At 34.4% G+C, this 60948-nt stretch overlaps 1 protein-coding gene and 2 pseudogenes across 5 annotated transcripts; all 3 read left to right on the top strand.

The window, feature by feature from the left end:
• The first annotated feature begins 4807 nt into the window (after positions 1–4807).
• Positions 4808–21379, top strand: LOC100976704 (UDP-glucuronosyltransferase 2B7). 5 transcript variants are annotated; one of them, XM_055111468.2, is made up of 7 exons: positions 4855–5164; positions 5516–5575; positions 6875–7023; positions 11134–11265; positions 15511–15598; positions 16439–16658; positions 20789–21379. In XM_055111468.2, the coding sequence occupies exons 1-7, from the start codon at positions 4855–4857 to the stop codon at positions 21066–21068; spliced, it is 1239 nt and encodes a 412-aa protein (XP_054967443.2). In that variant the 3' UTR covers positions 21069–21379. The 5 variants fall into 5 exon arrangements, with proteins under 5 accessions (XP_003805577.3, XP_054967444.2, XP_054967443.2 ...); XM_003805529.6 differs by having other exon boundaries at positions 4808–5575; XM_055111467.2 differs by lacking the exon at positions 5516–5575 and having other exon boundaries at positions 4855–5323.
• A 12247-nt stretch (positions 21380–33626) lies between these two features.
• Positions 33627–34804, top strand: LOC100978612 (speckle-type POZ protein-like; annotated as a pseudogene).
• Positions 34805–53076: 18272 nt separating this feature from the next.
• LOC100979622 (UDP-glucuronosyltransferase 2A2-like) lies at positions 53077–55967 on the top strand (annotated as a pseudogene).
• The last annotated feature ends 4981 nt before the right edge of the window (positions 55968–60948 follow it).

Below are 60948 nucleotides of genomic sequence, written 5' to 3'. Positions count from 1 at the left end.
ATTTGTTTTCCAAAACCACCTTGTACCTTTGGGTTTTGTGTGGAATGAAAGAAAGTGTGTGTATGTTTGTGTTTTGTGTGAATTAGAAACTTTAAAGATTTTGTTTTTCTGTCATTGAAAATATAGATTAGTACAGTTATATTTCATGTATTTTTATTTTTTAAAGGTTGGAACAAATTTTTCTGGATACATCATTTTTTGATTCCCATAATAAACATCAAGTTTCAAAATAAAGAGTGGCCATTCATATTTAATATTTAATTTTTAACATCTGTGTATATTTATTTCAATTCGGAGCCCTGTAAACTCTTAATCTCTGTGAGCAGTGCGTCTGGGAGCTACCATCACAGTTTCTGAGAAGTGGGCTTCAAGTATTCTGCACCTGTAGCTCTGCTGTGCTGGTTGTGCATTCTGTGGGAAAGTCCTGGTTGGCCTTGTGACATGAGCCATTAGCTTAATGTCAAAAACATTCCAGATAAACTCATAGAAAGGGGCCACAAAGTAACAATGTTTACTTACTACAGGCTTTTCTCATTGACTACAAGAAGCCTTCTTCATTGAACTTCAAGGAGGTCCATGTGGCACATGACAAAGATAATCTTGAGAATTCAAATGATGAAAAAATAGCTTATTATTTTCTTTTATTTTCTATTTGAGACAAGGTCTTGCTCTGTCACCCAGGCTATAGTGCAATCATGGCTTGCTTCAGCCTCGAACTCTCAGGCTCAAGTGATCCTCCCCACCAAAGCCTCCCAAGTAGCTAGGACTGTAGGCACACCCCAGCACACCTGGTCAATTTTTTTGTAAAATGTTTGTACTGAGTAGGTCTTGTTATCTTACCCAGGCTGGTCTCAAACTCTTGGCCTTAAATGATCCTCTCATCTTGCCTCGCAAAGTTCTGGGATTACAGGTTGAGCCACTATATTTGGCTTGTAGACCCAGTTCTCAGTATCTTTCCTGGCTTATCATCTGGTAATCGAAGGTAAAACTAAATATATTCTTTAATTGAATTGGGTGGAATTTTTAAACCACTATGTGAGTGTTGTCTACAGTCAGGCACTCATGAAGCAGCTGCAGGAAATGAATCATTACAGAGTAATGGTTTACTGACCCTATAATTTTCTCTGGGGAGCTAGTGGCTGAGTTGCTTGCAGTCCCTTTTGTGCTCACACTTAGGATGCAACAGGGAGTGATGCTTCAGGAAACTTCTAGCTCCACCTTCCTATGTACCTGTGCACATCGTAGGACTAACAGACAGAGTGACCTTTCTGGAAAAAGTAAAATATAAAATATAAAAAGTAAAATATAAAACATAAAATATGAAAAATATAAGTTTTCTTTACCTTTTGTATCCAGGATTATGACTTTCATTTTTGGTAATCATTTTACAGTGAGGCATTAGATAAGTGTCTTTTATTTTAAATGAGTTATCAAAATAAATAGAAGAGAGTTAAATGAAATCTATGTAAATATAAATAATACATTTTTATATAGCTATCCTACATGCAAAACTCTTAACAGTGATACCAATGAAAGAATAATCAAAATCTAATTGGGAATAGAAGTAATACATTTCTTAAAATAGTTACACTTTCTTTAGAGTCAGTTAACCATTTTTCTTGATACTTGTTAAGAGTCATGCCAAAAACAATACCCCCACCCCAGAAAAAAACAACAACAACAACAATATTAATACTTTGGAAGATTTGGAAGACATATGGTTTGTCATACATAATCTCCAAAGCCCACAGGCTGGAATTGCTAAGTCACCCAAACAGCAAAGATGGCGGCCCATATCTCCGTGAGCTCTGTCCCAGGGAGTTTTCAAATCTCTGCGGGCCTAAGAACAATGGTGGAAATGACTGGAGTCCCCCGTTGGGAGGTCCCACCCAGTGAGGTGGAACAGGATCTGCAACCTACTTGAAGAAGCAGTCTGGCCATGTTTTGGTAGAGTAGCTGTGTTGTGCTGGGGAATTCCTTCCTTCTGTGGTCGATTTGGATGCTCCAAAGCTCAAATGCCAGAACAGCTAAGTTGCACAAACAGCAAAGATGGTGGCCCACCCCACGCGGCTGAGAGTTCCATTCCAGGGAGGCCCAACACTGCTATCACGGCTGGTTGAAATTCCAAGCCAGTGGATCTTATCCTGTGAGGCGCTGTGAAAATGGGGCCCGCAGACTGTCACTGCTCAGCTCCCTGAATTCAGCCTCCCACTTTGCAATTCTAACCTTCCACTTTGTAAGAGCTACAGCTACTTTTGCCAGGAAGCCCTGAAAGCCAGAGTATCTAAAGGCATCACGTCTCTACACGTGCCTGAGTGGCTGCTCTGCTGAGACTCCACATACCTTTGTGTGTCAGACTGAAGACCTGGTTAAGTGGGTTCATGAGGGGATCTTGTGACCTGAAGGTTACAAAAATCTGTGAAAGAAGCATGTTACTTGGGGTAGCACATTCACTCACCACTTCCCTGGGTGAGGAAATTTTCCTTGGTTCTGTGTTGCTGCCAGGTTGGCAGTCATCCTGCCTTACTTTTCTTCATTCTCTGTGGATCAAGTTGTTTCCTTAAATAGTCCCAATGCGAGTGCCCATATGTTTCAGTTGAAGGGGCTGTATTTTCTCACCCCTTCTGTTCATCTTTGTGAGAGCCATGCATATTACCTACTTCCGGTCAGTCATCCTGGCCACTCGTCCAGCTTAAAATATTTTTAGAGTATATCTCATATTAAGTGTTTTCACTAATACAAGGCATACTTCTGAGATGTTGCAAATTTGGTTCTAGAATACTACAATAAAGCAAATATTGCAATGAAGCAAATCACACAATTTGTTTTGGTTTCTAAGGCATATAAAAAGTTATGTTTACACAATGCTATAGTATATTAAGTCTGCAATAATATTAAGTCTAAAAAAATACATGCCTTAACTTAAAAACACTTAATTGCTAAAAAGTGCTAATGATCATCTGAGTCTTCAGTCAGTGCAACTTTTGTTGATGAAGATTCTCACATCAATGTTGATGGTTGCTAACTCATTTTGGTGGTGGCCGCTAGTAGTTGGCATGGCTGTGGCAATTTCTTAAAAATAAGACAGCAATGGCATTTGCCACATACATTAACCCACCCTTTCACAAAAGATATTTTTAGCATGCAACGCTGTCAGATAGCATTTTACCCATAGAAGATCTTCTTTCAAAATTGGAATTAATCCTCTCAAACTCTAATGCTGCTTTATAAAGTAAGTTTCAGTAATATTCTAAATCTCCTGTTGTCATTCAACAATGTTCATAACATCTTCACCAGGAGTAGATTCCATCTCAGAAAACAAGTTTCTTTGCTCTTCCAAAAGTAGTAACTCCTCACTTATTTGTTTTATCATGAGATTTCATCAATTCTGTTACATCATTAAGTTCCACTTCTAATTATAGTTATCTTTCTAGTTTTATTATATTTGCAGTTACTTATTCCATTAAAGTTTTGTTATAGGACCAACAGTTTCATATGCTTACTGTCCAATAATAGCCAATTACACTGAGACGTCAGATTTGGCAGCAAAGAAGGAGTTTAATAATTGCAGGGCACTGAGCAAGGAGATAAGAAGAGAACCCCAAATCCAGCTCCTCAAGGAGTTCTGGGCTGGAGGTTTTAAGGAGATCATAGATGGTGATGGGCTGGAAAATTTGGTAATTGATTAGTCAGGGTAATAGGGTAAAGTCATCAGAACAAGAAACTACATTATTTGCTGAGTCAGTTCCTTGTGGGGTCCTCTAGATCAGCTGGCATCAGTGAAGTCAGTAGTTTTAGCAGTATGCTGGACCTGAAGGAATACCTCAAAAGGAAAGTTGATCATTTCATAATGTTTAAGTTAATATTTATAGAAGAATTAAGAGGAACTATAGTCTTGTAACAGGGTCTGCATAATTCTAGGACAACAACCAAATAACTGTGAGGAAGTGAGTCAGAGAACAAGCTAACCTAATGATTAATGCTGAATGTACTACAAGCTTGGTTTACTTTTCTCTTTTTCTTTCTTTATCTTTGATTACTTTAACAAAGTTTATAAAGATAGTGTCATCTTGAAACTCTCAATATCTTACATGATGGTTGTAAGAATCAACATGTATACGCTATATCATAAATGAACCTTTAAAATATTATGTTACATAAAAGAAGCCAGTCACAAAATACCACATATTGTATAATTCTATGCATTAAAAATTGTTCAGAATAGGCAAATCTATAGAGATAGAAATTCAATTAGCAATTACCTAGGACAGGGGAAATGCAGAAACTAGGGGTGGAGAGAAAAAGGCTAAGGACTATAGGTCTTATTTTGGGGAGATAAAAGGGCTCTCCAACTGATTGTTATGGTAGATGCACAATTCTGTGAATATACTATGAAACATTAAATTTTACACAATAATTGATAAATAGTATGATATTTAAATTACATGTCAACAAAGTTTACAAAAATATGTGGACCATGTTTAGTCATTTTATCTTTAGTTTTGTGTCAAATGGACTGCAGAAACAGGATCTGTCACTGCTACTGTTCTGGACACTCTTCTAAAATATATTGCATAAGACAGATGGTGTGTCCATACAAGATCCTTGATATTAGCTGAAGGATAGCACTCATAAACATAAAAGGGAAATTAATCACATCTGTGTGAACAGATCATTTACCTTCATTTGTCTCCTTGCCATCCACATGCTCAGACTGTTGATTTAATGATATTGTATGTACTTTGACTTATAAGGGTTACATTTTAACTTCTTGGCTAATTTATCTTTGGACATAACCATGAGAAATGACAGAAAGGAACAGCAACTGGAAAACAAGCATTGCATTGCACCAGGATGTCTGTGAAATGGACTTCAGTAATTTTGCTAATACAACTGAGCTTTTGCTTTAGCTCTGGGAATTGTGGAAAGGTGCTGGTGTGGGCAGCAGAATATAGCCATTGGATGAATATAAAGACAATCCTGGATGAGCTTATTCAGAGAGGTCATGAGGTGACTGTACTGGCATCTTCAGCTTCCATTCTTTTTGATCCCAACAACTCATCCGCTCTTAAAATTGAAATTTATCCCACATCTGTAACTAAAACTGAGTTGGAGAATTTCATCATGCAACAGATTAAGAGATGGTCAGACCTTCCAAAAGATACATTTTGGTTATATTTTTCACAAGTACAGGAAATCATGTCAATATTTGGTGACATAACTAGAAAGTTCTGTAAAGATGTAGTTTCAAATAAGAAATTTATGAAAAAAGTACAAGAGTCAAGATTTGACGTCATTTTTGCAGATGCTATTTTTCCCTGTAGTGAGCTGCTGGCTGAGCTATTTAACATACCCTTTGTGTACAGTCTCAGCTTCTCTCCTGGCTACACTTTTGAAAAGCATAGTGGAGGATTTATTTTCCCTCCTTCCTATGTACCTGTTGTTATGTCAGAATTAACTGATCAAATGACTTTCATGGAGAGGGTAAAAAATATGATCTATGTGCTTTACTTTGACTTTTGGTTCGAAATATTTGACATGAAGAAGTGGGATCAGTTTTATAGTGAAGTTCTAGGTAAGTATTTTTTTCAGTCGGTAACATGAAGCTCTAACTTATTTGTGTCTTTGAAGCGGAGCTTATATAAAGCCATAAAGTCAGGGTAGTGGGGTTTTGGTAAGTGAATTTATAAAATAAAAATACAAGATGATCTATTAATCTCACAAATATTATAGAAAAGCTTAAATTACAGGGTCAGTTAAAACACTGTGGCCATCACTCACACAGAACACCCCAGGAAATCATAAACCTATACATTAGTGCATCTAAGACCTTAAGCAATTACACATCTGTTTTACTATACATTGTTTTACATCTTAAAAACAGTAAAATCCATCAAATAACTTCTTACTGAATGCATAGATTTAGAATGAGTAGTTACACATTTTTCTACAACTATCTATATATCTGCAGAAATTTTTTTTTCTTGTAAACTTGTTTTCTTATTTAGAAATCAAAAGATGTTCCCATATTACCAGAAGGTTTCCTTCACAGTAAAGAGAGATAATGTCTATACCTCAGATGCAAAAATCAATAAGGGCAATTTGAAGTTTCTAATGTTTCTATACTTTTTCACGAAAGAATTGGAAATCATTAATTTAAAGTCCAATCATCTTGTTGAAGTGTGAAGGTTGTTATATCTACATAGTTTTTTGAAACTATGTCTCTTTATTAGAACATATGAGACAAATTAAGGTTGAGTACAAATTTTTATTTCAATAATTTCTCAAAAATTTCTAGCTATAATGTACAAATATATTTACTTAAAAATATTATTAAGATCTTAGCTTGAATCTAAAAGAGTAGTTGGTACAAGGATTTCAGCCATACTCTCAACATAGTCCATAGTTCACTTGAACCAAAGATAAAAGAATCAGCTTAATGAGTTGTGTAAACTAGACTATTTCTTAGAAAATTATTTTTATGGGTAGAGTAGAATTAATTGATTATGGAGCTCAAAGAGTTGTTTAAATGTCCGTATGCTACTATTGAAGCTTCACGAGAAAAGAAATTTTCTGTTTAACTTTCTATGGCTCATTTTAATAATTGTTTATGATTATGAGCATACTGATGCGACATTAGAGATGTAGCTTAACCTCACAATTCTCCTACTACTTTGTCTTTCTTATAAATACACATGGGCAAAATATGTAATACATAAAATTAAATTATATCTATATATGAATATGTGTATATATTTTTCAAAGCACAGATATTTGCCTACATTTTTGCCTACATTATTCTAACCCCTTTCAGAAATTTACCTAAAGTAATTATCTTGTGTCATCCACCTTTTTTTTTTTCTATTCCTGTCAGGAAGACCCACTACATTATCTGAGGCAATGGGGAAAGCTGACGTATGGCTTATTCGAAACTCCTGGAATTTTCAGTTTCCATATCCACTCTTACCAAATGTTGATTTTGTTGGAGGACTCCACTGCAAACCTGCCAAACCCCTGCCTAAGGTAAACATACTTTTGTTGGTTTTATTTTGTTGGCTTTGAATTTTCAGTAGAAATGATTCTATAGTCTTCTTTCAGAGTGTTTGACTTACACTGAAAGAAAGATGGGAAATGGGTGGGGTAAAGCAGATACCAATTAGAAACTCATGTACACGTTAATACCATCACACATATATGAGTTTTATGAGTATTACAAATAGAGAGGAATACTAAGGAGACTTTGAAAATAGGGTTGGTTAAATTAAAGTCTTCATTATACAATACCTAAGAAGGTATTGGTCATCCAATCAAATAATATTTACAAAGGGATTAGCACAAAACACAGGTAAGTGCAGAATTTTCAGAGAAAAAAATAGACACAGTTTCTGTCCCCACATACCTTACATTCTACTTCAAAAGATAGAATATGTGCAAGTAATAAAAATTATATAAAAACTATTATCTGAAGGAAAAACCCAATACCAAGAAAGCATCAGTGGAGATAATAGAAAGTATCCTGCAGTCACTGATTAGTAAGATGAGAGCTGAACAATATGCAGGAATAGGTAAAAGAAAGACGGGGAGAGACAGACAAAAAAAAAAAAAAAAAGCAGCAGGTAAAGTGGTCAGGACAGTTCTCAAGTCCTCAAGTTTAGTTTGCAGGGAGAGACTAAGACTCGGATGATGGTGAGAGGCAAATTACAGCCAGATACGTATTAGGAGTTGAAATATTTATTAAGCACATTGAAAAACTACTAAAAAGATTAAGAAATAAAAATATATGAAAAGATTCTCTTTTTCAAGGAGAGCTTTCAAGATATTCAATGGATTAAATTGCAGGAGGGCCAGACTGTAAAGAGCCAACCATTCAGGAAATTTTGCAGGATTCAGGTAGCAGATGATGGAAAAGTCGACTAGAAAGTTGATAGAAATCATTATGCCCACATTTACAAAAATAGTGGCAACTTCATATTGTGTTGAGTGGAAAAATATTAACACAGACAAAACGCTTAAAGTGTCTCTGGAATATAGTCAGTGACTCAAAATATTATTAATTTTGGAATTATGGCTATTTTGTTATTATTACTAATACTACTAATTACTTAACATGTGCCGGTCACTTGAGATATCATTCTTCATTTAATAGAACCAGATTGTTCAGTACATCAAAATTATATTCTCTTGCAGAGTCATAGTTGACAGATACCCTGTGGACTTGATTAAAAGTAGACATATCAGTTTTGACAGTAAGATGAGCTACTTGAAATTCTAAAATTCTACCATAGGTAATAAGGATCTTCACCAGTATTGCAGCGTAAAACACTTCCTCAACAATAGAAATGTGTTCCTTTAATATTTGCAGACAAACTTAGTGTTCACTTGATCTTACTAAAGCATTTAAATCATTCTTCATTGAGACCCCAGAGATTTACATATTACAGCATAAACATACCCCATGAGAGCAGATGATTTTTGCCATATGACAAGCAACTTATTAAAGCTTCCTATGGCAACTCGTCTCAACATCATAGCTGCCTGACAGAGAAGCACAGAGATAATGAACAATGCATGTATAATAAAGCACAAATAATTTATACCACTTGTATCTGAATGGCGCCCTTAGTTTAGATTCCAGAGAATTCTGTCAGCATATAAGATTATATTTTTTATGAAGGAACACAATAAACTCATATATTTTAAATTAATATCACACTTTTAAGACATATGTACAAAGCAAGCATTCTTTGTTACGTTATTGTTTAATCTCTTAAAAGATCATTTTTGTCTACATAAAACTGAAATTTTATTCCACTGTTAAAACTCAATATCTATGTTGAATGAAAATTGTATGGGCTTTATATGATAACTTTCTCAAGAGACAAAAGCTGAGGTAAGACTAATGAAAAATCTATGCCACCCTACCCTACTCTTGAAAAATTTCCCCACCCATACTAAGGGAAAAACTGATACTGTCAGTAGGAGGGGGAAGAGAATAAGAGGTGTAGAAGGACAAGAAAAGGGATGACTAGTACTAAAATAGTGATAATTACTACTACTAGCTGTTGTTATTAACTTGCAGAAAGATTTGAATGCAAGTCAATGGTTGTGAAACCGGTTCTTCGTTTATTATGTAAAATAATTGCTAACCCAGGTTGCTTTCATTTCAACTAAATATTAAATTCTAAGATAATTTCTTATAAGAGAATAAGACACTTGACAAAATGTATCAGGTGTTTTAAAAATGAATATTGCTATTAGTTTTATAATATATTCACGTGAAATCATACAGAGAAAAAAATTAATCAAGGTGTACCTATTAAATGTTATGGAAAATATTCATAAAATTAACATTGGAAGTAATCCAACATCTTAAATGAAGGAATGATTAAAAACTTATACTATGTGCATACAATAGCATTACAATAATTTTATCAATGAAATATTCAACTACGCTGTCAGCCATAATACAAATAAAGTGAGTTAGAAAATGATAAATATAACAAGATGACAAGTTTTTGCAGGAGGAAAATGTATACACAATAAGATTAAAATTATCTAAATAAGTGTCACATGTGTACATTGAGCTATGTAAATAGGACAAAAGCCATGATGAAAAAATATATTTTACATAAATAATATCACAACATAAAAATTTTAGAAAAATTTTATTTAAAAAAATTTTTTTCATGCTTTTATAAAATTTCTTACATTAATCTTATATTATTTTTATTATGTTATCACAGAAGAAGAAACAACCAGTCCATATCAGTGATGAATCTGTAAAGAGGCTCGATTCCTTCAACACTGGGTGGATAAATAAGGCTCTGGGCATCAAGCTAGTGAGATGAAACACTGAACACCAGTTACATTAAATATGGCTACAGGCAACTGCAATCACACGCAATACCTAGATGCCCCAAGTACTACCTGGAATAGCAGTACAATGACTCTCATGTTAAGATTAAAAATCATATTTTAAAAAACACTCTGTAATATGTGGTCTGCAGAGTTAACATTTGGACTTTTTTTTCTTTGTTTTGTGAAGAACAGTTAGGAAAAGTTTTACCCCAATCATTAAATCTGAAAGTATTTAAATTTAAACATCGGCATATATTGGAGAACGCAAGTCAGAATAATTCTCAATCGATTGCAGCCAAGCACATCTTCACTAGGAATGTTACGTGGTGTGTGTGAGCTACTCAAAAAAGAGACAAGATCTCCCCTGCAGAAAGGCCTGGTGGCCTCTTCTATTCTGGTGCAAGTGCTGCCTCTGAGACACAACAAAGTGATGATGAGAGTTCCTCACATGCAGTTATAAATAGCACATCAATTTAACAGTGTGATTTCAGGGAAAAGTTATTCCACCTAAAGAATCACCTGAAAAATATGATCATTCAACTATGTAACTATATACAATTCTGTATGATAAATGAGACTCCTGGACTAATTCATAGAAATTCCAAATTACATTACCAGACTCCAGAATGTCAGCGGTTCTTAACCACCAGCTTTTATTTATTTTATTTTTTTTTAGTTTTTGAAAAACTACCAGAAAACTCTGACAAACTTTAAGTGAAGTATAAAGCATTGTAGAGAAACATAAATGTAGATATAAAATTATCCCAACTGTGAGTAGCTTATCCTCAGAGCTCATAGTTAGGGAAGTAAACCACTAACGGCTTCCAACTAAGAGAATTCTACAGAAAACCTGCCTGAAATAAACACAAGGGATTTAGTAGAACAACAATATAGAATTAAAGCTGAGTGGTCCCACTTTCCAAGAACCTATATTAGTAACTTTAGTATTGTAAGAGAAGAGTCTGTGTATAATATTTTTAACATTATCTCCCTGACAATGTAATAGCTCCATTTCTTTTCTCCCTTACACACATGCACACAAATACATACACATACACACATATTTACACAAATATCCTTAACAGCATCCACCTATCTCTTATTATACATCTACTTGCAAAAAAACTGAGTGATTGGGTCAGTTAAAAAATATTATTTACTCCAATAATTCCTCAAAACACTTGATTTTCTCTCTTTAGTAATTTGCACCAATTCTTTCGGTAGTGCCCGCTGTGCTAATACTCTTTTGTGATGAAGCAAATTCTTTCTTCACAGGAAATGGAAGACTTTGTACAGAGCTCTGGAGAAAATGGTGTTGTGGTGTTTTCTCTGGGGTCAATGGTCAGTAACATGACAGAAGAAAGGGCCAACGTAATTGCATCAGCCCTTGCCCAGATCCCACAAAAGGTAAGATGAAGTGCCTTACTGGTGTGGAAAACCACTGAAAGAGGCTGTTAAAGTTTGAAGTAATCCAATTATAGAAACTTCTGATAAATGTGAAGTTGACCAAAAGTTGAAAAATTAGAACAAGGATAATCTTGGAGAAACGATGAGAAGTTTGAAAATTGTGGTTGCATTTTTTTTTTAAATGGTGTTAAGTATGAACATTCCCCTATGTAAATATGCTGACAATAAATTGTATGGAGAAAGGTATTTAAAAAGTGTTTGGAGACTTCTCACCTCCTGTCCATAAAATTTTGAATTGTGTATGTGATCTACATAGAAAGACTATTAAAGAGTAGATTGAACTCTTCATAGCTGAATATAGCCTTAAATATGCTTGTATAGCATCCACCGACAGAAGTAATAGTTGTGCCTCAGACTTAGGGGTTGCATGTGGCCCTGGAGGAGTTACTACCCTTGGTATGCATGAGTGGTTCCCATTAGCATCAGTGGGAACTCAGTACTCCATATGTATTCACAAAAGGCAACTTGAGAACCACAGTTATTTTTAATTTCTGATATTAACACTCGTACATACTGCTGAATTTAACTCAATATATTTCAGTTAAGTGAAAATGGTGCTTAATGTAGTCTTTAGAATGACTTTCAGGTGTTTTCACAAAAAAACGTATATCCAGAACTGCGTCCTTTTAGAAATACAAGTAAAATTTTTGATAATTAGCTTCAAAACAGTTTTCCTAATCTCAGCAGTATCCAATGAGTGAAGAACACTTGACTGACTCTTGGGTCACCTCTATTACTTATTGTACTCTGGAAGCTCTTGGTGAATGTTTACGATTATGGGATGTAGTATTTCTGTTTGCACTTTAAGTCAAATGCTTGTATAAAACGTGACAACAAATGGAGAAGATTGGCTCTGTTAGTAGTTATGCGGTATATCCTCTGTTTAAGGATCTGTGCTAGTATAACATGATTGAATGTTATTAATTTAGGAATAATAACCAACACATGTGGGGAGTAGGGGAATAAGGAGAATGAATGCCAATCCTGTGATTAAAAGTGTAAACTATAGGCCAGGCACGGTAGCTCACGCCTGTAATCCCAGTATTTTCGGAGGCCGAGGCAGGCGGATCACGAGGTCAGAAGTTCGAGATCAGCTTGGCCAACATGGTGAAACCCGTCTCTACTGAAAATAGAAAAAATTACACAGGCATGTTGGCACACACCTGTGATCACAGCTACTCGGGAGGCTGGGGCAGGAGAATCACTTGAACCTGGGAGGCAGAGGTTGCAGTGAGCCAAGATCACACCATTGCACTCCAGCCTGGGCAACAGGGCGAGACTCCCTCTCAAAACAAATGTAAACTGTAGATTCTACTGTAGTATATTTCAGGATCTAGAAGTCTTATTTTTATAAAGATGGAATCTGGAAGATATTGCTAATGTATTTTACTTCAACATAGGGAACAAACTTTTTAAGTATATTAATAAATATTCCCGTATGGTTAGTTTTTTACATTTTTTAAAATAAACTTTATGGATATGACAAATTAAAAAAAAGAAACTTCCTGCCTAAAAATTTAGCTGTTGGGAAAGCAATAATTTTCTCAGATATTAGTTCAAAATCAAAAATATACATTAACGATGCTAAAATAATACAGAGGGTGTTTTTCATTTATAATAAATTTTGCATTAATAGTATGATCAAGAATAAATTTATTCAAGAAATGTAGGTGAAGTTTTGGTATTACCATGATATTGGGGTCAGGTAAGAGATATCACCAAATTCTGCCCCTGTCATTTGACCCTTTTGTTTAAGAATTCCTTAGGGCACTGTACACACTACAGGTGTTATCAGAAAAAGTTACATTTTAATGGGTAACTTCACTACCACAATAACAATAGCAGGTATTTCAAAAAGTCTGACATGCATCATGCAATTTAGTCTTGGCATGTAATCCAGCCTCTTGTACTTCCTGTACATTTTGGAAGAGATGTATCTGAGTAATGTTCAGGGTACTATTCAGAGACAGAACAGCCTAGGCTGACAGACAACTTTCCCAAGTACCCACATAGCCAGATAGATTTAGAGAAAGAGAAAAAGCAGCCTGCCCTGCTGGACTGCGCCCAGCCAATGTCTGAAGCAGGAAGATGAAAGGGTGGAGATGGATCCTGCCCTGAAGGTGGACCCTGTGCAGTATAAAATGTGGCCCCACAAGGACTCTGCACTATCAGATTAACAACTCCTCCCAATGGAGGAAGCAGAAGGAAATATAGAAGGGAGTCAAACAGAAGGAGGCCAGGCACAGAAACAACTTCAGATGCCCCCTCTATAAAATATAGTAGAAATTTATTATCTTTTATATAGAATAAGCCAGTGACCTTTGTGTATTTGTCAATTACTTTTTAATTTCCTGCCTGATAAAGCTTTCTTGTAATGACCTCTTCCAACTTTTGCTGAAACCTGAGTTACTTTAACACTGATGTAGCAAATAAAAGTTAAACACTGTAAATTATTGTTGAGTTTATGAGGATTGCTTGGGAGTTTCAAAATTAGTAACTTAAACATAAAATGTCTTGGCTATAGCAGAACATGTTAATCACTATTGTCAAAGCTTTGTAGCACGTTGTCTCACTGTTAATAATCAGTTAACCAAATTCAGCAAGATACTATTTTGAGTTTATTCAACAGCTGTGTTTTTATTCATGACACCAACAGATTCTTCATTTCTATGCTGAAAAATATCCAAAATTAGAAATACTGATAATACTCTGAATTTGTGTCAAAAATAACCACCTGAAATTTATTTTGGAAGTAGTGCTTGATAATTTATAATTCCAATGAAGTTATACATAAAACCTTTGCAGCATTAATCTATTTCTTATAAGTAGCTTATTTATGGACTTGCTATTTTGTCAATCAAAGGACAATAGGCTCTAATATAACAACCTACACACAAGTAGATACATGTGAACTACTTCCCAAATTACTCAAAAAGAAATGAATACATTAAAATTAAATTTGGAAAATGAAAACTAATATAAAATACATAAAACAAAATAAGCACGCATGTCATTACGAAATTGTTACTATTTTTTACACTAGAATTATAAGGAATAGCTAAAATTTTTATACATTTTTAGAATATTTTTAATTTTAAAAAATTAATTTAACTTTTATTTGTAACTTTTATTTTAAGTTCAAGGGGACATGTGTAGTTTTTTTACATAGGTAAACTTGTGTCATGGGGGGGTTATTGTACTGATCGTTTCATCACCCAGATATTAAGGCTAAAATCAGTTAATTATTTTTCCTGATCCTCCCACCCTCCACCCTCCAATACACCACAGTGTATGTTGTTCCTGTCTATTTGTCCACATGTTCTCATCTTTCACCTTCCACTTATAAGTGAGGACATGCCATATTTATATTTCCATCCCTTTGTTAGTTTGCTAAGGATAATGGCCTCCAGCTCCATCCATATCCCTGCAAAATACATAATTTTGTTCTTTTTTATGACTGCATAATATTCTGTAGTGTATATGTACCATATTTTCTCTATTCAGCCCATAATCAATGGGCATTTAGGTTGATTCCATGTCGTTGCTATTGTGAAAAGTACTGCAATTAATACACCTGTGCATGGGTCTTTATAAAAGAACCATTTATAGTCCGTTGGTTATATACCCAGTAATGGGATTGCTGGGTTTCATGGTATTTTTACCTCTAGGTTTTTGAGGAATCGCCAGTCTTCCACAATGGTTGAACTAACTTACATTCCAACCAACAGAGTATAAGCATTCCTTTTCTATACTACCTCACCAGTATCATGATATTTTTTGAGTTTTTAATAATAGCCATTCTGACTGGTGTGAGATGCTATCTCATTATGGTTTTGATTTGCATTTCTCTAATGATGTTAAGCTTTTTTCTTTTTTTTTTTCATGTGATGGTTGGCCACACGTAGGTTTTCTTTTAAAAGGTGTAACAATTTTTTAAATGTTTGAAATTTTCATTGATAATCTGATTTTTTCTAAGGTACTATTTTGGAAAATCATGATTTCCTTATATACCTAACTAATTATAAAAGTTGAGAAAATTAATGTGAGTATTCTATTTACATTAGTCTTTGAGTAGTTCTTATTTACTAACATCCCTTGATCTCATTCCTACTCTTTATACAGTTCTCACATTCTATAACTTTTGAATTCCACTCATGGAATACAATATTTTCTTTATTGTAACAGGTTCTGTGGAGATTTGATGGGAATAAACCAGATACCTTAGGTCTCAATACTCGGCTCTACAAGTGGATACCCCAGAATGACCTTCTAGGTAAGACTCTGGTGAACAAATACTGAATATATTAGTAACAGCACATTACAGTGTTAATAGTTCATCATGAAACAAGCTTATTGAATATTTGTTAAGGAAAAACAAACTGTAACTTCTTTATATTGATTTTCCAGTCTTAAGGGAGAAAGAATACATTATAATTTTTGGCATTTTACGATATACACCCACATTCTTTATAGTCTGAATCGGGGGAATCTTTATTTCAGGTGTTATTATATCTCACAAAATTTTTCAATAACTTCCTGGGCTGTTTCTCTGTCTCCTATTTCTACAACTTTACACCTGTTTTTTTCCTCTCCCACAGGGTTATTTGAAATGCCACTAAAAATAATAGCTCTTCTATCACCAGTGACTCTGTATTTTCTGAAGAATTAAACTTCTAATCTTAATCATACAGTGATGATACATTTCACGATGAAGTGTGACCTGTCCTTCCTCAATCCTAGCACCACCACCAAACCACTGCCTGCTGCCTTGCCCACCCCATATATCACACTCTGTGACTGCACTTAAAATAAGAGTTCACTTCATGCCCATCTCTTTGCTGTCTTCTTTTTTGCACATTTTTAAAATCTAGAATGCAATTTTTCATTAGCCCAACTGGAAATCTTGTATTGTTTTGCAGTCTGAAGTCACACACACCGTATAGCCTTCAGTTACATACCCAGTACAAGTACGTGTTTTTTCCTCCGAAGTCTGAAACACAATTTTAATTTAGTTCAGTGTTTTAGCTGGAAAACACTGTCACTTTCAGAACCTTTCATTGTGCATTTCATTTTATTCCTATGAATAATTTTGCTAAAATTCATCCAATCCTAGGTCATCCAAAGACCAGAGCTTTTATAACTCATGGTGGAGCCAATGGCATCTACGAGGCAATCTACCATGGGATCCCTATGGTGGGGATTCCATTGTTTGCCGATCAACCTGATAACATTGCTCACATGAAGGCCAGGGGAGCAGCTGTTAGAGTGGACTTCAACACAATGTCGAGTACAGACTTGCTGAATGCATTGAAGACAGTAATTAATGATCCTTCGTGAGTAGAACAATATTTTTCACTAGGTGGTATTTACAGATAGCTTCTCTTGTCAATAGTGAGTGTGAGTTTCATCCTTTTTATAAGAGACTAATTTTGAAAGAATTTAAATGATTTAACCAATCTGAAATCTGCTTTTATTTTTATAAGTTATTTAAAAATTGAATTTGAAACACATACATCTAAAGAATAGCCAGTTAGTGAAACAATTTTCTACACAAAAATAATTTTAAAAGGATATAGATAATACAAAAAATACATTTCTTAAAAATTTGACATAATTAATCCATAGAAGAAAGGAAGAATAAACCTGAAATAATATAATAAAATATTTTAATTAGATATCTAAAATGCCTCAGAGTATAACCATTTTCTTGCTGAAAAATTAACTTTTATTATTATCATTATTGTAACAGACTTGAAAATGAGATTTAATTTTGATAGCATAAAACCCTCCTGTTTATGTTATAAAATCCAAATATATTTAGTATGTTTACAGAGCCATGAAGCCATCACTATTACATAATTTTAGAACATTTTTATCAACACAAAAGAAACTGCAATGACACAGAAGTCACTTCTTATGACCGCTTAGCCCTGGTCTAACTAATTTGTTTCCTTTCTCTATAGATTATTCTCTTTAGATATTTCATATGAATGGAATCATACAGTTTAGGGTGTTGTGAAATGACATTTCACCTAGCCTAATTTTTTTTTGTTTTTTTTTTCTGGTTTTAGTTTCATTCATGTTGTTGTGTGTTTTAATACTTCATTTCTTTTTATAGCAGTTTAATATTTTTTAGTAAAGATATGTCATATTTTAGTTGTTCACTTATCAGTTCATTGGCCTTTTGATTGTTTTCAATTGTGGCTATTAGGAAGATTGCTACACATGTTTTTGCATAAACATGTTTTCCTTTCTTTAGGGTTGATACTATAAGTGGAATTGCTGCTTCATGTGGGAACTGTATGTTTATGAAGAACTGCTAAACTGTCTTCCAAAGTACTTGTTTCATTCATGACTACCACCAGCAGTACAACATGGTTCCAATTCCTCCATACTTTTGCCAAACCTGTTATTCCCTGACTTTTTGTTACAGCCTTCTTAGTGGGTGTAAAATGATCTCTCATCCTGGTCTTGGATTGCATTTTCATTACAGCTAAAGGTGTTGAGAATCTTCATACGTGCCTACTGATCATTCGTATATCTTCTTTGAAAACAGTCTATCCAATCCTTGGAACATTTTTAAACTTTGCTATTTGTCTTATTATTAAGTTTAAGAACTATTTATATATTATGGGTCATGTCAGATATATAACTTGTAAATATTTTGTCCCACTCTGGGTGCACTGAATTTTACTTTTTGATGTTGGTCTTTGAAGCACAAAAAATATAATTTTAAGTTAAATTTTTAATAATTGATTTTTTCAAACCCAAAGATATCAATGTGCAAAATTCCTTGTGGAGTCCAGCTACCATCAATTCAGCATTTATAGCTACTATCAATAATTTTTTTTATATAAGCAGGGTATCATCTAAAGGAATACTTGAAAAACACTTTATCACAAAAAAAGAAGGATAATGAATGATAAAAATACCTTTAAAGAAGATAGGAAATAATTGAAAAAGAACACAAACCAGCTTGGACAAATAGAAAAAAATATATAAAGCAAATTGGTAGATTTAAAGATGATTATACAAATACTTTCACTCAATCTAAACAGACTTCAGAAAAGAGCAAGTAATTAGTAAAGACATAAAACATTTGAAGAACACAATTAACAAATGGAATCTTATAATGTAAAATGATACAAATGCACATACATACACAATAAACATATATGTATCATATATATCAACTTGAAGACACATTTTCCTAGAGCATGTCGAATAGTTATCTGAAGTGATATGTGGTGGGCAATAAATCAAGATTTAGTACATATAATAAGGTTCAATATCATAAAGACTATATGATCCAGCCATAGTGGAAGTAAGGGAGGTTATAAAAACTATAACTAACATATCTTAAAATTTTAGAGATCAAGAGGTGAATCACAACTATGTCTCCACTTTTATCTCAACAATTCTACTCCCAATTATATACCCAACAGATATGTATAAATAAATCTAATACCATATAGAAGAATATTTATGACAGAATTATCAATACTGTCCAAAAATTGTTAGCAACCCAAATATCTATTAATCATAAAATGAAGACATAATCTGTGCTTTATCAATCAACAGAATACTACACAGCAATGGAATTACCCAACAACTGCTACATTAATAAAAGACACTAATGAGTACGCATTATATAATTCAATTACATAAACAAGCAAACTAATGTATGCTATTCGAAGTCAGGCTAATCCTTAGTTGGTGAACAAAAGTGGTGACTAAATGGTTCAGAAAAAGAGAGTTATTCTAGGCAGGTTGTGATATGTTATACCACAATCTGAACAGTAGGTAAATCGATATGTTCACCTCAAGATAATGTTCAAGATGATCTTACATTTTTTAACTATTCACTTAGTGTATGAATATTTATCTTTTGTATTTAATATTTAAATGTTTATTTTATGAGATATACAATGCATTTTAAAATTCTAGGAATCAAATAGCAAAATAAGCACAGAAAATAGAGAAAATCCTAGTGGTTCCATCATAATGTGGCCAGTAAAAGCCTCTCTTAGAGGTAACATTAGAAGGATGCCACAAGAAGGGAGAGAAGCATGCCTTGGGTTGTAGCAAGAGAGAATACTCCAAGTGCGGGAGAGAGGGGAAAAAATGTGTAAGGTGCTAAGATGAGAACACCTTTGGGAGCTTAAAGAAAAATAGAAGGCCAATCTAGAAGACAGTGTGCAGGGGAAAAGTGTTAGGAAAAGAGCTTGCCCGTGTCTAAAAATGTAGGGTTCTGTAGACCAAATAACACAGTTGGATTTTATTCTAAAAATAATGACAAGCCAGGCAAAAGTCTTAATCAGGGGAATGCTTTAAACTGACTTTAATTGAAAAAATCGTTCTGGCTACAGGGTGGGAAAGAGTAGGAGACAAAAGAGTAATGTAGAAGCAAAGTGACTAGCTATGAGGTACGTCACTCACCATGACACAATTACTTTTTCGGAACTTAGAGATGATAATTCTCATGTTGCATTTTCACGATCTTTCTCATAGCACTTAAAAGGGCTCATGATGTTGAGCACGTTCTCCATATGTCTGTTTGAGAACTAAGAGTGTAATTAGATTTTTCATAATACAAAGGATAAATGCTTAAGGGATGAATATCCTATTTTCCATGATGTGATTATTTCATATTGTATCAAAACATCTCATATACCTCATAAATATATACACTTAATATGTACCCTCCAAAACTTAAACAATTAAAAACAAATTTAAAATGCCTTATATTTTCTCTGCTTCAAAAAAATTAACTTTCTCAGCTAACATTCAATTTCTACTTTAAAAATATTTCTCAATGAGAGAAGTCCAATTTAAAAGCCAAACTTTCTATGATGACTCAAATTAAAATACACAAATTCGATGTCAATTCTTTGCCATTTATTTTGAATTATTTGGCCCTTTAAAAGCCTTTCATAAACTTTATATGGACAGGCAAATTAACTTACTTTCAGTGTTAGTAAGGGAGGAGACCATGCTTCATATCGTCTTATGCCCAATTTCTGCCTCCAAAGAAAGAAGTAAAAACTAAAAGGCAGAAATGAAATCCACAAGCAGACAGCCCAGTGCCACACCCTGCACCTGAGAGTTAAAGATCGACCCCTGACCTAACCAGTTATGTTATCTACAGATTCCAGAGATTGTATGGAAAAGCATTGTAAAAATCCCTGTCCTGTTCTGTTCCATTCTGATTACTGGTGCATGCAGCCCCCAGTCATGTACCCACTGCTTGCTCAATCGATCATGACCCTCTCACGCAGACCCCCTTAGAGTTGTGAGCCCTTAAAAGGGACAGGAATTGCTCACTCAGGGAGTTCAGCTCTTGAGAGAGGAGTCTTGCCGATGCTCCCAGCTGAATAAAACCCTTCCTTCTTTAACTTGGTGTCTGAGGGGTTTTGTCTGTAACTCTTCCTGCTACATTAGTGTCTTTATTTTTATCTTTCAGATATAAAGAGAATGTTATGAAATTATCAAGAATTCAACATGATCAACCAGTGAAGCCCCTGGATCGAGCAGTCTTCTGGATTGAATTTGTCATGCGCCACAAAGGAGCTAAACACCTTCGGGTTGCAGCCCACGACCTCACCTGGTTCCAGTACCACTCTTTGGATGTGATTGGGTTCCTGCTGGCCTGTGTGGCAATTGTGATATTTATCGTCACAAAATGTTGTCTGTTTTGTTTCTGGAAGTTTGCTAGAAAAGCAAAGAAGGGAAAAAATGATTAGTTATATCTGAGATTTGAAGCTGGAAAACCTGATAGGTGAGACTACTTCAGTTTATTCCAGCAAGAAAGATTGTGATGCAAGATTTCTTTCTTCCTGAGACAAAAAAAAAAAAAAGAAAAAAAAATCTTTTCAAAATTTACTTTGTCAAATAAAAATTTGTTTTTCAGAGATTTACCACCCAGTTCATGGTTAGAAATATTTTGTGGCAATGAAGAAAACACTATGGAAAATAAAAAATAATATAAAGCCTTATGAGCTCGTATTGAAATTTGTTGAACTTATATTGAAATTTGTTGTTCTAATTCACAGTATACTCACAAAAAAATTTACTCAGCTTAACTATATTTCATACATTGTACATAAACACAAGATCATTAAGAAGTCCACTGACAGTATCAGTACTGTTTTGCACATACTCAGAATAATTTGGCTTCATTTTGAACAGGATTGTATTGTTTTAACTGCTGCTAAAGAAACTATTACATAGTTAAATTGTACAGAAAGTCTGTCTTCCTTTTGATATTTTAAGATGAGTAGTATTGCTTGGCTTTTATAATGCATGCAGCTTTATTCTCATATTTTTCCTAAAATTTATGGCCAAATGTTTACTGTTTTAGAGCTTAAGTCATTTCTCAGTGGAAATTATGGGGAATTAGAAATACAGCAACTCTTACCTTCTTCCTACTGTAAAATTGAACTATTTTGTAACGTCTTTGGTTTCATGAGCCAATTCTATTTTTTCTAGATATTTAAAAATATTCATCTGGTTGACTTTATTCTCATATTTTTAATTATTTCAATAGTTATTTGGGAACAGGTGGTGTTTGATTAAATGGATAAGTTCTTTAGTGGTAATTTCTGAGGTTTTGGTGCACATATCATGTGAGCAGTGTACCCTGCACTCAATGTATATAATCTTGTATCCCTCACCCCCTCCCACCCTCCCCTCTGAATCCTGAGAGCCTATTATATTTTTCTTGTGCCTTTGCATCCTCATAGCTTAGCTCCCACTTATAAGTGAGAATTTATGATGTTCAGTTTTCTATTGCGGAATTACTTCACTTAGAATAATGCTCTCCCACTCCTTACAAGTTGCTGTTAATGCCATTGCTTTGTTTCTTTTTATGGCTTAGTAGTATTCCATGGTGTATATATATAGTATGTATATGTGTGTGTATATACTTGTATATGTCTATGTGTGTGTGTGTGTATATATATATATATATCACATTTTCTTTATCCACCTGTTGGTTGATGGGCATTTAGGCTGGTTCCATATTTTTAAAATTGCTAATAGTGCTGTTGTAAACATGTATGCGCATGGGTCTTTTTCATATAAAACTTTTCTTCTGGGAAGATACACAGTAGTGGGATTGCTGGATCAAATGGTACTTCTACTTTTAGTTCTTATAGGAATCTTCATATGGTTTTTCACAGTATTTGTACTAGTTTGCATTCCCACAGCAGCTTAAAACTGTCCCCTTTTTTCCACATCCATGCCAACATTGTATTACTTTTGGATTTTTAAATTAGGCCATTCTTGCAGGAGTATAGTGGTATTGTGTCCGGAATTGGTGGGTTCTTGGTCTCACTGACTTCAGGAATGAAGCCGCAGACCCTCGTGGTGAGTGTTAGAGCTTTTAAGCTGGTGCGTCTGGAGTTTGTTCCTTCTGATGTTCAGATGTGTTCGGGGTTTCTTCCTTCTGGTGGGTTCTTGGTCTTACTGGCTCAGGAGTGAAGCCGCAGACCTTCGCGGTGAGTGTTATAGCTCTTAAGGTGGCGTGTCTGGAGTTGTTCATTCCTCCCGGTGGGCTCGTGGTTTTGCTGGCTTCAGGAGTGAAGCTGCAGACCTTCACAGTGAGTGTTACAGCCCATAAAAGCAGTGTGGACCCAAAGAGTGAGCAGTAGCAAGATTTATTGCAAAAAGCAAAAGAACAAATCTTCCACAGTGTGGAAGGGGACCAGAGCGGGTTGCCACTGCCGGCTAGGGCAGCCTGCTTTTATTCTCTTATCTGGCCCCACCCACATCCTGCTGATTGGTAGAGCCGAGTGGCCTGTTTTGACAGGGCGCTGATTGGTGCATTTACAAATCCTGAGCTAGATACAAAGGTTCTCCATGTCCACATCAGATTTGTTAGATACAGAGTTTCGACACACAGGTTCTCCAAGGCCCCACCAGAGCAGCTAGATACAGAATGTCGACTGGTGCAGTCATAAACACTGAGCTAAACACAGGGTGCTGATTGGTGTGTTTACAAACCTTGAGCTAAATACAGAGTGCTGATTGGTGTATTTACAATCCCTGAGCTAGACATAAAGGTTCTCCAAGGCCCCACCAGAGCAGCTAGATACAGAGTGTCGATTGGTGCACTCACAAACCTTGAGCTAAACACAGGGTGTTGATTGGTGTGTTTATAATCCCTGAGCTAGACATAAAGACTCTCCACGTCCCCACCAGACTCAGGAGCCCAGCTGGCTTCACCCAGTGGATCCCACACCTGGGTCGCAGGTGGAGCTGCCTGCCTGCCAGTCCTGCGCCATGTGCTTGCACTCCTCAGCCCTTGGGTGGTGGATGGGACTGGGCGCCGTTGAGCAGGGGGTGGCACTCGTAGGGGAGGCTTGGGCAACACAGGAGCCCATGGTGGGGGTGGGAAGCTCAGGCATGGCAGGCTGCAGGTCCCGAGCCCTGCCCCGCAGAAAGGCAGCTAAGGCCCCGTGAGAAATCGAGCGCAGCGCCAGTGGGCCGGCACTGCTGGGGGACCCAGTACACCCTCCCCAGCCACTGGCCCGGGTGCTAAGCCCCTCACTTCCCGGGGCCGGCAAGGCCAGCCGGCTGCTCCGAGTGGGAGGCCGGCCAAGCCCACGCCCACCCGGAACTCCCGCTGGCCCACAAGGGCTGCAGGCAGCCCTGGTTCCCGCTCGCGCCTCTCCCTCCACACCTCCCTGCAGCTGAGGGAGCCGGCTCTGGCCTTGGCCAGCCCAGAAAGGGGCTCCCACAGTGCAGTGGTGGGATGAAGGGCTCCTCAAGTGCCACCATAGTGGGAGCCCAGGCAGAGGAGGTGCCGAAAGCAAGCGAGGGCTCTGAGGACTGCCAGCATGCTGTCATCTCTCAGTATTGCATTGTGCTTTTGATTTGCATTTTACTGATAATTAGTGAAGTTGAGTATTTTTTCATACGTGTTGGCCAATTATATATCTTCTTTTAAGAATTGTCTATTTATTACCTTAGCCTACTTTTTGAACGGTTTTGTTTTTCTCTTGTGGATTTGTTTTAGTTCTTTGTAGATTCTGGACATTTGTCCTTTGTCAGATGCATACTTCCTGAATATTTTCGATTACTCTGTGAGTTGTCTGTTTACACAACTGATTATTTCTTTTGCTGGCAGAAGCCTTTTAGTTTAATTAAATCACAACTGTTTATCTTTGTTTTAGTTGCATTTGCTTTTGGATTTTTGGTCATGATGTTTTTACCTAATCCAATGTCTAGAAGAGTTTTTGAAATGTTACCTTCTAGAATTTTTTATTGTTTAAGGTTTAGATTTCATTATGTGATCCATCCTGAGTTGATTTTTATAAGGTGAGAGACAAAGATGCAGTTTCATTCTTCTACATGTGGACTGCCAATTATTTCAGCCCCATTTGTTGAATAGGGTGTCATTTCCCCACTTTGTGTTTTCGTTTGCTTTGTCAAAGATCAGTTAGCTGTAAGTATTTGGCTTTATTTCTGGATTCTCTATTCTGTTCCATTGATCTACATGCCTGCTTTTATACCAATACCATGTTGTTTTGGTAACTTTGAATATGCCTTTTAATATGATGGGTAATGTAAAGAGGAGGTGCCAGCTGGGCTTCCTGGGTCAAGTATGGACAGAAAGCTGTGAAACTCACTCATTTACTGCAGGAGGACTTACTTTGATCCTGGATGAATAATATTGAAGATAAACGCTTAAAATATTCCTAACACCAGGATTTGTGCATGTGTTTTCCTCCCCAAGAAAGCTATAAACAATGAAAATTTTGCTGTAAGTTTCCCTGTGCCCTCTCTTCCTCTCTCCCTTCCCCATTCCCGAAAACTAAAGTGAAAGAAATGTTAACTGCCTGTTTTTCTGTAACCAGTGGGCCTTATCTATACTCCTAATTCCAGTTCCTTGTAAACATCCTTTGTAAAGTCCCATAAGATCCTGTCTCCTTTGCCATACAGCTGCAAGGTCATAAAGTAGATAAAACCTAAGTTGCAATTCTGGTTTTCCTCAAGATCTAAGACATGTTACAAAGAGTTCATTGTCTTTGTTTCTGATCTGGTAACATCTACCTGCTGCACATATTTCCCACCTTAAAGAGTTTAAAAGGCAATCGTATAATCCAACTCTGGCTACCCTTTCGGGACCCCTTCCACACTCTGGAAGCTTTGTACTCTTGCTCTGCTCAATAAAACCTACTGCTCATTCTCGGTCCGGGTCTCTATCACTTGCCGTGGTCAGCCGCCACACCAGTTTTTGATGTGGCTAGGCAAGAACCTTAGGCATTACAATGTGATGCCCTCAGATTTGTTCTTTTTTTCTTAGTCTTGCTTTGGCTATGCGAGGTTCAAAGCTGAGAATCAAATAACAACTCATCCATTTTCACAATAGCTGCAAAAACAAAAAATACTTAGAAATATAACTAACCAAGAGTGTGAAAAGTCTCTACAAAGAAAAATACAAAACTTTGAGATGACAGAAACAAATGGAAATACAGCCCATGCTCATGGATGGGTAGAATCAATTTTGTGAAAATGAGCATATTGCCAAAAGAAATCTATAAATCCAATTCAATTCTCATTAAAATATCATCATCATTCTTAGCAGAACGAGAAAAAACAATCCTAAGTTTCATATGGGTTTTATTATCATTTTTGACCTTTAATAACAATTGTAAGTCCTTAATTTTAGGTTGTGATAATATAGAAATTGCACTTTAAAGGGACTTAGTGAATTTTCAATCTTGCTCAACATACATGTACATATACATGTCCATTTCTTTTAAAACAAGACACAGCATCAATTAACTAGCTAATGGATATGTTGTGAAATTCCATGTGTATTTTGAAGACAGCTTGAAATAATTATTATTATTCTACATAACTATACTTTAAATAATCTTTTTTTTATTTTCCACAAAGCCTTTTGATTCATCCCTCCTATAAATATAATATGGACATATAAATTTTTAGCATGTTAAAAAATATATACAAAGCATTAAAAAGTTTATAAATTTTGTGGAAAATAGCTAAATCAAGTCATAAATCTCCTTTAATCTACACATCAGGGAAGCACTTTATGATCAAACTAGTCCAGATTGACAGAAATCTACTTGTCTTTGTCACTAAAAGCTCTTACCATTAACCAATTCTCACAAAAAGTATTCTCCAGGGTAAGGTTTGATTAAAAACAAATATATATGTATATTTATAATTTTATACACATAGATAAATCATGTAATATATAGACACTTACACACTAAAACATTGACAAGATAGAGAAATTATAGAAAATTTCATACAATTCATCCAGGAATTAATACAGATATAAAGAAAAACAGAACTTTTATAGTGTCAAAGATTAATAATGTTGTCTTATCATGCTTATAAACCTGAATTAATTCACATAAAACCTATCCTATAACACACATAACAAAAGATTGGTATCCATTGTTCAGTGAGAACTACAAATCACCAACCAAAACAGACTAATAAAAAATTGATGAAAATCTGAAGAAGCAATTCAAAGTAAAAATGGCCAATAAGATATAAAAGACTAAAAAGCTACTGACGCTCAGAAAAATAGAACTAATACCAACAAATTAATGCCATAGAGAAGATTTGCACCCCATAAAAACCTGAGAAATCTATTTTTGAGGGAGTATAATTTGAAATAACACTCTTAAATAAAATGTAAATATGCCATTTGAAACTGAAGTTTTACGTATAGAAATCTGTCATGCAGAAATCCTTGCATATAAGCACATGAATGAACCAAATTTCTCCAGCACTTAAATAGCTTTCAGTCAATGAACACGTGTCCCTCCAACAAATGTTTGAATGTAGCCATTGCAGAGAACAGGCTGATTATCACATTACTAAACAGAAAAAGTAGTTTCCAGAAAAACAAATAAGTATTTTTTTGTAATGAAATAAAATATATGTAAGCTAGTACAAAGAAAGAATCTCGAAAAATACATGTAATTCCAAGGATGAGAATTTAAATTTTTATTCTATACAAATCTGCAATGTTTAACTTTACACAACATTTTCATGTATTACTTATGAGATTTAAAATTTAATTTGTGGAATAAACACATTAATTCAAGACAGGAAGTTCCAAAATGTAATATCATATTATTAATTCGCTAGTGTCATTCAAAAACTTGATAATGTTTCTCATATATCAGCTCTTTTATCCACTTGTAGCTTGTTTTTAGGACATTTGTTCTATTTTAAAAAATGTATGAATAAATACGATACAATGTTTAAAAATTGCAATAATTGTAGAAATCTAAATTCATGTAATTTTAATATTTTTTCTTTAACTATTTTTAATATTTTATGAATCATACAATAGTTTAATAACTTCTGCCTTCTCAGGAAGATTTTATTTGTTGTTATTTTGAGACATGACTATAAATCCATTGACAATTTTCCTATCAAGTAATATCCCCTCCCTTTGAAGTTTGGCAAACTTTGTAGCTGTCTCAACACAAAGAATGTAATGGAAATAATGCAACTAAGCATTCAAAGCTCTGGTGGAAACACAGCATGTTCTCTCTCTGTTTCTCTTTCTCTCTTTCTGTTTCTTCTTTTCATGTCTTTTTTTCTCTCACTATTGCTCAACAACTCAATCTGTAGTCCCCATAACAAATGACAATTTTGTAGAGACATAAATATATGCCTAAGAAATCCTGGTAGCCCACTAGCACTCTGAGCCTTTCAACATGAATCACTAAGTATGTAAGTGAATGATCTTCAGATAATTATAGACCCAGGCACCATAGAAAAGTAGCTACCTAAGAAACTCTGTGGAAGGAACACACAACTGAGCCCACCTAACACAGAAACTCTGAGAGGTGACAATAAAATGATTACAGTTGTTTTAAGGCCCCACATTTGGAAACTATTTGTTATGCAGTGACACATACCTGGAATAACTATTCCACATATTTTAAATTATAAATTTATAATAAAATTACAATTAATATATATCTACATGAGTGGGAAACTGTGATACTACACTTTGAAAATATCTGCACCCAGAGTAAGAGAGTCAACATAACATGGTGGTTAAGAGCTCGCACTCTGGATCCAGATGGGCTTGATTCAAGTCTTAGAAACCACTATATGATGACGTGGGGTTCAACAAGTTACGGAGACTTCATTTGCCTCAGCTCCCTCACCAATGAAATGGCAATAGTTGTCATCGCGTTATCAATATCATGGGGTTGCTGAAAGAATGAAGTCATTAATATTGCAAAGCACTAACAATTGTGTGTACAACAAAATAAAATTTGCAATACTCTGATTAGACAAAAAAAAATTCCACAATAATAATTTTAGTGTTCATATAATTGCATAATATATTATAGTTTCAAAACATGCTATGTTTCTAATGTAAATGATTAAAATGACAGCATTTACTATTTCAAGCATATGGGAATTAAATTTGTAGCATAAACCAAGGGCTGACAAACTATGGTCTCTTGGTCAAATCTGGTCACACATTTGTTTATTTAAAGAATAATTGATATAGGAATTTTACACCACAAAATTATACAATTAAACCAGTTTATGTGCATTATTCATTGGCGTTTAACACATTTGCCAGTACCACTACTATCTAGATCCAAAGTAATTTTTTCACTTCAAAAGGGAGCTTTATACCCATTAGACAGTCATGTCACATTCTCCCATTCTCCATGCCTTGCAACCTGGCATTATGTGTTGGCATCATTCTATAGCCTATTGGGTAATACTTTTTAAAAAATCCAAATAGGTATATAACTTCAACAAAGTGTTTTATTTTTTCTTACTTCTAACATGTCCTATTTGTTTCTAAATAGTAATTCTATGATGTATAAAATTAAAATTTTATTTCTAATTGCTCTGTTATTAAACATATTCAGAGGTATTGTGATTTATATTGTTATGAATTCTTTCCAATTTTATATTGAAGTCTCTTTCTTGAGAATGGCCATAAACCAACATCCTGGAAAGCTCTGATGGAGGTGAGGAAATGAGTTTCAGATGTATGAGTCAGGTAAAATATATTGAAATGAGAAAGGAAGAACAAAATGCATAAAATAGAAGAAATGTATTACTCATAGTTCCTAAGTGACGTTAGGGATGATGATAAGAAACTGACAGAAAGTCCGGAGGTGGTAGAGAGCTCAATCAGCTGTCTGGAAGTGGAAGGGGGAACCCCTGTGGGAGAGCTTTTATTAAGGACCATGGATATTATTTCCTAGGCTTCTCTGCAGGAGTAGAAGAATGGCTGGATTAAGGGAATACACATGAAGGGGAAAATTATTATATGACTCTGGTATTGATCAATAGGTTATATCATGGTCATCACCTCTGTGATATATTGCATTTCTGGGTCATTAGGGTGAGAAACAGGTAGACTCTATCTCAAACAACTACACGAGGAAGGGAAGTTATAACAAAGCCAAAAGTGACAAGCTATGACTAGGTCTTAAACAACTCATGTTAAGCCTAAAAACGAATGCTGAGGCAGAACAAACTTATGACATGAAGGTAGACAGACATTTTAGAAGAAAACATGTCCCTAGCCAATTCGAGATTGGTAGCATAAAATGAATCAGCTCCAAAATGTAACAAGAATAAATAGTGAGAATTATTTTTAGAGACAACTATTTAATGATATTAGGAGAAGTTGACTGCAGTGGCATGCACCTATATTCCCAGCTACTCAGGAGGCTGAGGAAGGAGGATTACTTGAGCCCAGGAGTTCAAGGCCAGCCTGGGAAAATTTGTGAAACCACATCTTCTCACCATTTTCCAGTTTAGGAAAAAAAAAAATAGTGCAACTCACAGCCAGCACTCATCTAATTTTACATAAATACACTCTTTGAGGCTGAAACAAATCTGACTCATTTTCAGTGTGAACATACATTATAAAAACTCTTCTTGGAGTTATTTCTAAACAGAGCTAACATCAGAATCATCTGAATCATCTATTTTAGAAAAACTGAATTTATCAAATTAATCTTCAGCCAACAACTTCTCGAGAACAACGTTAACATCCTGCTATATTTTCCAGGATTTGACATCTTCAACGATCGAAAATGTCTATATTTTGTAAATGGAAATAGCACTAATACAATAGAATGCTAAATATTAAATGTGTTTTTTTTGTTTCCAAAGTTGGTATGCTAAATCAATGAAAAAATGATAATAAAAGCTAGATATTTTGTGACAAAATTATCTCGAGGTAAATGCTGCATCTGCAAGTACTGCCAGCAAGTATTATCTGGGCAAACAGAGAAAGGGTTTAAAAAATAAAATTAATTAACAAATTTAACAATATACTGGGAATTGCCCTCAAAACAAGCAGCAAATAAACATTTATTAAGGAACACACTAAGGGTTGTTTAAAACAGCAAGAGCTTGTGGCATTAAACAATGACTTGTTTGCTAGCCTACCCTCCCTCAGTGCGACAGAAATTTTACTGCAAGCTGGCGGAGACAAGACCACTGGACTAACCCTCTGTGAAACTACTACAAGAGGGCTATATTATCTTTTTGGGAGGGAATAAGCTTCTTAAATTTTTCACACACAGACACCTCACCTATGTGTTACAGAGGCTAAATTTCTGGCAAGAGAAGCGAAAAAAGTTTCACTTCTTTCATTTAGCCATTGTCAAAACACAGTTTTACTCAGACACAGCGTACTAAGAACGAGTACCAAATAGTCATTACCGTAGTTCTTTTATAGGATGGAGGTTCCATGAGAGAAGAAGCAAATTAAGACTATAGGCTAGCACCTTACTCTTAGTGGCACAAGCAGAAGTGTGCCCCTGCAAGTGCCCCTAGCTCTGGAGCAAAGGTTGATGATACCTTTTTCCCAAGGAAAGAGGCAGACCATTAAACAAAGAGTTCTAAAGCTTTCATGAGAGTAACTCACTTTATATGAAAGAATGGGAAGGAAATTCAAGCCTAAGCATGTTGTCAAAATATGAAGGGTTTTTTGGTAACAGTTAAAGAAGTTGGTAATTTCATGAGTAATGCAAATGAGACCATAAGGAAGCTAATTAATCAGAAAAAAAGATAAAGATAGAAAAAGAACAGTGTTTCCTGTGTTCATATCACCCTGAAATGCCTCAGAATCTATCACGGCAAAAGTGCCTAAATGCTATTAGATCAGACTATGAAGTAATTTATGCCCTAAGGGCAACACCAAAAGAAAAAGATCAATCAGCTAATAATTTGTGAAGATTAAGAGGTAGACTGAGCATGTAAAACAAACAAACAAACAAAAAACAGAAAAGAGTCAAAGAGTGTTCCTATTAAAACCACTGTTATTCAAGGGTTTGTGAAAATGACCAAGGGTGCACTTTCTGAGTAGAAACACCAAGGAAATAACACTGCAAGGTAAAAAGACTTCATTAAAATAATCCATCTCCTCACCAAACAAGTTAACAATTAGAATTAAAAGAAGATGGGGGTATAATTTCCAGAGTAACTATAATATATTATCTAAAATATTGAGGGTTTAACAAATTTTAACAGGTGTATAAAGAAATAGGAAAATGGGACCGCTATATGGGGAAAATAAGCAATAAAATATGTCTGTGAAAGGGATGAGTTGGGTTGGATGCAGAGGCTCACACCTGTAATTCCAGCACTTGGGGAGGTCGAGTTGGGAGGATGGCCTGAAGTCAGGAGTTCAAGACCAGCTTGGCCAACATGGTGAAACCTCGTCTACTAAAAATACAAAATTATCCAGGCCTGGTGGTGCATGCCTATAATCCCAGCTACTTGGCATGCTGGGACAGGAGAATTGCTTGAACCCGGGAGGTGGAGATTGCATTGAGTCAAGATCATACCACAGCACTCCAGCCTGGGCAATAGAGTGAGACTCTGTCAAAAAAAAAAAAAAAAAAAAAGATGAGTTGTAGATTTAGTAGGCAAAACTTTAAATTACACATTATAAATATACTCAAAGACCTAAAGGAAATCACATATAAAGCTGAAAATTAAGGTATAATGACAATGTCACATTCAATCGAGAATATATAGAAATAAATAGAAGTTATATATTTTTCAAAGAACCAAGTGAACATACTGAAATGAAAATATAATAACAGAAATAGACAATGCACAAGCAGGATTCTGTTTCATATTTGAGGAAGAAAAATAAGGGCCAAAAAATGCTGAAGAGAGATCAATAGAGATTATATAATCCAAAGAACAGGGAAACAAAGAATGAAGAGAAATAAACAGAGCCTTATAGACTTTTGGGACACACTTAAGCACACTAACATATGCAAAGTAGGAGTACCACATGAAGAAGAGAAAGATTCACTGGAAAATATTCAAAAATAATGCCCCAAAACGTCCCATAAACTATCTTAAAAACACTAATTTACAAATTTCAGAGGTTCTATAAATCCTTAGTTTAGGGTAAACACAAAAAGATCCAAACAGAGACGCAATAATAATAGGTTGAAAACTAAAGGAAGAAAATTATAAGGCACAAAAACAAAAACAAGTAACCACATATAAGGGAACTCAGGTAACATTAATAGCTGACTACTCATCAGAAAAAATGCTGCCCCTAAGGCAGTGGTATGCCATATTCAAAGTACTGAAAGAAAAAACTGCCAACCAAAATTTCTTTATACTACAAAATCATCTTTAAAAATTAGTGGTGAAATAAATACATTTCTAAACAAACAAAAACAGAAAGTTATTGCTAACTAATCTGTCTCACAATAAATTCTAAAGAAAGTTTTCTAGGCTAAAAGTAAATAAACACAGAAAGCAGTGCAAATCCACATAATAAAAAAGTACACCTGAATAATTATGTAATTTTAACAGATAATATAAATTCATATTTATTCAACTTTCTTAATAAATTTAAGAAGCAAGTGTGTAAAGCATATACACATATTTGTAATGCTGAACATTTAACTTATACATATGTAATATATTTGTCAATAACAGCAGTAAGGAGGTATGTGGATACAAAACTCTATTGCAGTAAGGAATGACACCAAGAGGAGAGAGAGATAGGGAAGGATAGAGGGCAGGGGAGGAGGAATGTGGTTTGGTGAAGGTGCCTCCACAGGGACTTGCCGCCATTAACCCTGCTGCCTCCAGCACAGCCTCAGCTTCTCACAGCTGATGCAGCCAGGGCAAGTCCAGGCATTGAGAATACATGAGGGTGGCCCTTCTGAACCATGCTCCTGGGGAAAATCAAACACTAATGCTCTGAGATATCTAAGGTAAGGTACTCAACTCTGTAGGGTATTACATAAATCCTAAAAGAATGCAATAAACTGGTAATGTCTCAGGAACCTGCCCCACCTCTACCTAGAGATAAGTCTTCTTGTCCCATAGTAGAAAGCTAGTGTTATACACAGATCAAAATAGTAAAATGTTGAACACACAGACAATTAATAACTTCAGTTTTTGTCAAGAGGAAATGGGTGAGGTGTTAAAAAGTTCCAAATTTTCACCTGGCCCAAATGACAAAATGAAATGGTGCCTGAGGGTAAACCCAAAAGCATTAGATAATGAAAGTAAAGACTACTTGGTCCTTATATTTGCTTTTAGTCAGATGCCCCAAAAGTGAAGTGGGAGCAAAATTCAAATGTTCCCTTCTGAATGCTAAAAGGGAAGAAACAAAAGCAATGGAAAGCCAAAGAGCATATCAATTTGTGCAAGGGAAGGGCTGGGATTTTTAAAAATTCATTAGAAGAGACCTTTTGCTTGACGAAGCTAATAGTCTTTGACCAGATGACAAGCTTACATTATTTTACGAGATGAGTGTGATCCAAGATTCAGTAAACAAATCAGGACATACTAATACAAATACTTTGAAGATGCCTGAGGGTCGACTAGGAGAAGACTGAGGTAATCTCTGGGAAAACACAAGATTTATAGACTGCAGTTTTTTAGTGAGAGGACAAGAATTTAAAGCTCATAAATCTGCTTGTACCTGAATCCCTAGTTTTTAATGCCATGTTTGAACATGAAATGGAAGAAAGCATAAAGAATTGAGTGGAAATAAATGATTTAGACCCTGATGTTTTTAAAGAAATGATGAGATTCCTTAACACAGTGAAAGGATTAAACCCTGACAAAATGGCTGACAGCTTGTTGGCAGGTGCAGACAAACATGCACTGGGAACAGCTGAAGGTCTTGTGTGAGGAAGCTTTGTGTAGTAATCCCTCAGTAGAAAATGCTGCTGATACCCTTGTCCTTGCAGATTTGCATGTTGCAAAACAGTTGAAAGCAAAAGCCATAGACATTATGAATAGGTGCATTGTACTTCAACAACTTGAGTGTAAAGATTAGAAAAACTGAAACAACAACCAAGCAACCAATGTAATGGAAACATCAAGGTGGAAGTCCATGATTCAGTCTCACCCTTACTTAGCAGCAGAAGCCTTCTGAGCACTAGCATCTGCACAGTGTCCACAGTTTGGCATTCCACACACACGGCTAAAACAGTCCTAAATCTTCCGTGAACAGTTGAAAAATGGAATTGACTTTTAGTCATTCAAGTCCAGAAGGATTCTAAAAATAAACCATAAACCATAAGGAAGAGTTGTTTCTGTTATTTGGCCCACAGAACAGAAGCTAAAAAAGCATATTGCTTGCATTTCAGATGGATAATTAATGGTTTATTCTTCAGGTTTAAGTTAGACTGATTAATTCACTTCAAGGCCTTAAATTATTTTCAATGACTTCACTTGTTTGTAAAACGCTTTAATTTTTTTTTATTGTGACTTATCATTTTGACCAATGCTATGCAGGATTGTATAAACTAGCTTTATAATGTAGTACTATTGATAACTGAAGATATTAAGTTTCGAAAGGATTTTTTATTTTGAAAAAGAAAAGTGAATTTTATAGGGTTTGTCCTATGCTGTCTCAAGGTTTAAGATTAAATTCTCTTTAAAAGCACTTGTATTGGAGTTTACCAGCAATGTCTTCAATCTAAGTTCTATATATATGAGAGAACCCATTTACCTTCAAAGTAAGTTACGGCAATACACTGCTTCAATTCTAATTTATTTTTCATTTCAGGGGGCAAATAAACAATGAGTTGGCTCAGATTTTTAGTGAAATTTGTGATGTTTGCCTTGTATGTTAACTGTCCAACAAACTGTGGGTTTATCAAAGTTTACAATGATTGAGAACTGAATGAGGTTAAGATATCATGAAGAAAGCATGTATTGTGTGGAAGTAATTTTTTCTAATTTATAGTGACCTACATTTATATATACATGTTAAGAGTAAGGATGACCAAATGTAAATTTAATGAGTGGGCCAATTAACAACTATATATATATATATATATATATATATATATATATATACACACTTTGACTTTTACTGTGTAACTTTTGTATGCTGAATGGTACAATTTTTGCTTTTGAGAGAATTAATAAGGTAGAATAATTGTGTCTTAATATTTGAAAGAAATTTTTAGAAGGAGGCAACTGGGATGTTTATGATAATATATAAGATATTCTTGATTGTATTAAATGGTTTTGGATTGCAGATATTCATTATTGAATTTACTCCTGTTTTTTCACACTTTGGAAAATACACCTAATAATAAATGAATCTTGGATAGTCTACTCTCCTTCAAAAACTGAACTGAAGGCCGAGGCGGGTGGATCACCTGAGTTCAGCAGTTCGAGACCAGTCTTGCCAACATGGAGAAACCCAGTCTCTACTAAAAATACAAAAAATTACTTAGGCATGGTGGTGGATGCCTGTAATCCCAGCTACGTAGGAGGCTGAGGCAAGAGACTTGCTTGAACCTGGGAGGCAGAGGGCAGAGGTTGCAGTGAGCCCAGTCTGCACCATTGGACCCCAGCCTGGGCAACAAGAGTGAAATTTCATCTTAAAAAAAATAAAAAGAGAGAGAGAGAACTGATACTTGCCTGTGGGAGACGCATACAAAAAGAGAGAAACCTTAGAGCATATCAGGTCACACACCATGAGCATTCCCATCCACCTCTTATTTCTTCTTTGTGTTTCAGTTACTGTACTAACATTATGGATGATACAGAAATTCTGCTTAATATGAATAGTTATAAGCAATTTATAATTTGAAAAAAAATAATGACACCAAATGATAACTTGAATTTATAAGAACAAAAAGAATGGTAATGAAGAGGTGCAGTGTGACATTTTGGTATTATCATGATATTGGAGGCAGGTGACAGATATCAACAAATTCTACCCTGTCATTTAGTACTTTTGTTTACAGGATTACTGAGGGGTACACACTACAAATGTTATCAGAAAGGAGTTATGTATTAATGGGTAACTTTACTAGCACAATAACAAGAAGTAGGTATTGAAAAAAATCTGAAATATATCATGGAGTTTAGGCTTCCCATGTAATCTGGGCCTTTTTACCTCCCTTAATTTTGAAATAGTCCTATTCAGTATGTTGTTCAGAGGGATATTCAGAGAATGGAAACCCAAGGCTCACCTTCATGAGTCTAAGTACCCACTCAGCCAGGTAGATTTAGAGAAATGGAAAAACCAAACTGCCTTAAGACTGGACTTTGCCAATGTCTGAAAGAAAGAAGTAACAGAAAGGAGGGGGATCTAAGGTAGATCCTGTGCAGTATAAAATGTGCCCCCAAAGGACTTTGCTTCTAACATGTATATTGATGCTACCTCCCATCTGAGAAAGAAGGGGAATATAAGCAGGAGTCAAGGCGAGTCACAGTGGCTCATGCCTATAATACCAGCACTTTGTGAGGCCTAAGTGGGAGAATCCCTTGAGCCCAAGAATTTGATAATAAACTAGATGACTTAGAGACAGCCCATTTCTTAAAAAAAAAAAAAATAGCAGGACATGGTGGTGTAATGCCTGTAGTGTTAGTTACTCAGGAGTCTGAGGCAGGAGGATTGATTGAGCCCAGTAATTTGAGGTTGAAGTGAGTTATGATTGCACCACTACATTCCAACTTCAGAAACACAATGCGACCCTGTCCTGAAGAAGAAGGAGGAGGAGGTGGAGGAAGAGGAGGAGGAGGAGAAATAAAGTGATATGGAAGAGAGGCAGGGAACTGCAGGGAGGAGAAGGGTGGGTCCCTGGCAAGAGCTCCACCCTTGACATGTGCCCAGGGACCTAGGTGAGGACAGGCACTCCCGCTCTTATGCCCAAATGTTGCATTTCCCAAGACCACACTGCCCTGCCATGCCCCCATCATGTACCTATAAAAACCCTGAGACTCTAGAAGGCAAGCACACAAGTGGCTGGACGTCAAGAGGAGTGGATTAGCGGAAGAAGAAACAAACGGCTGGACGTCAAGAGGACGTCCAGGCGAGCATGCAGGCAGGTCATCAACTGGCAGAACAAGGCGGAGTTTTGCTGGAGTGATTGGAGAGAAGCCTGACTCCAGGGGAAAACCGTCCCCTTTCTGGCTCCCCAATGTGCTGAGAACTACTTCTACTCAATAAAACCTTGCACTCATTCTTCAAGCCCATGAAAATCCCATTCTTCTGATACACCAATGAAATAACCCCAGATACAGAAAGCCCTCTGTTCACAAGCCATCTAAGAACTGCTAAACTAAAAGAGCATCGCATACAGTGCAGAAGGAAACCAGGCAGGGAGAGAGGTTCAGATGCTTCTTCCACCATAAAATATAGTAATAACCAGCTTTCTAACATGTACAACACAACTTTGATATTTTAATATTTATAAAGCAATTTTTAGTTTTATATCCTGTATAGCATTCTTATAATCACCTACACTAATTTTTTGATGCAAATGTGTAGTTACCTTTAAAACTCAGATAGCAAGTAGATGTTAAAACTTGTAGATTATACTCTAGTTTATGAAGATTGCTTGATTGCTAGATTATACTCTAGTTTATGAAGATTTCTTGGTAATTCCAACATCAGTACCACATGTTGGTACTAGGCATGTACTACATGGCTTAGCTATAGCAGACTATATAAACCTCTGCTGTCAATGCTTTGGATTGTACCACTGAAGAGTTAAGAGCCAGCAGAATGAAATTTAGCATCACCACAATTTTGGAATATTTTCAACAGCCTTATTATTAATGAACTGACAATCAGTCTTTTCTACATTTAAATAATTTCCAATGGTAGCAAATGTGATATTATTCTGGATATATGTGATAAATGTCATTTGAATTTTTTTCTTGGAAACAGTGCTTAATAATTTATAATCAGAAAAAAATTATATGTACTTTTTAAGCAGATTAATATATTTCTCATACATAGATGATTGATAGATTTGCTTTCTTTGTAAATCATCAGATATGAGAATGTAACTTATGAAACAAGTGAATGTAAGTACATTTACTCCCATTTCTTAGCTTTAGAAATGAAAAGCTTAACATTATATTTGGAAGATGAAAGTGAATGTAGTAAATCCATTAATAAAAAAGGTGTTGACCGTTAGTAATTTGTTACTCTTCTTTACACTGGGATTATGTCTGCCTAATGATTGCCTAAATATTTCAATTTTTCATTTATTATCTCAATATCTAAGTCACTATGTATAAAACATCATGATTTTATTTAATCTGATTTAATATAAAATCAAGTCAAGGAAATGTAGTTGTTCTTTTCACTTCAGTCTTCTGGTAGTTCTCATTACTTAACCTGCCTCGTCCTCATTTCTTTATCAACCATATGGAAAGCATTTAAGTAGGTAATCTCCATCTTTTTAGAATTTTTTTTCTTCCTTTCCTTTTCTTTTTTTTTTTTTTTTTTTTTGACGCGGAGTCTCTCTCTGTCACCCAGGCTGGAGTGCAGTGGCACGATCTCCGCTCACTGCAACCTCTGCCTCCTGGGTTCAAGCAGTTCTCTGCCTCATCCACCCAAGTAGCTGGGATTACTGGCGCCCACCACCATGCCCGGCTAATTTTTTAATATTTTTATTAAAGACAGGGTTTCGCAATCTTGGCCAGGCTGGTCTTGAACTCCTTACCTCATGATCCACCCGCCTCGGCTTCCCAAAGTGCTGGAATTATAGGTGTGAGCCACCGTGCCTGGTCCCTTTTTAGAATTCTAACAGACATGCTCTAATTTGAATTTGACTCATAAAACAAGGTTCTTTCTTTTTATTTTTTTTAATTTTTAAGTTCAGGGGTACAAGCGCAGGTTTGTTATATAGGTCAACTTGTGTGTTGGGGGTTTGTTGTACAGATTATTTCATCACCCAGGTATTAAGGCAAGTACCCATTAGTTATTTTTTCTTGATCCTCTCCCTCCTCAAACCCTCCACTCTCTGAAAGGTCCCAGTGTGTGTTGTTGCCCTCTATGTGTCCATGTGTTCTCATCGGTAGGCTCCCTCATCTATATGGATCTACGGAAATTTGATGACAGGAATTCAGATACCTTAGTACAATTACTCAGCTGTACAAGTTGGTAGTCCAGAATAACATTCTTGGTAAGACTCTGAAGAATATATTTTGAAAAATTAGGTAACAGCTAATCAGGATAAATATAGTACAACAGAAAATTTCTGATTCACCATTTATTATTTAAAAACTCAAAAATAAAATCTTACTTTTTTTCATTTATGTTCCAGTCCTGCGGAAAAATATAATAATCTACAACAGTTGACATTTTATTATACACAGTCAAATTTTTTATGGCCTGAAAAAAACTACCTTTATTTCAAGTGTAGTTACATCTCACAAATAATTTTTCAGTAATTTTCTGGGTCGTCTGTCTCCTAATTCAAATGTTACACCTACCCTTTCTCCTAATAGCTAGATATTTCAAATGCAACTGAAAAATAACAGCCGTTCTGCTGTTATTTTTAATAAACAGCTGTAGAGTGACTGCATTTTCTATGGGAATAAATTCCCAGTCTTTATTATGAAGTGGTAACACATTTTGTGTTGGAGTGTGGCCTGTCCTTCCTCTCTTCAAGCATCACCACCACCCCACTCCCTGCTGCCCTAGACACCATGACCTATCACACTCAGTGACTCCATTATTTCTCTAAGAGAACATGTTCTAGCATGCATCCTGCTTTTGGGGGGCTGGAGTGAGGGATATACAGTTTTCCTTATCCACAGTGTGCTCTATTTGTCCACTTGACAATCCTGTATTCATTCTTCAAGTCACATACCACTTCTTCAATGTGTAGTCTTCACTAATCGCCCCAGAGGACTTGGTGCTTCTTTCTCTGAGATCTGAAAGTAATTTTAATGCAGTTTTACTGTTACAGTAATTTGTTATCTAGAGAACACTGCCCGTTTCATTGAGCATTGCTCATTTTAATTTTAAGACTCATCACGAATAATTATTCAAAAATTTAATCTTAGGTCATCTAAAAACCAAAGCTTTTATACCTCATGGTGGAGCCAATGACACCTATGAGAGGATTTACCATGGGACCCCTATGGTGGGGCTTCCTTTGTTTGCAGATCAACCCGATAAGTTTGTTCACATGAAGTCTGAGGGGGAAGCTGTTAAGAGTAGACTCAAAAACAATGTCAACTACAGATTTGCTAAATGCATTAAAAGCAGTCATTAATGACTCTTCATGAATGTAATTTTTTTAACTACATAGCATGTATTGATAACTTCTCACATGAAGGCCAAAGAAGCAGCAGTGACTCTAAACGTGAACACAATGCTGAGTACATTTATTTTTGGTAACGCTTAAAGGCAATCATCAATAAACCATTGTGAGTATCACAATCTGTTTTTTTGGTGGTTTTAGTGGAAACATTTGTCAGAGGTTTTAGGATAGTACATAAGTTTTAAAGTAGTTAAAAAGTGAAATAAAAGGAATTGCTGAAGATGGTAACAGAAGGATTATAAGGAAGACTGAGAACAAAGTTGAAGAAAAGAAGCATGAATATTATTACTGCACTGACTAATTTTCAGCACAGTTATGAGGGCCTTTTAGGATGAGATCTCATCAAATGTGTCTTTAAATTTTTTTTTGTCTATTGAAGGTATAGAAAGTGATATTATGGGATACAAATACTTAGTCAAAAGGCTACCATAATGAAGCAAATAAACACGTCCATCATTTCACTTTAGTTACCCATTTTTCCTTGTTTTTAAAACTCTTGTAATTTATTTTCAGTAAATTAGCATGACATAATCAATCCCTAATTCACATTATATTTAATGCTTTCAAAATTTTTATGCTAACATTTTGATCCCATCACTGATAACTTGTAAACAACTAGAGTCTTCAAATTTGCCTTTTAAAGATTATTGGAAAAAGAACATACTTTATAAATGTAGCCACATTCTCTGTTCTTATGGTTGTGGTTGCTTTTGCTTATTTGGAAGCTTCATAAAATCAAAAAATAATTGGCTTGAAAGAGATAGATTGGAATATTCCTGTTTAATAGCCAAAATGTCTGAAACAAGACATATAGGATTTCTAAATTACTTCGGTACATAAATTAATTTCAGTTTAGCTATTACTATTATATTGGTAATATTATAAATTTTAATACATATAATGCTGTGTTGAAAAATAAAGATAATTTTTAATTAGTTGATACCCATTGAATGTATATGAAATGACATGTATTATATTGGTAGTTTGTATTATATAACTTCTTGGTTATAGTTTTTCCCAATTGTATTAAAAAATATATATCAGTATTAATTCCCTCCTCTCAAAAACACAGTCTTCATACTCTGTTTTTTAAATATCAAAAAGAGAAGTTACCTCCATTGCTATTGCTACAGTGCCATGCTTTGCACTTTTTGGTTTTGACTTGCTAAGCCTTGTACTTGTATTCATCCTTATTCCTTGATTATTAGTCCATAATTATTTCAACACTCGAAATAAATGGAACTACAATGCCTCAAAGTAAAATATAAAGCACCACGTAGATTTTAAAATCACAATGCAAGGAAAACAGTAATAAGAGTGAACATTTACTGAGAGTCTCTTTATGATGAAAATAATTCTACCAATTATCCCAAGAATTATTATATTACTACTCACAATATTCAGATAAGAAAGATATCATTCTTATTCATTCAATTTAACAATAAAAAAAAACTAGGAACAGATACATTTTCAAAAAAAAAAAAAGACCAGTAGATATCAGTTCATGATTCAAACTAAGGCCGTTTACTTTTACACTTTTGATCAGTAATTCACTAATACAATGTCAATACTAATTCCTGATCAATGCCAACTTATCAGCTTTGCCCTGACATGAACCTGAACCTTGTCTTAGATTTGTATCCTTCCTCTAAACTTTGATACTATTTTGAAATTTGCTCACCAGGTTCATTACAATTTCATTAATGGCTAATTCAACCTCTGTACTCTCAAATGATTTCTTTTTATCCTTTGGACTTAACTAATTTTAATTTCTAGGATAGAAATACTTGCTCTCTTAAATTCTCTTTTCACATCTTGAAATCTTATGCATCCAACAAATTCTAACCCATAAACCAAAATCTCTGTAACCACCAGGAAATAAAATATTTTTTCATCCACTTTTATGTGGCACTAATTTTTAACATCTACACAAAAATTTCACATATTTATATTTTATATTCTATATGTTTATGTCTATTTGATTTTCCTTTAGCTGTAAAGAGAATGTTATATGGTTATGAATCATTCATTATGATCAGCTTATGAAGCCCATGGACCAAACAGTCTTCTGGATCAAGTTTGTCATGCGCCACAGAGGAGCCAAGTACTTGCTGCCACCTGCAAAGAACCTCACCTGGCTCCAGTACTGCTCTCTGGTTGTGCTGGCCTGCGAGGCAGTTTTTACTCTCTTTGTCATAATATGTTGCTTGTTTGATTATCAAAAGTTTGTTAAGACTAGAAAGAAAAAAAAGAGAGAGTAGCACTGTTTGAGATCTAAGGCAGGCATGATAGGGAAGGTCATGACATTTAATGCCACCACTATTCATCAAGGTGTGGCAAAATTCTCCTCTATATTTCACAAGACTTGTGCCTTCCTGATTTATTTAAATATTTTACTCTTTGTTAAACATTAAGTAATATACAATTTTAATTTCAGAAAACCTAAAATAACTCAATTTTAATGCCTGCTTATGTATATTTCTAAGCTGAAAAAAAATGAGATTCACTGGAAACTCAGGCTGTTTATTTGAGGTCAGGAGTAGTGTGTTTCTAGAAACACGGTGCAGTCTCTCTAGATTATAATGTTACATGATTTCTCTCCTGCAATAAGATCTCACTATTTCTTGGCCTTAATTTGTCAAGTCAGACATTTCTGACTTCTTAAATACCTGGAATACTGAGGATACAGAAACCAGAAAGAAATATATATAATCATTTACTTATTCTCCCCTCATAACATGGAGAATTGTAGATGGAATAAAGAGCCAAATATCCTGTGCAATTTTTAGAAACCTCTTTTTATTTTTATTTTATTTTATTTTTTATTTCCAACATTTATTGTAAGTTCAGAGGCACATGTGCAAGATGTGCAGGTTTGTTACATAGGTAAAGAAAACTCTTCTGTATAAACAAATACAATGATACGGATTATATGTGTCCCTGTCAAGAAAAACAGTGCAAGATCCTTCTTAAAAATGGCAAGACAAATTTTATTCTCCCTACTGAAGTAGGAGATAGAGACTACAATACAAATTGAGCTCAACTCTAACTAAGACAAAGGTAACTGAGGCTTGGCTTTTAAAGAGAAAACTGATATGAATAAAATTGAGGAAAACAAAAAGGAACTAGTGGGTTATATGAAAATGGAAAATTACATAAAAATTAAGTGGGAAATAAATTAAAATTATTAGGCAAGGTGGGTTAGGCAGTGTATGTTTTTCAGTTTGGTAGGATCACATTATTTTGAGCCAAGACCTACCATGGAAGCTAGGGTGATCTTTAAAGACAAATTTATGACCTAGTGCACATGTAAGTTAAGCTAAACTTGGCCAACTCTCTTAACATTGTGTTTATTCAAGTCTTTTGTGTTACATGGGAGTTTAAAATTCAAATCCTTCATGAAATACAAAATATTTGTTAATGGGAATGTTCTCTTTCAAAATTATAGATGGTTGTGACTGACTTCCTATCCAAAACTATGCAACCTGGTAAAATCCCTGGTTAGAAAGACTAAAGATGTTTTCCACATGAGACCTTGAATATGCTTGAGTTACTATTTTCACTTTAGTAATGACCCTTTGTAATTGGATAATAATACACAAAATAAAATACGAGGCAATTCCCTGTAGTTAGGAATTATAGATATGGTCCAGCAAGTTTAGTGCAGTCTCTCTAGATTATAATGTTACATGACTTCTCTCCTGCAATAAGATCTCACTATTTCTTGGCCTTAATTTGTCAAGTCAGACATTTCTGACTTCTTAAATACCTGGAATACTGAGGATACACAAACCGGAAATATATATAACCATTTAATTATTCTCCCCTCATAAAAGTAAATTGTAGATGGAATAAAAAGCCAAATATCCTGTGCAATAATTTTTAAAGTCTAAGTTGAAGAAAACATAATAAATGGCAAAAAGCTCTCCAAATCCTGCCTTTAAATATTGGTCATTACAGCCTCTGGATTCGGAAAAAGGTTTGCAAAGCAAATCACAGAGAAGAAAGAAACCAACTTAAAAGCAGTTCTTCTGTCTGACAAGAGATGTACCTGAACAATCGGATGGAAGAGAGGCATAATGATCATTTCTAACACATGAAAAAGATTTTTACAGTAATCTTTTCCATGAAAAAAATAGTTTTAGCTACAATTGGTAATAAAACAAATTATTTTAATATCTAGGAAAGAAATATACACTGAATATTTTACTTTATTAAACTTTGAACATACAATCATGCCACTAAAAAGAAAAAAATAACAAAATGCAAGAAAAGAAAAAAAAAGTAATGCATACATGGGCTTTAATTATAGTAACGTCTTTTTTTTAAAGAGGGAAAAACTTATATATACATGTTAGTCTGAGGCAATAATGATGCTCAACATGTACTACAAAAAGCTAAATTCTAATCTGTTTATATTTTCTTAAGGAAGTATCTTCTGAAAATGTATCAGAATATACTTTGCTAATAAAGTATATTCTGAAAATAGATCTTCTTTGAAATTCTTAGACCATATATGCAGATACATGATTCTATGTCTATCCATGAGTGAACAAATAACTTTCACTAGTTTTATTTTGAGAAGTCTTTTCACATAAAGTGATATGTACCTATATATTTAAGAAAATATGTGAACATGAAGATATACTTGATGGAGAGTTATAAAAATGTCATAGTAAATTGAATTACAAAAGTTGCAATAATATGATGTGTCTGTTTCTTGGAGATTGATTCTACAAGCTTTTAAATATCTCAGCAGTTAAAACATTTAAACAGAGAAACTCTAAGCAATCACATAGAATGATATAATTGATATAACATTCTTGATATTTGCGATTTTTTTAGAATTTTGAATATGCTACTTAAAGACAGGGATATTCAAGCACCACAGAAGTTGAACACAAAAATAAAATAATTGTACATTTAATCTTCAAAATAACATATGAAGCGGAATCTATCTATGTCAAGGACAAATGGTTTATGTAGGAGTTTTCTGAATTAATTTCTATGCAGAATGCAATATTTCTTAAAAGATAAAACAAATGTGCTATTAGAAGTTTTCTTCTTACATTCTTTAAGCATATTATTTAGTACTTTTAAGTATATTCTTTTACATACGTATTCTTAAATTCCAACATTAATGATAAACATTACTGAGTACCTAAAGAGTGGGTCCTTGAAAGGGATGTGCCCTCCTACATCAACCACGTTACTATCACTCCAGTGTCCTCTATTGATGAAGCTTAACGTTCAACTAGCTGGCAAAGGAGGAATGTTTACATGATCCTGATTCAGTATCATAAACTATATTTGCATCCAAGGGTCAATAAATTGAACACTGGTGAGGCATAAAATTTCAAATTTCTCGTTTGTTATTATCCTAAAAGTTGTACCCTTGGGCACTGAATCTTGGTAAAATTTGGATAAGTAGGAGGCATGACTTTCTTTTGAAAATAACATTTCTGAAAGTGGGGGCATATAGAGGTTCTGACAAAGATGAGCTTAGAGTTGGTGCACTGAGTCCACAGTTCCACTGGTGGTCACTTGCCTGATGTCCAAATGTATAATAAGAATTGAGCTACTAGCAGGTTGGATTTTTGTTTCAGTAGTTGCTAGCTCAGACTTGGTTAGAGGGAGTCTTGTTGTGCTGGGCCCATGCATACCCATCACTTGTCATCACACTATTCATACTCCCAACAAACCAGCACTGGAGTCGCCAGTTATGTGGTGCTTTACCTGTGGTGGATATTAATTTTTACCAATTCAAAGTATATGAAGATATATCATTGATTTTATTGTTAGTCCCTATTTATTAAACTGATTAGTCACTTTTTGTGTTTATGATCCAATCAGAGCTTTGTTCATGTACTGCACTCATTTTTTCAAGTGATATTTTTCATTAGATTCTTCTTTAGTATAGAGACTTTATTAAGGATCAATTCGTTATTCATAAGAGATCCAGAATCCTAAGTCATCATCACCGTGGCTCAGAGTGACTAGCAAAGAAACAAAATTAATAAAGGTCAGGTAAACAAGTAAAAAGTATTGAATAATCCTTAGATAAGGTAAACATTGCAGATAGATTGATCAATAATAATGAGGACATGCAGATTGCAAGAGGTAGAACAGAACAAAATAAAAATTGAGACAATCAGATTGAATCAGGGCATAAATACTTTTAACAAAGCATATAATGCGTAGTTAAGACCAGGAAAACAACTAGAAGCAAGAGAACTTTGGAGAAAAACTAATCAGGAAAGCTTAAATATAAGGTGTTAACAAGCAACGCTTTTTGATTTTAATCTGTTTACTGGCAATTTCTAGAGCATTAAGTGATTCTTCTTGAGGGCTATATCAGTCAAGCATCCAGTTCCACTTTCTTTCACGTAGTCAACCAACATTTCATAAAATTAGGGAGCACATTTCTGATTTTAAAAATACCTAATTATTTTTGGATTCATCCTTCTCACCTCATCCTATTCTTGTTTTATGTTAGTGGCTCTTTCATCTCTGAACATTTGAACCATGCTTATTTAAAAATCTCATTTTTTAAAGGCATGATGTTTCATATCTGTAATCCCAACACTTTGGGATGCTGAAATGAGAGGATTGTTTGGGCTCAGGAGTTTGAAATCGCATGGACAACACCACAAGAGCTCATCACTACAAAAAATAAAAAAAAAAAAAGTAGTTGGGTGTGGTGACATGCACCTGTGTTCCCAGCTACTCAGGTGGCTGAGGTGAAAGAATCACTTGAGCTTAGTAAGTTGAGGCTGAAGTGAGCTGTGATCACACCGCTGCACTCCAACCTGGACAACTGAGCAATGCCTTAAAAAATAAATATAAAAATTGAAAATCAAAATCTCACTCTGATCGTTCCCTCTATCTACGATCCTTGAGTGCAAATCTTCCAATTGCGTGTGACTGCTTAGTTCCTCATGTAGTTTTCTTGAGGAAATCTTCAACAGGTGTTGCTGTCTGCAACATCCCTCATGTTCTGTATTGTAAGAGCATCCCTTCACAATTTTTTCAATTGCCTCTGCTGCAGTCTAGGGAGATCTCTAGTTCCACACATTTTTTTTCCTTATTTATTTCATAACAGGACTTCACTGCACACTGCAGAGTAAAGTCCCTACTTTTAGGGACTATGTCTCATAAGTTTTCCTCCCAAAAGTCACTTTGTCACAGCTCTTACAAGAATCTATTTGCACAATTCCCTTTGATTTTAACAATCAGTAAACATTCTTCCTTCTTTATTTTATTTTATTTTATTTTTTCTTTTTGAGACAATCTCACTCAGATGCCCAGGCTGGAGTGCAGGGGCACAGTCTCTCCTCACTGCAACCTCTGCCTCCTAGTTCAAGCAATTCACATGTCTCAACCTCCCAAGTAGCTGGGATTACAGGCACCCGCCACCACATCTGGCTAATTTTTGTATTTTTAGTAGAGACAGGGTTTCACCATTCTGGCCAGGCTGGTCTCGAACTGCTGAGCTCAGGCGATCCACCCACCATGGCTTCCCAAAGTGCTGGTGAAAGGAGAGGCCAGCTGGGCTTCCTTGGTCTAGTAGGGGCTCAGAAAGCTGTGAAACTCAGTCATTTCCTGCATCAGGACTTACTTTGGTCCTGGATGAATAATACTGAAGATATATGCTTAAAATATTCCTAACATCAGAATTTATGCATATGTTTTCTTCCCCAAGAAAGCTATAAACAGTGAAAATTATCCCGTAAGCTTCCCTGTGAACTCTCTCCCTCTCTCCCTTCCCCCTCCACTAAAACTAAAAGGAATGTTAAAATGTTTTTCTGTGACCAGTGGACCTTATCTATGCTCCCAATTCCAATTCCTTGTAAACATACTTTGTAAAGTCCTGTAAGATCCCGTCTCCTTTGCCATGCCGCTGCAAGAAAGTAGATAAAACCTAAGTTACAGTTCTAGTTTTCCTCAAAATCTAAGACATGTCACAAAATAATTTACTGCCTTTGTTTCTCGCTCTGGTAACATCTTCCCTCTGCATGTATTTCCCGCCTTAAAGAGTTTAAAAGGCAACTGTGTGTTCTAATTCTGGCTACCCACTCGGGACCCCTTCCCCACTGTGGAAACTTTGTACTGTCACTCTGCTCAAAAAACCCTACAGCTTTTTTTTTTTCCCCCCTCTCAGTCCAATTATTTGGTATGGCTAAGGCAAGAAGAACCTTTGCCATTATACTGGGATTACAGGTGTGAGCCACCATGCCTGGCTCTTCCATCATTTTATATTAGGTTATATATGTTGTTCTACATCATTTTTTCTTGTGCATGTGTATGTGTCTTCAGTAGAATAAGTGGGAAAGAATTGAGCCACTTATGATCACCTCAGTATTCTACTCCGTATGATTAATTTGAGGCCTGTTCATAAGAAACCTATTTTGTATTTAAAATATCTATGAATAAATATTTTACAATGCATAGTAAATGTTTCAGTAGTTGTAAAAATTTAAATTCACACACGTTTATGATTTTACTGTGTTTCTAATGTCAGTATATAATGAATTTGCTAGTTGCTTAGTGGCTTCTGTTGACTAACTCAAGAGCTTATATTTTGGTGATTTTGAGACATGACTGCAAATACTGTGACATTCTAACCAAACCATAGTCCCTCCCCTTGAACTTTAGTCAGGCTTGTGGCTGTCTCAGCAAAGAAAGCATGGTGGAAGTGTCAGCATAATTTTGAAGACTGTGTTAGAAAAGTACATTATTTCTGTCTGCCTCTCTATCTCTGTCTGTCTTTGTTTTTATTTATATATCTTTCTTTCTCTTTCTCTGTCCTTTTTCCTTCCCTCTCTTTTTCTCCCTCTGTACAATTTGGAGCCCTGTGTTACAGCCAAAGTCCTGATGATAAATGACAGTTGGGGAGGGGCGCACAGAGGAGACTACAAAGTCATGATTATTCGGTCAAGAAGGAGTTTCAGTCTTTTGGCATCAATCACTAAGTATGTGAATGAATGACCTTCAGATGATTACATCTCCAGCCACCATATGAAAGTAACAACCTGAGAAATACTCTGTATGAACCACCTGGCTGAGCCCATCCAAAACTCATGTTATGAGATTTCTAATTAAATGCTTATTGTTTTTCAATGTCCCCACATTTGAGGGAGTTGGTTATGAAGTGACAGATAACTAAAATCATTTTTCTAAAAACTTAATTATACATTCATAATAGTATACAGTTAATATAGAGGCAAGAAAATGAAAACAACAAATGTAACATTTTGAAAATAACTGTAACCCAGAAAGGGGAGACAGCATAGCATGGTGGTTAAGAGCTCTTGCACTCTGGATCCAGTTAGCCTGGATTCAAGTCCCTGCAAAACCACTGCAGAATTATGTGGGGTTTGGCAAGTTGCCTCACCTGTACGTCTCAACTTCTCCATCAGTGAAATGGAGATGGAGCAATGCCATTATCTACCTCATGTGGCTGATGAAAGGTTGGATGCATTAACTTTGTAAAGCACTACAGTTGCTGTATGTAGCAAATTAAATTTGCATTAATTAAAATAAGTATTAAGTAGACAGAAAAATGCTCACAATTTGAGTCCTTACCTAAAATGCCTCATATATTTTAAATGTATCATATTTCAAATGTAAATGATAAAAATGACATAATTTGCTATTTTAATATGTCAGAATTAAATTTATGATAATTTAATTAACTGAGGGCTGACAAATCAATTGGATCCTCTGGGCAAAATTTGGTCAGCCACATGTTTACATGATATTTTTTAATATTTTAGGTAAAATTACAGAAAATATCATGTACTATTTTAACGATTTAAAAGTGAGCAATTCAGTGGCATTGACAATATTGTGTAATTATCACTTCTATCTAGATCCAAAATTGTCACTAACCTAAAAGGATGTTGATACACATTAGACAGTCACTCTCCATTCAAGCTTGCCCTATCCTGGTAACATGGCATTTTTGTTAAAATCATTCCGTTATATATTAGAAGATTTTTTTAAGACATACAAAAATTATATTTTTTCTTAATTCTCTTGATGTTGTGTATCACATTTATTGGTTTTCTTATGTTTAACCTTCCCTGCATCTCTGAAATAAATCCCAGTTCATCATAGTGTATAATCTTTTTGATGTGCTGTTGGATTTCATTGGCTAATATGTGTTGAGAATTTTTGCATCTATGTTCATCAGAAAAGTTGGCCTATAGATTTTTTTTCTGTATTTTTACTTATTTTTTATTTTTTTGGCTCCTTCTTTCTGGTTTTGGTATCAAGGTAATCCTTACCCAGCCATTAAACACTATTTTTTAAAACATTAAATTCTCTTTAATGATTTGGAAGAAAAAAGTTAGAAAAATTGTTTAACTAGTTTTTAATATTTTGAATGAAATTAGCACATTTTTTATGTGAGTTTTTATTCCTGCTTCAATTTTATTACTCATTATTTCTCTCCTCATGCTTCTGTTTCCTCATAAGTCAATTCTGATTGAATGTACATGTCTAAGAATTTGTCTACATCATTTAGATCTTTTAATTTGTTGGAAAGTATTTGTTTATAATAATCTCTTATAATCCTTTGTACTTTTGTGTATCAGTTGTTATGTATCCTTTTCATCTCTTATTTCATTTATTTCAGTCATCTCTTTTTGTAGCTATTCTAGCTGAAGCTTTTTCAATTTCTGTATTAAAAAAACCATCTTTTCTCTTGTTGCTCTTTAAACATATTGCAAAGGATTTTTTTTAACTTCATATTTTCTGTGTTTCCTGACCTCTTTTATAAAAAATGTGCCCTGAATTCTCTATCAGAAATTTTATATATATTTATTTCTCCTACTGCATTAGGTGAGTTCTGTTGTTTTTTAGCGGTGTTGTGTTTCCTTTCATCTGTACATTGCTGTTTCCATACTTAAAGAGATATCCACATGTTCTAACTTTTATAGGTGTATTCTTGTGTTGTTCAACCTTTGCTACTTAATATTGGAATCTAATTCCTTGCCACCAGTTGCTTTTTGTTTAGGCAAGGACTTAATATTTCCCACCAGAATTTAATACTGCACCAAAACTCAGTATTTGCTCTAATGTTGTTTTCCAGTCTTGGGAGACTTATTGTGAGCATCTGAACTTAAATGCTGCACTGGAACTTAAACCCAGACTTGCAGTGATTTCTAGATCTGGGAGACATTTAAACAATCCTTGGAACTTAATTTCAAGTCTTATACTTGTTTCCCAGTCATGGAAAATCTCCACATGACTACCTGGGAATTGTAAAATTTTGTCAAAGATTCAGACCTTCCTTTAGATTTTGCCCCCTGCAGTGCTATGGTTCTGGTGAGACTCCTCTGTGTGGCATCCCCGTATCTAGGAACACAAAGCAGATGCCAAGATCTGTGTGGTGATCATTGTGATTACTACTCCAACTCCTGTCCCCAATTTACCCCAGGTGGTTCAGCCCTCTGAACACTCTTAATATCGTCTGTGGGGTGGGACAAATGTGGGCTTTCCACTCAAATTTACAGATCCATGAAGAAATTAAATGTCCACTTGAAATTCCCTCCTCCCATTTCAATAACTGCAGGTGAAAGGAAGTTCCCTCACAGTGGTGTCATTTTGGTGTGTGGAAGTGGGCTGGTACAGTCCAAAAAAATTAATCATCTTACCAATCGTAAGTTTTCTCATGTCTGTGAGTCTTGCGGTTTTCTCCTTCTGCCTTGAGATCTGGTGAATTCAGAGTGGCATTTTTGTATTTGGATAGCTACTGGTTGTACTTTTGTGAGGGAATTGATGTTGGGTTTCTAAAATTTTATCATTTTGTTGACATCACAAAATATCAATAAATTGACACTTGATATTGTTGAAATAGTTTTATGAGTTTGCAAACCATTATGTTTTTAGAATTTGATGTCTACCAAATATTAAACAAGCTGGACATTTCTCACTTAAATGTTCTGTATAATTATTTGGTTGTGTGCTTTTTCTAGTAAATAATTATTATGTTCTGAAGCCGTGTGTTTCTAACACAAACTTTATCATTTCTATTCTAAAATGCATCTCAGAATATAGGGACAATATAACTATATATATGACAACTTCACAATTTTACTTTAGAAGTATACATAAACTATACCATTCTATGTGGCATTACTTCTTTATAATGAAGAACATTTTTTCTCTGTAGGAAATGGAAGAATTTGTCCAGAGCTCTGATGAAGATGGTGTTGTGTTTTCTCTGGAGCCAGTAGTGCAAAACCTTACAGAAGAAAAGGCTGATCTTATGGCTTCAGCCCTGGTTCAGATTCCACAAAATGTCAGTAGAACCTCCAATCCTTATAAGAAGCTATTCACACAATGGAGAAAGTATGGCTTTCCACCTGGAACTTGAATCTCATTTTTCAATTTGCATAACAGGCACTAGATTTATGTAACAATTTGGAAAGCATTATGGTAGTGTATGTGGGCACAACTGATTATTTGCCTAGTGATCTTTGCTATTACTTTCGTAACACTTCTCTTGGATGCCATTTGTTTATAATAAAATAAAAGTAAAGCATTAAGTCCCTATTTCACGTTGCAGGATTTGAAATCCTAAGACCTATTCTGATGACTTCAAAAGAAACTTCTTAAGTATAATAGCTCAAAGGCACAGAAAAATTGGGGGATAATATAAAAAAGAGAAGAATCATGCTCAGTAGTATCCTCAACATATTTGATTGTATGGGAACTCTATTCAGTGTATTTGAACATAAAAGTAGGAGCTTAGATTTATGTAGTCTTTCTAATGAACTGGAGTTTTCTATAGTTAAAAGCCAATTATGATTTTAACATTAGAGTCTAACAATCTGCATGTAATACTTTATGATCTTCAATTAAATTTATTATTACTGTAATTCTAGATTTCCTCTCTTTAGTTAGTCATATTTATACACTAGCCTAGAGGTTTTTTTTTTTAATTTTGTGTTTAGTTAAATTTCAAAACACTCAATAAAAGCAAGTACACTAATTAGGAATGTGAAATTAGTCTTGATTATGAGATTCTCTTTTTGGGAGTTTAGAATAACTGTGTAATCCTTTGTTTTCTAGTGTAAGATTTTCATATAGGTCTCCAGAAAAAAAAGTAACTAAGGTACAAATATAAACAAAATTCGACATTGAGCAATGAAATATAAGTAACTTCTGTCTCTTTCTTTTTTAATTAAAAAAATAAATAAAATTAAGGGGAGAAGGAGGCTTAAGGAGAAAAGACAACCAAATATCCAAAACCAGAACAAAGCCAAAGCAATATTTGTCTCTGGGAAACTGTAAATTTGATAATAGAGCTAGAGTGGCCAAGTGATTTACATTTACACAGAAGTTGTGTGTCCATAAGAATATTTAATTTCCATATGCTGACTAATTAGCCAACACTGCTTTATTTTTTTGTTATAATGTCACTCCTAGAAGCTTTGAGTTTGCCATAAACAAAATAATAAATGGTATACTTAAGAGTTGAATGGTATCCACCCTTTTAAAAGGTGACTGTAAACAGTCCTATTATTTCTTTCAGTGATTACAAAGGAATCTTATATACCCCTGTCTCAAATATCATCTGAAATAGATTGGATTGTATGAATTATAATACCTCTGAAAACTCAAAATGCTATTATCTTGTGGTTAGCTTGTGGAATGCATACATTTTCTTCCTCAGGTTTTATGGAGATTCCAAGGAAAGAAACCAACTACATTAGGAACCAATACTCAGCTCTGTGTTTGGATATCCCAGAGTGATCTTCATGGTAAGATTATGACAAAGTAAAAATAAAAAATTTCATGAGGGAAAAATTTAATAACTATTTAACACCTAATACATGTAACAAAAATTTAAAATTTATAGTCTGTTACTTTACCTTTAATTTTAAAGTATATATAATTTAAAAATTGGTCATTAATTTTTTTGACTCTTACTTTCTGTTTTTCAAGTAAATTTCAAGCAATGCAGGAATAAATTAATGCCTCTTTTCCTTAAGATAGCAAATTTCTTTTGTAATAATGCCCTTTGTGTTCACTTTTGTAGAAAATTCTGCCCTCTTCAGTGCGTTATTTCATAGATTTTTACCCTACATGTCTCTGAAATTCTTTTAAGATATGATAATAAAAATCTTACTTCTCACTCAGTTCCCACACTAGGTCATCCCCAAACCCAAGCTTTTATCACTCAAGGTGATATAAATGAGATACATGAAGCTATTTACCATGCAGTCCCTATGGTGGGAGTTCCCATGTCTGGTGATCAGCCTGATAAGACCTCTCATATGAAAGCCAAATAAGCAACTGTGCAGGTGAACATAATTACACGGGCAGAATTGCTTAGGTCTTTGAGAACAGTTGCTAATGATCCTTTGTAAGTATTACTGCCTTAAAAGGCTTATCTACCATTGATTATGTTATAATCATACTAGAAAATGTTAGGGGCCATACCTGAAGACTATTTAAAAGATATTTCCCCTCAATCTCAGGTCATTCATCATCTTACCATTGCAATAGTCCTGGAAATGATAGTGCATAGAGTGTCAATCTTCCTTCTTGGAAACACTAGATTTAAATTAAGTACCAGCTTACTAAGTATTTTTCTATGTCTTCATTTTACCCATTCTGCTAAGAATATGCTTCTTTTTTAAATTTCCCCACTATAGCTCTTCAATGCTATGCAACGAACAAAGTTCATATCACAACAAGGATCAATCTTTTATTCAACAAGATTTTGGATTATATAATATATGCTATGGTTTACCTACTTCTTTTTAATGAACGCAAAACAAAACTCTCTGTTTTCCATGTGTGCTCTTGTTTTCCAGTTATAAACAGAATGCTATGAGATTATCAAGAATTCACCATGATCAACCTGTAAAGCCCCTGGATTGAGCAGTTTTCTGGATCGAGTTTGTCATGTGCCACAAAGGAGCCAAGCACACTTGGCTAGCTGCCCACAACCTCTCCTAGTACCAGTGCCACTCTTTGGATGTGATTGTGCTTTGGCTGGTCTCCGTGGCAATTACTATATTGTTGGTCACAAAACTTTGTTTGTTTTTCTGTTGAAAATTTGGTAAAATAGGAAAGAAGAAAAAGAGGAAATAGATGTTTCCAAATTTGGGAAAGGCAAGAATGGAGCAATCTTGATAATTTTTCATGCACAGATAATTTAAAAAGAACACATTACTTTCTCTCCATTTCCATATTTTCCACTGTAATATTTTATCTTAGCTATATAGCCTAAAATTTAAACAATTAATCCTGGGGGGGAGTGTCGCATTCTTTTGTTGTATTTTCCTAGGCGATTTGATCCTTTTCTAATACATTGCTGACACAAGATCACTAACAATTCTAAACTGTCCTATTCATGATATCACTATTTTTATGATGTCACATTTTTTAAACCTTAGTTGATATGTTTATTCACAATATGCTGGCTCCTGTGTAGTGCATAAATATGAGCTGACATCAATAGATGTAAAGAAGTCAAAAGCATAAAATTCACAGGAGGCAATAGACTATACAAACCATGGAAGTGTTCTACGATATTAATTTGTTATTAAAAACATAACAATGTTCCCTTTTTGATAAAAATAAGCCATTTTACATAGCCAACAGTACTGGGCTTAGACCATGAATTGGTAATGATAATAATGATAGTGCATTACTCTGGAAAAGGTTTAGTATATTTCTGTAGAACTCATCTAGATATTATGGCCTACATTTCTGCCTTTAGTCCAGTATTTTTTGTGTCCTCAATGAGAAAGAGATAGTTATCATCAATGTGTTCAAACAAAAGGGTAAGTGATCCTTTCTTAGGGAGAGAATATGTCAACAAGGTGATCAAGTTGAACAGATTATTTTAGGAGAGGTAATGACAGGAAACATTTTATTAAAAATACTAATTTTAAGAAACTTTGTTTACTTGACAAAGATTTAAATGTCTTTATTAAATATGTATTTATTAAAGTATAATTCACTAACAGAAAATAGATATTTACTTTAAAACTAAGATTATTATGTTGTTTTTCAGTCTCAAGCTTCTAGATATATATGTTCATTAAATAATCGCTTACATGCAAGAATTTAGGATATTAGAAAATCTGCATGACCAAGAATATATGGTATATTATAATAAATATGTTGCAAGGTAAATCTCTACATTAAATTAAATATTTATATTCTAATAATCTTTACATCAATTTAAAAAATATGTTAAACTTATTATTTTCTTTAGTGTTTTATAGTCAGTGACATGCTTATTTAATGTTTTGAGTTCTGTATTTATTAAATAAATAAATAACCTTAATTGGCTTACTGAAAATTTTAAAATACTTATAAAATTAATAAGGTATATTTACAAATGAATTCCAATTGTAAAATGACTATATAAAAGAAAATGTAAATATTTTTTCTGGTACATGTATATGATTAATACACATACTAAAATATAATAAATAAATAAATTTATTTTCAAGTATTTAGAACTTTTTACATTTTTATTTCGATGTGTATTTTTACTTTTACAATTTTATTATAACCTGGGAAGGGCTGCTTACATCTCTTTTTAGGGTAATTTTTTCTTTGTAATTAAATGCAGCAATTGGCTAAGATGCTGTGATAGGTGGGAAGCCATCTCGATACTTGAGCCTTCTAACACTCTGGGGCTCTCAGTTGTGCTTTATGAGACTCCCTGCCACTAAAGAGCCATTGCTTATAAGACTTTCATTCTTCATCATTCTGGCATTGTGTTTTGAGATCAGCAGCAATCAGAATCCAACTGGCCTTCTGTTTGTAATATGTTCTGTCCTAACCATTTCATCCTTTTCCAAGAATCTACTCAGGATTGTTATCACCTCCTTGTAAGGAACTCCCAGCCTAGAGTCCCAAAACCCATGAAAAACAAAGAAAGAAATATTGAAAAAAAAAGGATTTTTAATGAGAGATTAATGTTTATATGAGTTATCAGAGAGGAAAGCAAAATTTACATTCCTAATATGCATATACAAATGTTATGTGTATCAGATAGATCAAGACAGGAGTTTCCAACTTTTGCTACACATGAAAAAAATAGGGGAGTTTTTATTATAACAACACCAATGCCCATTTCTCATATTAATAAATAAAGAATATCTTTCAGAAGCCAAGAATTTGTATTGTTAAAAGATGTCCCAGTGATTCCAATGCATAGTGGAATATGGAAAACACTGGATTAAAGTCAAATTTTCAAAAGTCACAGAAAAGAGAGAATCTTGAAAATCGCAAGAGAAAAATGACTCATCACATATAAGTGAGTTTGAATAAGAGTATCAACAAGAACCTCAGCAGAAAACTTCCAAATCAAAAGTAAATGAGATGATATATTCAAAGTGCTGAAAGAAAAAGAAAAAGAAACCTGCTAAACAAGACTACTATTTGGCAGAATTATATCTTTCAATATTTATAGAATATTGAATACTTTCTACGATAAAAAATAAAACAACAAATGAAGAAAAGAGTCATTACAAGACCTGACTATAAGAGACCCTGTCCTTCAAGCTTAAATGAAAGGATGCTAGATATCAAAACAAAGGCATATACAAATAGAAAGCCCCATTGCAAAGGTAAACATACAGTCCAATGTAGAGCTTTATAATGTTGATGTATAAATTACTTTCAATTTTGGAATACAATTTGAAAGACAAAAACATAAAAAAACTATGAATCTATCTAAATAAGTCTATCTGAAAAAAGAAATATTACACAACATAAAAAGATATAATTAGTGACACCAGTAACATAAAATGAAGATAGTAGTAGAGTTTCCATATGTGATTGAAGTCATGTTTTGAACAATTCAAAATACATTTTTATAACTGTAAAATATTTTATGTAATCTTCACAAGTAACTAAAATATATCCCTATTGAAGATACACAAAAGAAATAAGAAAAAAAAACCTTATGATTTAACAAGCACGGTGGTGTGAGGAAAGTTTCTAATAAATACCTACATAAAAAAGAAGAAAGATCTGATATAAGCAACCTAACTTTACACCTCAGGAAACAAGAAAAAATAATTTTAAGCTCAAAAGCATCAGAAGGAAGAAAGCATTAAAGATTAGAACAGAAATAAATAACATATAGAATAGAAAAAAAAAATCAGCCAAACTAAGAGTCAGGTTTTTGAAAAGTTCAATAAAATTGAAATGTTTGTATCTAGCCTGATTTTAAGATAAAAGAGAGAAGAGTTGAATAAACAAAATCGTATATATATATAAAACCTCTACAATGTAGCAACTACAACCCAATTTAGAAAAAAACAACTTGAACATGCATTTATCCAAAAAGTATTATATGGGACAAAAGCATATAAAAATATGTTCAACATCACTAATCATTACAGAAATGTAAATCAAAAATATAATGAGCTATCACTTCATAACCATTAGGAGGGTGTATATGTATGTGTGTGTATATATATATAAAACATCTCTTAAATAGGTTATGAGCTATCACCTCATAACAATTAGGATGGTGTACATATATGTTTATACATACGAATGCACATTATATACCTATATAAACATATATACTATATAACATAGATATACATATATAATATAAATATGCACACCTATATATATATAATATATACACACATATACATAAATAAAAAACATTCTAAAGTTAAAGAACTCTATATTGGACTGTATATTCACCTTTGCCACATAGCTTTATACACACACACACACACACACACACACACACACAAATATGCGCACAGGTCAGAAAATTAAAATAGAATTTACATATGACTCAACAATATTACTACTAGGTAATTATCCGGAACAAATGAAAAGCAAGATTTTGAAAAGCTATTGGCACATCCAAGTTCTTCACAACATTATTCACAAGTGTAAAGAGAGGAATGCAACCCAAGTATCCACTGATAAATGAAAGGACAGAGAAAACATGGTATATACATGCAATGGAACACTATTTAGCTTGAAAAAAGAAGAATATTCTGTCATATATAACAACATGAGGAACTTTGAGCCTATTATGATATGTGAAATAAGTCAGTCACAAAAAGACAAATACTATGTGAGTCCACTTATATGTGGTATCAAAATTAGTAAAATTCATACAAACAGAAAATAAAATGGAGGCTGCCAGGGGCTGCCAAAAGGTAGAAGTGGTGTTGTTCAGTGGGTTTTGCAAGATGAAAAAGTTATAGAGACTTGTTGTACAGCAATGTGAAAATAGTTAACATTACTGAATTGTAAATTTAAACATTGTTACGATGGGAAATTGTATAGTACCTGTTTTTACCACAATCAATTACTCAATAGTTACATGTAAAATTGAAAATTTTAAATGTTATCACGTTTAATTTTCCCTAAACTTAAAAAAAACTTCTTTGAATTTGACTATATATTCTTAATCAAGGAATAAAAACAGGCTAGATGATATATATTTAACTCTATATGTTTTCTTTCACTTCTCTCTTTAATTATTCACCCACTTTGAACTCTGTGTTGGCCAAAAATTATCATAATATTAAAGAACTAACTGTATATTCCCAAGCACACAAAATATATTTTTCCATGATTGAACAAAGTAATATATTAATAAATTTGAAGATAATGATTATTACTACTATAAATCTATAAAAACTAAGGAAAAATCTGAAGGTAACTGTTCAATGTGCAAAAGCATTCCCAGAAAATAAACCAAAAAAACATTTTCTTGAAATTATGTATTGTGTTTTTGAAATGACTAAGTTGATAAACATATATAACCAGTTTTATACAACCAGTTTTATATGTATTATCTTTTGAATTGTGCATAATGCTTTGTTCATACCTTAATTCATACTTGACTTTCTCAAAATTAATTTCCTATACAACATCAACCTTCAAAATGTAAGTGTATTGCTACATAACACTCTTGTTAGTTTGCTAGGGCTGCCATAACAAAGTATCACAGACTACATGGTATAAACAATAGTTATTTATTTTATCACAATTTGAGGGGCTAGAAGTGTGATCACAGTGTCACCGACAG

This window comes from Pan paniscus, chromosome 3, assembly GCF_029289425.2.
Source record: "Pan paniscus chromosome 3, NHGRI_mPanPan1-v2.0_pri, whole genome shotgun sequence".
NCBI classification, from domain to species: Eukaryota; Metazoa; Chordata; class Mammalia; order Primates; family Hominidae; genus Pan; species Pan paniscus.
This window is presented reverse-complemented; position numbering and strand designations above follow the sequence as displayed.

What these genes read in the sequence shown, in the direction of transcription:
- LOC100976704 (XM_003805529.6), top strand. Translation starts at nt 4,855, where the DNA reads ATGTCTGTGAAATGGACTTCAGTAATTTTGCTAATACAACTGAGCTTT. An exon ending in ACCCCAGAATGACCTTCTAG is followed by an intron (nt 15,599 to 16,438) that starts GTAAGACTCTGG and finishes ATCCAATCCTAG; the next exon opens with GTCATCCAAAGACCAGAGCT. An exon ending in ACAGTAATTAATGATCCTTC is followed by an intron (nt 16,659 to 20,788) that starts GTGAGTAGAACA and finishes TTTATCTTTCAG; the next exon opens with ATATAAAGAGAATGTTATGA.